The 72,089-nt window shown below is 37.6% G+C and overlaps 2 protein-coding genes across 3 annotated transcripts in view; both read left to right on the top strand.

Annotated features, from left to right (window-relative positions):
- Positions 1 to 37,429: 37,429 nt before the first annotated feature.
- Positions 37,430 to 55,671, top strand: LOC117415452 (decorin). 2 transcript variants are annotated; one of them, XM_034025811.3, is made up of 8 exons: positions 37,430 to 37,680; positions 43,035 to 43,304; positions 48,061 to 48,173; positions 50,944 to 51,157; positions 51,976 to 52,089; positions 52,421 to 52,514; positions 53,072 to 53,210; positions 53,543 to 55,671. In XM_034025811.3, the coding sequence occupies exons 2-8, from the start codon at positions 43,073 to 43,075 to the stop codon at positions 53,741 to 53,743; spliced, it is 1,107 nt and encodes a 368-aa protein (XP_033881702.1). In that variant the 5' UTR covers positions 37,430 to 37,680; positions 43,035 to 43,072; the 3' UTR covers positions 53,744 to 55,671. The 2 variants fall into 2 exon arrangements, with proteins under 2 accessions (XP_033881702.1, XP_058882937.1); XM_059026954.1 differs by lacking the exon at positions 37,430 to 37,680 and adding an exon at positions 42,847 to 42,913.
- Positions 55,672 to 70,777: 15,106 nt separating this feature from the next.
- Positions 70,778 to 72,089, top strand: part of LOC117415453 (lumican) — a 7,276-nt gene continuing 5,964 nt past the window's right edge. The window contains exon 1 of the mRNA XM_059026953.1: positions 70,778 to 70,966. The gene's annotated coding sequence lies outside the window, so the exon portion shown is untranslated. The remainder of the gene's footprint in view (positions 70,967 to 72,089) is intronic.

Raw genomic sequence — 72,089 nt, 5'->3', positions numbered from 1 at the left:
GTAGCCGTCCTCCACGGAAAGTGAAGGAGACCCTCTCCCTGGCGAGACGGAGTATCAGCTCTTTTGTTTGAAAGTGGTGCAACCTCACGATGAATGCTTTGGGCCTTTCCAGAGAGAAAGGTGGGCTCGCTCGAGCACCGGGGGTGAGTCGAAGCTTTCCTTTACGAAAACCTCATTTAGGAGTTTGGATACAAAAGATGTAGGTCTGGGACCCTCCAGGCTCTCGGAGATTCCAACAATGCGAAGATTTTGCCTGCAGCTTCTGTTCTCCAAATTGTCGGCTTTTAACTTAAGAGCCTCATTCTCCTTAGTTAACATACTGCATATAAATTCCAGTTTGGTTACCCGGCCGTCGATGTCGGTCACAGATCTTTCAATATCAGTAAGCTTTTGGTCATAAGTGTCCACAGTGGACTGCAAAGTTGAGCTGGATTGGCGGGTTTCTGTGCAAAATGATTAAATGGAAGCTTGTATGTTTGTCACCGCAGTGATGAGTGTGGCAAGGTTATAGGGCTGTCAGTTAAGCCTCAAAATAGCATGCGATTAATTGGGCACACAAAATATAATCGTTCGAGTAAATATCAATAATTGTACCGCCCACATACATTTCGCTCCATTCCTCTCCCTCGGCATGATTATTTTAATATCGCAGCAAGCCTAAAGCAAGTTTACAGGGATGTTACTAAGATATTTATTCCAAACACATTACAGTACTTTGGAATGTAATCTATATAAACTACACATGAGTTTATGAAAAAATGTATTTTTTTTATTCAGTGACAGCTGCAGCATCACGCATTGCATCTTGTTAATACTATACCACCTAACATTTACTATCTGTGAAACACAATGCGGAAATCCCTGTCTAAAACATCATCATCATCATAATAATAATATTAATAAATAGATTTACTTGCCACAACATGCATACCCGCTATAGGTCAAGCTGATTGTTGCTCCAAAATTGCGTTTAACATCACTGATCATTTTATTTATTTTTTTAACGTTATTTAATATTTTTAAATATTCATTATATAACAGTTCATTTGAAACTTCAAAGAAGCGCAAACTACATACAGTCAGTTTTCTTCAATGTGCACAATTTATTTACAGGCTGTTTGCCAGGAATACAAACAAGCATTTGTATTTACAAAGCATTTTCAAAACTGATTCCCTGGTAGGATGGGACCAGCAAATCAGATGCTAGTTAACATGAGCAGGAAAAGAAGAGCACGCCCACTGCTTGTCTTTGGCAGAAATACTGTAAATAGCAAAGCAGGCCGTTCGGTGCAGTTTCGTTGATAAACTTAAATAATGTTATTAACTATGCACATTATAAAAATGCAATTGTTGAATCAATTGTCCAGTATTTATATCGATGTATATAATGAGGAATGGAATCGATCGTAAAAACGATTTTCGATTTAATTGTTGCAGCCCTACAAGGTTATGAGCACTGCCACTATCTCCACAGGCCCCGGTGTTGTCCTCAGAAGGAGACGGTTCAGATTGCAATTAATCCGTTGCCTGTGTCTTTTTTTCTTCGGTTTCGACATTTTTCATTTTAGGCAAACTAAACAATAATTTTGGACAAAAATAGAGAAAAATAGGGTTTGCCTCTAATAAAATAAAACAATATTGCAGGAGTTCAAGGAGACGCATCTACTCAGCATGCTCAGCAGTGCCCCTCTGTCGAGCCCTCTTAAGGTGTGGTGGGCTTGTCGACAAAACACCAAGGTTGGAAGGTGCCCACTTGAAGACCCCAGAGAAGTACCCTACTCAGCTCAGTCAGACAGGTGTCATGCGGATGCACTAGGGAGGCCGCACTGTGGTTGATCCCTGGAGCCAGCATTACACTTCAGCCATCAACACCAGGCAGAAGGCTATCTACATCATCAGATGGAAGGAAAGGCAGATGGATCACATTAGTTTACAGTAAAATAAGCTGTGTCTTAGTTGGTGCATATCTTGGCGACAGCTGAATCCAATATCAGCATGAAGTTTTATCACCTACTCTCATGTAGTGGAAATCATCTTGTCATATTGTGTTCATCACTTCAAATACTATAGACTTGTATGTATTCTGTGGTACTAGTGTTTAATTCAGCTAATAAAGGGACCTCCTTCTAGATAGGAGGACTGTGTCTGGTGAAGAGGGCTCTCTCTGAATGTTAGTGTGGACTTATAATATATCTTGAACAAAATAAACACATTCCCAGACAAAGGTCACCGTGGTAAATTTCTTCACTAACATCCTTCTGGGCAACACCAACCCAAAGCATTTGATGCCTTTTCAGACAAGGTCTAGACTCCAGAGTTTTCAACATTCCAAACTTATCTGGCAAAGAGCTTCTGTTTATGGGCCTAAATGCATTATGGGAGCTTTTGCTGTTTTGGCCGATGTGTAATAATTATTTCACAATGTGCCATAAATTAGATTAACAACATGTGGCTGGTATTCATTTATTGTTGATATATTTGTTCTCTTGTCAGGACCTCCAGGGGATAATGTAGTAGAGCTGGTAGTGCTTCAGCTGATAGCACACTTGATAAGGAATAGCTAGCTCAGAACAGCCACACAATTTACAGGACACAAAATATGACCTTTCTGATATAGTTATATAGTCTTCATAGTAATAGAAATGTTTTTTTTGTTTGTTTGTTTGTTATAAGAGTCCATATTATGCTATTATCGTGAGCCAGATTGTTTGTCCTTCACTACTACCATTGGCAGTAAAGCGTAAAGTAAATGTACTCAATCTGTCATGCACTCACCCATAGATACAGGTATATGATTGCCTAGCTCAAACTGTAAATGCATGTTGTGGATTTTCTTAAATATGTACAAAATTTAGATGTGAAGTTATACTGTGCAAAGTGCAACTGACTTGTAACCTCTGGTTTGCCTTTTCTCACATAAAAACTTTTGTAAATAGTAAATGAGTAAATACATAAATAGATAGTGAGTATGACTATTACTCAAGTGTATATTGTGCCAGGCAGGGAATATTTTAATCAAATTGTGAACGTTTTAGGTTTGTTGTTGTTTTCGGCATCTTTCTTAATTGAAATTTATGTAAATTACCCTCCTGAAAATGTCAACTGTTGCTGGTGATCTGGTGATAACATAAATTAGGAATTGGAACCCATCTTTACAATTAAATTACTTAGACATCGACAAGTCAATTGCTGAATGCTACAGTAGACATTTTTAACTACTATTTATTTTGATTATTTTGTTCAGATGACACTACTATACATATTCATGTCTTTATTGATAAATCGATACATACTGGTATAAAGGCAGTTCAAACTGCTGCTGTTTGTATGCTTATCAATGTGGGAACAAGCCTTTATAGAAGGTAAACAGTGAATGCTGTCAACCCAAACCTGCCAAGACCCCCTGAAATTCATTTTTATATGTAGGAGTAACATGTTTTACTGTTGACAAATACTGTATATGCCTACAGTATTTGGGTTAAGGCAGGATCTTTTTTGTAAATCAGATTTGGCTCCTCAACTTGGCTTATCTTGAGAAAAATGTCAAACGTGCTCACTGTAAACAACAATGTTCCAATGTAGTCAAACCACAGCATATCAAATGTGTTTCACCACTGTGTCACATTCCACAGGCATACATTTGGGTTAGTGAGTTCAATCAGTATGTGAAAATGCCTTTTAAACTGCAGCTCTGTGGCGTCTAGGGAAAGACTGTTGTATTTCAGTCAAAAATTGGTGAAGGTTTCATGAATTCAACCCAACCCTAAACTAGGTGAACACATTGTTATGCTTTATATTACAGTTCCATTGGGGTAGCATTAAAAGCTTGCCCAACGTCTTGTCTCAGAAAAGTATAGAACGATATCTCATTGTACAAGTCCTCTTGCTAACTTGCTACAAATAACCCTTTAACAAATCCAGATGACACTTCTATTAGAATGTCTACCGTGATGTTTCTACAAGGCTAGAGTTACAGAATATGATAATAATTCTTCAGATATTTCTAGTTATTTGTTTAAGTTTAAATTCATTTTTTGTGCTGCAGGAGATTGTATCTGAAGATGATCTTTCAAAATACTAGAATATGGAATACTGGTACAAACTGTACCTTCAGTATACAGTATACAGTACCTTATCTATGTATCAGTAGCTATAATGTAGCAATAAAATATCCTAATTGGCTGATGACATTGTAATGGCAGAACAAAAAATGTGTGTACCACTTTATGTGGCGATTCAACAACAAATATTTGATTAAAGGCAATAAACAGTAAAATAAATAAAAATGTAATGCAAATCTGGATTCACTTATACATTGCAATATAACGCTTTTATATTTATTTTACAAGAATGTTATCAGCTGTTAAGCATGCTGTTAGTTTTTGTGGTTAGTAGATGGCTTTGTTATGTCACTGTAGATTTTGCTAGGACTACTAAAACTGTTTTTCAAGGTCTCCAATCAACAATCAACACTGATGTTGTTTAATCAATACTTTTTTTTTTTTTTTGGCTCAATAGAAAGTGATAGACAGAACCAGGCTTAAACCTAAGCTTTGGAACACACAATGCAAAATCTTTCTATCTGCCTGTGGCATTGTGAAAGCCCTACCCATGTAAATTGTGTGTGTGCTTTATTATTGTTGTACTTAAGTTTGGCAGGGATGGGGTTAATTCCATCCCTGCTGGAATCAACATGAGGAATCACACCCCAGCCACATGCTATATAAAGGGAGTCATTCGATGTTTGAGAGAGTTAGTTCAGGGGATTGAGCAGCAGGTTGTGCTCTCAGTTTAGGCACTGAAATAGCATAGCTTGGGTGTGGTCTTGATTCAGCCTTGGCTGTGATGCTATCCTGTCGCACTGCCACTATATTTTCTTTACCCAGTGGTACTGCTAGTCTAACATGAGGGTGGGTGGACATGACTTGGTGATATCAATCCAGACTCATTATCATGAGCAGTTATGAATCACACCACTCAGCTTTGTTTTTCATCGCTCCTCAATCTGGTTCTACTATTTGAATCAGAACAGTGACTATGTTTACAATGACTTTTAGCAAGCCAGAACGGTACGTTCTCTTTCCATAATTCAATATGATGTCATGCACTTCATTTATTTTTTATGAAGTGCATGATTAAAAAAAATGGATTGGAAGAGGAGGGGTCCTGGTTCCTGTTTTGGCATGATAAAAAGAATACCATATCATTCACTTTGTCATATACTACAACTCTAAAAAGAAATATCATTCCAATTAACTTAAAGGTGCAGATACACCATTTTTCTTGTCCCTATAGTAGGCTACCTAAGCTATTTTTAAGAAAATGTGCTGTGCTATTTTGTTTTGCTTTATGGTTCACAGTAAGTTTTTATATTTATTTTACCATTATAATACAAAGACGCCCACCTTAGAACACAGACACATTTGTTGTAAACCCTCCTTAAATATCTAAAATGTTATCATATTACCAGTGTACCAGTCAGTTTTTCTTCCATTGTGTGAGTGAGATAAAGAAGGTCTGCATAGGAACACATTGGATAGCAACGATTTTGTATAAGCATCTTAAATAAATCAAAGATATATCGAAAGTTTATAATTGGAAAACACTCACGTCAGAAAGATAAATTAAAAGAGATAAATTATTGTCTCTCATAAATCTAAGTTCAAGCAGTGTTTTTTGGGCAACAGCCTAAAAAGACTTGGGAAGTACTTTGGCTTGTAACTATGTATCTAGGCATTCTGTTACACAGTGATAGCATCTACGGAGCAAACACAGCCCCATTCAATCCTAGACTTAGAAAAATGTCTGACCTTCTATTCACTAAACTGTGTTTTTGTCTTCAAGAACCAATAGGCAAAGGCACATTTTCTGTGAGGAATAAAACCATTATGGTAGCAAGATGCAACTTAGTTGCAGGAAAGAATAGCTATATTATTGTTTTGCATTGTTTGTTGATTCTTTTATATTGTTAAACATATTTTGTTCTTGTTAAAACTGACTTAATGTGCTGTTTCTTGGTAATATTATTGTAATGCTCTCTTATTTTGAATAAAACTCACAGGATCTTGTCTTACAGCGACAACTACAAATAGAGTTCAGCATGATTGGTATATATCTCATCGACTTACTGTACCTAATCTTTACAGTACCTAGCTTTCTGCAACTGAGTGGCCTGTGAAAGAAGCATATTCTCATATGCCAATTCTCATATATAATAAAAACTATTCAAGCACTCCTGAATTCTGAAATACCTGTACCGCCATGATTTTTATTCATGTATTGTCTTTTACAAAGAGATCCTGACAAAGCAGCCACTCATCTGAAAATACCTGCCAAAGCACCTCCACTTTCTAAGTGGTAAGAACAAAAACAAATATTAATTTTAACCCTATCTCTAACCCTTAAGGCCATTGCACACTGGATCTGATCACGCATCCGATTTTAACATGTGTCTAAGAAGACAAATTATTGCACCTTGCACACTGAGTCCATAGATGTCATACGATGGTGATGCGTCAATTTTGGAGTTGAATGTCAATTGTAGTCGAGGAAGTAAAGAAACAATGGACACATATCAGAGAAAGAAGCATAACCAATCGCAGTTAGGGATTAACAGTCAGAAAAGAGTGGCAGTACATGAAAGTGATGGAATTTCTGGCTCCATACACAGAGAGTAGAAGGTCATTATGGTAAAATATTTTCGGTAGCTCATTGCTAGCTTCCCAACTTTTTGATATATTTATTACAGGTGCAAGTGAAAAAAATAATTTTGGTCATATGGTTTCTGATGCTATGACAACTGTGTTGTGTAATATCATGTTTTTTTAAAAAAAAAAATTATTATGTATTGCGTAACAACATTATTGTACATCTAGTAGAAACTTAATAATTAGCAAATGTTTTAACTTCCATCAGTGTTTGCTGATCATTAAGTTTATACTACATTTAACATTTTTTTGTGTTCAAAGTAAGAAGCAGAATTGTATTTATTTTTTTATTAAAATACTGAAACTAGATATATTTACTACAAAGCCTCCACTGCACACCAGCGCGCTGAAGTACGATATTAACTCATCTAGTGTGCAATGGATTGACGCACGACTTTTTCGGATGACGGATGCTGAATGACAGAATGTATCCAGTGTGCAATGACCTTTACCCTTAAGTGGAATGGGAAACACACACAGTGCTTGGACTGTAGTAAGAAACAAGATTTTTTTTTTTTTTAGAATGCACTCTTTTACAAATGTTAATTTATCTGCATATTAGATACAGATTGATAGGTATACAATATTTCACCTCTAGGCAGTTTTCAAAATGATGGAACAAAGTGCATTGCATTCATATGCATCTACTGCCATGACAATGCTTAATGAATGCAGTCATATAATCATAAAATTCCACTGGTTTTGGTACAGAACTATATTAATTTAGGTTTGTGGATATGTACAATAGTTACATCAATAGAATTATATGTAATTGGATACATCAGTTGGGACACGAACCACCTCGGCCATTTATAAACAAGCTGTTCTGCCTCTAGCTCATCTTTTCCAAGCTGGGTGTGTTTGTTCTGGCTGAATGATGAGCAGCACAATCAGGCCAACAATTCAATTGCTTTACTGCACGACGCACACAATTATTCTTGAATGTGTATTTAATGTGGAAACAACAGGCATATGAGCTGATGTGTCTTAAAGAATTCCTGGACCGCTTGCCTTAATGATTAGCAGACCTGCTATAAGACTTTCGGGGCGGGGGAGGGGGGGGGGGGATAGGCTTGATCCCATCTTGGATCCAAACTTACTGTCTGCAAAGGAAGGAAAGTAATGAGCAGGGTGGGGAACACTTCCTTGCAAGACCTGCCAATTAATGGATTTGGAACCGGGTCGTCAACTATCAGTGAATTTTCTTATAGTCAGTAAAATGCTGTAGGTATACCAGCACTTTATATAAGCTGCAAGTAAATCATTACAAATTGATGCTTATACTTTTGGAGCAAATGTTGTGCTGCTGACATTATTTTCTAAAATAGGACATACTAAATGCCTGCCTTAAGGTATTTGTATATGGTTTCCAAAGAGTGAAGCAGTTACCGTGTTCATTTAACAGATAATGGGGTCTATCCAATTGATCTAAACCAGTGGCGGCCAATATCTGGTGTGATGAGGGTGGGGGCCTGGCAAAGTCTCTGCTTGATATTATCAAATGCCCCCTGACATTCTCCTGACCATTTAAACAAATTTAGTTTGTATCTATTATTTTTTTGGTCATGTAGGCTGTCAACGTAATTAGCCATGTCCCTCAGTCGGATGTTACACAGCTTGACAACGGTTTGTTTTCAGCGGCTACCAGCTGCTATGCGGAAGTCACTTGACTCTGTGCAAACCTATAGAGAAAAGTAAAGTGGGATTGTGCTCAAATTTGTTTCACTGTGTCAAGAAAAAAGACTTGTGTTGTCGTAAGTTAAAGAACATATTTTTTTGGGGGGGGGTAGGAATTTTTAAGTTTTTTTTAAACGATGTTGTAGCAGAGCAGGAGCCCTGCACATGAAGAGGGGGTTTGTGTGTGTGTGTACATTGTAAATAATATTGTGTAAATGTGTGTAATTATTATTTAATTTATTGCAGTACCTGACACTACTGGGATAGCCTGTCTGCTTTGTGTGATTGCTAGCTGTGGATAATCAGCGGGTAGGTGTGTTCCAGCATGGCGTCAGGTATAAAGAGGTCCTGTTTGCTCACATCGGGGCGGCTGCAAAGCCATGGATAACGGGCTGAAGATCGTCCACGCTACCTGAGCATAGTGAGAGAAATAAGTTGCTGAAATCCTCCGATCGCCGTGATGGTGAACCGGGATCGGAGCCAAAAGAAGCTGCCAAAACCGCCGACGGCCAGAGTCGGGGTTTGTGTTGATACTAAAGATTAGTTCGGGGATGGTAGATCCATTTAAAGTATAGCGAGCTGAGCAAGCAGGACCTCCATGATTAGGGAGCAGCGCACACGGTTTTTACGGTACCTTTTATTTTATAGTTTTTTTGTATTGTGTTTTATTTTGTTTTTTCGAATGCTGGCCGTATGCACTCAGTGAGCTACCATGGTTGGTAGTGTCACGTGAGCTGTTCTGTGTGTGTGTGTGTAAATAAATCCTGCGCGCCTGTATTAGAGCTTGCAGTCACTCCATGTGTTTAGAGCTAGCCGTCACTCCATGTGTTTAGAGCTTGCAGTCACTCCATGTGTTTAGAGCTTGCAGTCACTCCATGTGTTTAGAGCTTGCAAAGTCCATGTGTTTAGAGCTTGCAGTCACTCCATGTGTTTAGAGCTTGCAAAGTCCATGTGTTTAGAGCTTGCAAAGTCCATGTGTTTAGAGCTTGCAAAGTCCATGTGTTTAGAGCTTGCAGTCACTCCATGTGTTTAGAGCTTGCAGTCACTCCATGTGTTTAGAGCTTGCAGTCACTCCATGTGTTTAGAGCTTGCAGTCACTCCATGTGTTTAGAGCTTGCAGTCACTCCATGTGATTAGAGCTTGCAAAGTCCATGTGTTTAGAGCTTGCAGTCACTCCATGTGTTTAGAGCTTGCAAAGTCCATGTGTTTAGAGCTTGCAGTCACTCCATGTGGTATTTCTTTAGCATAGTGTAGCTCGCAGTGCTGTTTTTTTCCACCCCACAATCACAATTATTTATATATATTAAAAAAGGCAGCGTTTCTTTTTTGTATTAAATCGTTTTGATTGCTATATTTCACTTGCTGTCTGATTGTGAGAAGACTATTGTAAATAATAAGTTAAACTAATAATTTCTTACGATGTTCTCATACTGTAGTTCTTTTAGTGGTGTATAATAAGTCTTGACTGCATCGTTTGTTTGATATTGGTGCTGCTTTCTCTGCATTGCATTTGTAATTGTTTGACAAAAGAAATTGCATTGCCGTTCATTCCACTTTGATGTTGTTAATGGTTACTGTAAATAGTCAAATTGTTTTTAGTAGATCTTTGTAGAAAAGTGTAGTACAATGTGGACAGCACAGTTAAGTGTGTGTGTGTGTGTGTGTATGTGTGTGTGTGTGTATATATATATATATATATATATATATATATGTGTGTGTGTATTATTGTGAATTTCGCTTGCACGCATTCGAATATTGGTTTGCACATGGGAACAATACATTTGTGGAAATGATTGCACAAATGTGTATCTATTTGCATTATTGTTTAATTTAAAATTGCACAAACGTACTTACAGTACCTATATCTCAATACTCAATGAATACTGTATTTTTATATTGCTTGGATTCCTGTAGGTTTGTTATATGAATAAAGACTATGTGCCAGTTGTAAAGGACTGCACGGAAAAAGGGCCCCATGACATATAAGTCCCCAATACATTAAAAGAAAATGTACCACTGTTGAGAGCAGGTTGGTAGGTGTGCAAAATATTACATTTACATTACATTGAAGTTGTTTTACATTGTGTTTCTGTCATTTTATGTTTCAATGTTTATATCCTAGAAACTTTTTTTATATTTCATACAGTATTTTAGCTTACCTAGATTTGTATCAAAGTTCTTTGGAACATGTCTCTATGCTGTACCGACTTTGGTGGAAGCGACACAAAGACCCTGTAGATTGTCGCAATTTAAAATCTCATATCTGTTTTTTGTAAATCTATGTTTTCCACAATCTGCACAGTAACTGAGAATCATGCGAATCAGTTAACAAAACGAAAGAAAAAGATTGCTGATGTTACAGAACTAGCAAATGGACCTGTTCCTAAAGATCAGCTCTTGCAACTGATTCATTGTCTGCTGCTCAGTCCCTGAGGTTCAGAAGCTATAGCTGTGCAGATGCATTGATGTTGAGGGAAACATAAACTTTTCGGTTTTCGATGCTTCAGGTGCGCTTCTACATTTCAAGTTTGGGCTGACAATCATGGCTCTTTGACATACACCATTTTGTTTTTCCATATCGCCCTGGAGGGATCAGTTGTATTATTATTCAACCATTCACCCGACTAATTTAACAAACCTATATTTATAAAACAATTACTAGGACAGTTTAAATAGATAAGATGGAATAGTTGGAAAGCTAGTTGATTGTTCTGGCAGCTTATTCCACTCTACAGGGACCATGTATGAGAAGAATTGGCTCCAAAGACCTTTTTATTCTGGGGTAATGAGAACTCAGTCTCGGAGGAAATCATTTGCACATAATTGCATGAGTTTCAACATAATAATCTGTATAGATAATGAAATACAATATTTTTTTGATTCCAATTTATATAGGTAAATTGTTTTTGAGAACAGTGGTTCAGGAGGATAGTTACATCTGCGCTTTGAAGCATTTGAAGGTGAATTAGGTTAACAGGGGTCTAATTAGGTGTTATAAATCAAGTTACTCACCTGCTACAGTATAGAGGGTGACACCTGACAGAAGAGCGAGGCATGTGAGAATTGGTTTGTATTTTTGATGGATCTTGCAGGTTTGCAAGAAACATTCATAATCATCTTTTAAGAAGATGTGCACTTCTTACCTTTTTGTTTTTGCATAGCTCTTTTTAAACAATTGGAGTTCGCTGTTTTGAGAAAAAGCAAGATCTGCACTGAGGACAGATGAATTTCAAGGACTTTTTATTATTTTTAAACCAGCAAGTCTATTAGAAATGATTCTGCTTTCTTCCGAGGTCAGAGCACACTGGTTAGAGAAGTTCTGAAGAGGAAACTGTGCCGTCTTATTTTCCTTCATACCTCCTACTTAGAATGGAATACATGCCACATGGGGTCAGGGTTCAGATTTGTGCATCATTTTTTTTTTTTTAATCAATAAAACAAACACTCCATTCGTATCCTGAGGTGAGTTCCTCAGACAGCATTACTTTTAAATAAACAATAAACTTGGGTAGATCAAGTAGGACTGGGTTATTTTCAAATGAAATATCCATTCTACCATAAATACTATTTTCCTGTTCTAGCAAAGTGTCAGATAAATAACATCTGCTGAATACTTGACATATTTGTGATACCTTCTACTGTCTCCATAAAAATCTTTGTTGATAGTATGTACTTATAACGACAGCTAAAAGTTGTAAATGTTTTGGCAGCTGACTTGAAGTGAATTATTATTAACAGCTGATGCAATGCCTATCACAGAATGTCAGGACAGTTTAAACGTAAATAAAAAAAATACAAAAATCTATATTAATAAACAGTATAATATAGTCTTTTATACGTTTCACTAGACGTGCAAAAGAATGATTTAAAATCGGAAATTACTGATCTGAACAAAATTCTCATTTTATATTTCTCCCAAGCAAAATCCTAACTAAATAATCAGTAAGTGTAAGAGTCAACACCTGCTTGGCATAGCTGGCTTCTTATTCTGTTCACTGGACTCCAAAATGTACAACCCTATAGCAGGAAAGAACCCCAGTATACATGAATAGTTTTGCAGATTCCTTTATTAGGTTGTTAAAAGATTTACAGAAACTAGCTAGCACCTGGCCACGTCCCCAGCTTTCAGAATCTCTCTTCAAGTCTCCACCTGAGCTTCCATAAATATTGAATCCAGTATGTAACCACTGTAAAACAGTATGATTGTACAGTGAATTAAAAATAAATAAACACAAACAGATTTACAAAAGCTTTCGGCAACACCTTGCCACTTGTCATCCTCAGGTGCCACGGTTTCTTCAGCAAAATACACATTATCTTTATTAATTAAAATTTCAATGTATGTATGCAGTAAAACATTTCCTGGATTTTAGGGATGCCATGTTAGAATGGATAAACTAGTAGTTTTTCCAGTGCTGCTACAAAAACTGAGTCAGCAGAGTACTTTACCTAATTCACAGTAATTATTCAATCTGCTGTCAATATCGTTGTTAGTCCTTAACACAAAACCAATATTGGTGTGGGTTATTATGTTTTAGCATGACCACCCATTATTTACAGCAGATCTGTTCCAAAGGGTATGTCATTCATCAAGAGTACTCGTGTCGTGAAGTCTGTGTCTTTCTAGGAATCTAAGAATATGCACACAATATGGTTCTTGAGACCAGAGATGCTTAAAAGTATACTTATTACTGTAAAGTGTTTTATTCACAGTTTCTTTTAATCACTGGCTGAATAGCATTTAACAATCAGGTATGCACTCTTCATGGGTTTATCGTGGAGAAGACAAGTCATTTCTTGATTGCGTATATAAGCTCAGATGTTTACTTCCCTGCCCTTGAGCTGGTGGGGATTTGCCAAATCTTTCATGTATTTAGGGGTAATTTAGATTGATGTGTCTAAATGTGGTTTATAATAGTCCTTTATTACTCTACTGGCTGCAATAAATAATGAGCTTGCTTTCACTAGACGCTTCTGCAGGAAATCTGGATAAAATAATGATATTTTTGGGGCTTCCGAGTGGCGCATCCAGTAAAAGCACTAGAGTGCAGGGTGCGCTCTATAGCCTGGATGTCGAGAGTTCGAGTCCAGGCTATTCCACAGCCGACCGTGGACGGGATCTTCCAGGGGGCGGCGCTCAATTGGCCGAGCGTCGCCCGGGGGGAGGGAGGGTTAGGTCGGCCAGGGTGTCCTCGGCTCACCGCACACCAGCGACCCCTGTAGTCTGGCCGGGCGCCTGCGGGCTTGCCTGTAAGCTGACCAGAGCTGCGTTGTCCTCCGACGCTGTAGCTCTGAGGCGGCTGCACGGTGAGTTTGCAGTGTGTAAAGAAGCGGGCGGCTGACGGCACACGCTTCGGAGGACAGCGTGTGTTCATTTTCGCCCCTCCCGAGTCAGCGCAGGGGTGGTAGCGGTGAGCTGAGCATAATAAAATAATTGGGCATTTCAAATTGGGGAGAAAATAATAAAAAACTAATTGGCAACGACTAAATTAAAAAAAAAAAAAAATAATAATATATATTTTTTTTAAAGCCTTAAACTATGCATTCTGCCCTTAAATTATGCCAATTTTCTCTGCTTAAAGGAAGTTATATACTGATATTTAAATTTAATGTAGCTGAGTGCCTAAGTGGAGTATAGGTAGGAATTAGGGCTGAGCCCGAAACCTTTTTTTTTATTATTTATAAGCAATCTTGCCGTTTTCTTGTAATATACACGTTTTGTCACATTTGGCTCAGATTCAGGAACATTTTGCATAATCAACACATACTTAAGGTACTTTTGTATAAAATGCTACAGAGATGTATCAACTGTGATCCGTGTTGAGGACTGACAGTGTGGCCTTACTGGGCATCTCAGTACTATGAAACAAATCAGTCCCTTGTAATGGTTTCATTCCTATCTCTTCATTCTATATTGGTTCTATCAAAAAGTTACACAGAGTATTTTAAGAGACACGCACAAGAGTATAAAGGCTTATTTTAACATGTGTCTGGTTATCTGAACATGCAATAATCTGAACCTTAATAGCGGGATCTCTGCATTCTAGGCAAACAAATAGATGTTTACTTTTTTTTATACATGTGTTGTGGCAAAGTGGTTAGTAAAGGGAACAGGTGTAGCGGTGATGCGGTGCAGGAGTGACAGGCAGACAACGGTAATCCAGTGACAAATGCTTTTATTTATTTTAAATCCTGGTCTAGCGACCGTAAATAATAAGCCCCGGCAATACACAACGATGTGTAGAGCGCGGGGATGAAAAACACAGGTTACAGTCCTGAACAAAGTAAACAAAAACACGTTCACCCATCTCGGGTGCGTGCAGTCGTGCTGGTGGTGAGTGAATACACTTTTATTCGGTGACAGTTCGTGAGGTGGTGATCCGGCTTGTGCTGGCCCAAGGCGACAGCTCCGGATGTGCTTTAGCTGTCTGGTGGTTTCAAAAACACAGACAGTTATTTTACAGTAATGAACAAACAAAAACACACACACACTCAACTCTTTACAGAGTAATACAGTACTTCACTCTATACCGTCCTTCTCGGTCCTTGGCTTTAACCCAAATGAAGGAAAAGAACAGCGTTACCCTGGCCCCTGTATGTAATCCCGCATGATATCTAGGTAAACGGTTGCAGCTGCCTTATTACTTGCAGCTGCCCCTCGTTTACCTGTCAAATCAATACGGTCTTACAACAGAGTCTCGCTTCCTTCCAGGCTGACCCACTTCCAGATACTTCTCCTCCCGTTCTTTAGCGCCCTCACAGGTGGGGAGGAAGATTTATCACCAGAACTCATTGTATTTCTGTCACAGTGTAAATAATGCTTTCTAAATATGTCCATTAATTTCTTTCAATATATATATATATAAAAAAATGTATGTGATAAATCCTTGGTGAGATATAGATCTCTTGACACATGCACTGCTCTTAGATCTTGCTAATTGAATTAGGCATGAACACATTTTCTTCTGTAGAAGCACACCTGATTTAAATTAGTCTGTATAGTCTGCCTAATTTTTTAAGCTAACAAGAGATGCATTGTGCAGGTCCACTGGTGGTACAACAGCAAGGAATCTAAAGGAGACTGACCTATGGCTCATAGCCACTATACAGATTTTAGTATCAAATCTGAATAACTGTTGTAATATCTCACAGTAATATGTGGCTTTTTATGTACTGCAGTATACTAAAAGTATGGAATGTGCAACAGGAAAAATAACCACAGAACATGGTAACCATTTTCCATTTAAATTCTGAAGAAAAAAAATAGCTTGCATGGAAAAACATCTGATTACAGTTTCTTCACAAAGAAGAAAACGAATTCATTACCTTTTTGCTTTGAGTGGATCCATAGTGTTATTAGCAGTCTTACATTTAGGGGCCTTTGGGTGTTGCCGAAACCCATCAGTTTAACATGTCACCCAGTTGCATCAAGTGGAATGGATTCAGTAAGTGGCTACAGGTTAAAGGTTGCTTGCCATAGGGCATTTTAATTTAATTTACACAATTCCTATAAGGGATTAGGCACCTGTGAAGCCATTTGACTTTGAGCTAATTAAAGTGTGCCTATGAGAAAAGTATGACATGTCTGTCTTATCACTTCCCCTTACTAGTTCAGTACTGCTCTCAATACCTTTAGAAGAGAGAGCAAGGTTAACTTAAAAAATGTTATTGTAACTTTTGTAGTGCAGGTGCACAGATGGTGAAATATGAACTACATAACACAGAATGAAACACAAACACAAGGACATTTATGAGCTTGGTTGACCATGAAAGTTCAAGGTTATTTACAACAAGAAAAACATACAGTATATGGTTTGTGTAGCAGATCACTTGTCCAATCACATTGCTGCAGATAGTGCTTAGTGACAGCAACCTTATGTGATGCAGAGAATCGAGACAAAGCTTATGCTTCTACACAAACCTTTAAAAGTATGTATTTTCTAACCATAAAACCAAATTAAGATGAATAGATTCTTGTGAGTGATGTTTAGCTTGCAGCTTGTTAAAACTGTTCCCACAGACTGTACGTGGCATTGGCATTTTCTGCTTTTAGCTTTTATGACAACAATCTCCTTTTCCCAGTAATATTGGAAAATCTGTTTTATAAATCTAAAGTCATCTTCTAGAAATGGTTTTACCATCACTTGCTATTACATTGCTATATACTCTCAAGGAATCTTTTACATTCTTATTTCATACTGACTGATTTTCATTAAGACATTTTGAAGCAAGTGCAAATGTATAAAACAACATTTTAGGGGGACATTTCTTTAGTGAAGGGGTGTGTGGCAGGGTGCCCTGCCCCTGTGTGTATTTTGTGTTACATGTTGTATGTTGTGTGTATGTATTGGTTCACGGAGTGTGGGTTATGTGGCACAGGTGATGTAAAATGTATATTTGTATTTAGGCACGGGGATTGCACAATCACTCCACGTGCAGATTAAAGTGGGTATTAGTATGGAAGTACGGGGAGCACAATTAGTTCACATGCAGATGTACCAAGATTCCAATTGAATGACTGATTGGCAGTCGAGTGTCGGTACAGCTGCATAAAAGAGGCAGTGTTTCACTCACTCAGGGTTGGGTGTTCAGGGCGAAAAGAACGGGAGAGAGTTAGGCGTAAAATAAATAATTGCTATTCGTGCTGAAAGAGTTCAGCACGATACTTGTTTGTTGTTTCGTCCAGTGTTTGTTTGTCTGTATTTGTTTTGGCCACCGTACCGTTTTGTTTTGTTTCAAAGTGTTTTTCGTTTGTGTGCAACCTTTTTATTTGACATTAAACCGGCGCATCAGCGCATTTTCATTCACTCACCAGTCCTGTCTGTGTCCTGTGTTCTTCCGGGTCTGATGTCACCGCTCAAGACATTCTGTGACGGGGTCAGTATGTTTTATGATTTAGAATTCAACACAACCACAGTGTTTTTATACATGCCAACAGAGTTTACTGACACCATGTTTCTGAAGAACACCACAAAATAAAAATGTAAAAACAAAGTTTTCATTTAGTATTCAGTCAGTAAGAATTATGTCTTTTGAAATTACCTTGATAAGAAAGAAAGAAATAAAAACTGGTAAAAACAAGGTGTCCCTACATTACACAAGTCACTGCTTGTGCAGAAGATCCATCTTTCCTTTTCATTTCTGAACTTTCCCATGGCCTTCCTATAATCAAACTCCTTCCAGTGAGGTCTCTCAACTCTTATGACAAGGAGGGTCACTTGCCAGCCTATTCCTGAGGGCTGTCTTCAACAGATTTTGAACCCTGAAGCTCCTCTCCAACTTATATGTTTTTTTAAACACACATATATTCTCAAATTACATTATAAACCCCATTGTAAAAATTAAGTAAATAAATAAAAACAAAGATATAAAGTTCAAAATGTGTTTATCTTTTAATATGCTCCAATAGAATTTAAAAAAAAAAAATGTCGTACTGTGTTTCCAAAACATGTTGTTTATGTCTTCAACAAAAGCCTTGTTTTTGCAAACATTCGCGTTGAAAATGGTGCTGGCACATCACAGTATTAGTAGAAGTGTGAGAGTCCCAGTGCGGCTGAGATGTTGTAAATAGCAGTGCTTCTGTGACATAAATCGTTGGAGGATTCGCTCCGTGTCGACACTTTGCACACACTTTTTTTTTTTTTGCATTGCATTGCATTGCTACATGAATCATATGAATGGACCTTTGAGGGGCAATTTTGACAGAATTGCATCTAAATAGGGAAAAGTTTCACCCATGAATCACATGTCAATAAACTGAGATCTGGTCATGGGAACACAATCCCTGCCAGGCAGGCACGAGGGTCAGCAGCTGCTAAAGAGAGAGAGAAAAAAAAAAGTGCGGGCGAGAACGAACGCCCAAGACGAGCTGTGAAGAATTGCAAAGGATAAATATCTGGATTTTTTTTCCTATGCATCTGTATGTGCGGGACATTTGCTAGGAAATCGGGACTGTCTCGGCCATGTAGGGACTGTTGGCATGTACGTTAAGACGTGTTTACATTGTGCTTGGTTGCCAGTTAAGTCTCAGCTTCTGTCATGTTGCATTGGGGCTGTGACTTAGGTCTTGCCTAGTTGCTTGGTCTGGTAAGAGCCTTCAGGCTCTACTGTTGCTTTAAATTTACTATTTCCTGTCCAGAACATTTGGGATTTCTTAAGGGGTGAATCAGTGTTTGACTCACATCCAAAGGGATCAATTTGGCAGGCCTTTGGTTGCAAAAGTCAAAGCACAGCTGCTATTTCACAACTTAGGCGGACAGGAAACACACAAATTCTTTGTTGACAACAAGAAAGTCAGGGTTAAAAATCTATACGTTATATTGTCCCTCATTTCCTCTGTTGTGGATTTTTTTTCTACTCGGTATCTATTACATTTTGAAGTGACCAAAAAAAAAAAAAATAGTCTTCCTGGTGAAGCTAAGGTATAATGTTTTCTTTAAAACATTTGCATATTCCAAATTATTGAAAACATAAAATATTAGTGAACCAAAGGTAACTGAAAGTAAGAAAGTGGATTATAAAACCTTGGTTAGCATTCCAAAAGAGTGTGTTGTGAAATAAGAATTGTTGTCGTTGCAATTGAATAATGGCACAAGAGTTTGTGAACTTGCTAAAGAAATTTGGGAAGAGAAAAAAAAGCAACTTCCAATTCTGTGTGTGTTCAAGGTCTTGGACGACCAGCCAACATAAATACTACAAGTTCCTTAACAGCTTTTCAGTATCGGGTCTTGTAACATTTTGACCATGTTGCAACATGCTAACACTTCCAAATGAGGAGCACCAAGGGAAACGAAAAAATGAGGGTCCAGCTTCCTTTGAGATTAAAAAGGATGCCAAGAGGGGTGGATTTTGATTTGGCTCTCATGCTGAAAATCAAGAAACTTGTGTTTCACCTTCCTGAATAACCAGTACCTCATCTGTAGTGGAGGCTGGAGAGGTTATGTTTGCATGACTTTGCAGGCAAGTATTTTTTATAATAACCTTCTCTTCTATACCCCCCAGGTTGTTTGGATCTCAGACTGAACACCCCCCCCCCCAGGAGCACACAGGAACCACAGACAGATGAGTAAAATAGTTCTTTATTATGTCAAAAAAAAAAAGTTTTTACACAAAGATGTCAACAACAAGAACACTTATACCCCCTGAAACAATGGTTTTCCCAGGGATACTATACATTGAATATCCACACAGTAAGTAAACAGTATAGTTCAGTCCCATCGGAGGATTTCAAAATGACCAACACAGTTTAGAAGATAGATTAATTATGTCCACAATACCATTATAATGTCACCTGACCTTTAAAGGCCGCAGTGTCTTGTTCCTCAAAGGACAAAAAGCAACCTTCTCCAAAGTCATCTTCACTACAGTGCAGGCACTTTAATTTGTCCACAAAAAATCAACTGACACCTTGCCAATACTTTGCATCCAGATCCCACACCCGCCTCCAGTGGGTGCTTCCTCCCTCCCTCCATGGTGTAGATCCTGGAGAAACAATGAAAACAATCCATCCTTAATATTCGCTCTCCCCTCCCTGTCTCACTCTCTGAGCGGGGCTAATTTACACCCCTCACATTCGGCCCCTCTCTATAAGAGCATTAGTCTTCCAACCTGGACACCAATACTTAATTCTAGTAGGTGAGAGCCTCGCTTATAAGGGTGTCTGCAGGTAATACAGCAGTCCGTCTTCTCTGCAATCCTTCTTCTGGAACAGAGGGAGAGCGAAGGCAAGCCCTGGAGACAGACAAAACTACAATGCATCAGCACTCCTAATATGATAAAGGTATCTTCCAGTCCAACAATATACGTATTCCATTCAGTCCCTATGTACTGGAGTCATGTAACAGTTAACAATAACTCGAACGCTAGCATCCATCAAACGGGACGCTTACATAAACAACACGAGTTATACTCGCAGTCTGTTGTGAAACAGTATTCTTTTAATCTCAATGCAAAGAGTACTTAACTTTATTTTCTGTGACGTAGACTCTTCACTGCATTTTACTTGTGCCATTTTGTTTCCTACTGCTTCACTTCCTTCCAAATCCAAAATGGCCACAGTCGAGTTCCAGTGAGTTCCCCCCATGTTGTACACCCTGGTACATGTGTTTTGAAACGGGTAAACCGCTTAGCAGTCCCGTGCTAGTTTAGTTGGGTAAAAGTTTAGCTAGTGCTCCAAGTTGAAGCTAGATTTTAGTTTTTGTGTTTTGTTTTTGTTTTGTATATAATACAAGTATGTAAAGATTGTTTAAACTGCAGTTCTGTGTCTGGTTCTACTGTTCAAAGGGCACAAACCACAATTATTACAGTTTACAAATGACCGCTTTGTCACAGTTACACAAACCCATTGCATCAAAAATCTAAGGTAACATTGGGTAGTGCAAGGTTAGTACTAACATAATTATCTGAAACTTTGGTCCCTAAGATTGTGGTACCTTTTTACCAGTATTAATTACCAGTATTAATGGTGGTTTATGACAAAGTGTTGTATTGCTTCCTTGCAAGGTACCCTCCTCCATGACTGACGCAAACAGGTGCCAGCCAAGGGACGGATGGCCAGCTCCCTGTACACACCCGAGACGCGAGACCCTAAGTTAAGTACCAGTGGCCGGGTTGGAAGACCAAACCAAAGTAGGGATGGCTGAGATCATGGTGTACATGGTGAAAGACCAGGGACACAGAGGGAGTGTGGAGACAAGGGAACCAAGCCTGAATTGAGCTAAATACAAGCCTTACACATAAGGTGACCAGATGTCCCATTTTGGACGGTGTCACAGATGGTTCTGGTACATACCTTTTGTGCTGTAAGTCATTAGATCCTTTTGCATGGAAGGCCTCGGTTGCAAGGGTGTGTGGTTCTTTGATGGACCCAGATTCAGTTGAAATGTGTTTGCCCACTGACGATGGGAATGAGAATGTAGAGATGGGAGCCCAGCTAACAAGATTGAAGTTTTTGCAGCTATCAGGCTTTTAAAGACTGTCACTTACACTTGTGAGCAGAAACTGACCCAAGAATGTCACAGCTACTGGAAGCTTTGGGAAACAAATTGAACATTTTGTGAAACTGCAACAAATATTGTAATGACTGTAATGTGTTTTAAAGACTATAAAACTAGTAGAAAATATTATTAGCAGAACTGTGTAAGGCCTATGAGAAGGAGTTAAATTAGACTCTCAAAACATTCTGATCCAGGAGAGCATCTTATTTCTACTCATAAAAAGAAAATGCTATTAAATACAGTTTTGTTAAGTGGGATTAGCGGGTTGTCAAAGTTTTGATTTGGTCCCAGCCTAGGTTTGATTATAGTAAGAAAAAACAAAAGTATTTAAATAAATAAGAAACCTAATATAATAACATTAAGTAAATGTATGCGCAGTCCTAAGTTTTAATATTCAAGGTTGCATTTGCTGCTAAGCAGATGCCTAATTAAAAATTAGCCTCTTGCCTTCTGTGTATATCAATGAAGTAAAATAGAATTGTAGTTTATAAGAGATTGCTATATTGACATATCTGAATTAGAACTACATGTTATAAAAATCATTTAAAGTATAAACTGTAACTTTACATACAGTATACAGTGAACTGATTTGTAACCTCGTATTTGCCTGCCTGTAGTAAAAGCAGTGTTGAAGATGACTCATTGGTGTTGGCCGATGAAGCAAGGATTTTTTGATGGTCAGCGATTTAAAAGCCAAGATCCTCTCTATAATCAGCGATCTAATTAATATTAACAAAGGAAATACCTTTCGGATAACAGAAGATAGGAGTTTATATTACAATAATCATTTTCTACATATAACAGAAATTAATTAAAACCTGGCAGGAAGAGATGGGAATGGAAAGTGTAGGACGTGTTAATACATTAAGTTAGATATTGGTTTGAAATAATGAGTATTGGAAAATGCTTATGATAGTGTTTCATATTAATCAACCCTAAAATTGGCAAAAAGCAGAGGTTGTCTTAAAACCTGCTTTAACTGGATTTTGTATGAACAGTAAAGAAGGTCAGACTTAGTTCACTCACTATAACACTATGGCATTCTAATATATTAATGATAGCCTGTATTTATTTACAAATAACGGGACCGTCCATTAAAAGCTTAAAAGATTGATCAATGGAGTAAAATAATATTACTATTTTTAGGAGCAACTGTTATACTGAAGTAACTTAATTAGAAATACATCTTATAATGAATGCCACTTAAAGTTAAACTGTTGAAAGAACTTATTAAAAGTTTATTATAACAGAAGCATGGCATCGACAATATTGTAAACATATTGTTAAGACACATTTGAGATAATGTTCATTTAATTTAAGAATTGGTTCAGTTTCTCCAACTAAACAAAGTGTTTTAGACATTACAATATCAATTAAACTAAGAATATAAATGTTTAGCTTATATAAAGGTTTTACTGCAGTAATAAACAAAGGTATTTATTTACAGGAAAACTGTAGAGTTTAAAAGTGAAATAATTCAATGTTTGTCTCAGACACACAGTATAATTCTGGAAGGGCATTAGACCTTCAAAAGATAAGGCTTGGTCTTTGGCACCTCAAAGCAGGATTCGGTGTTGGCTCTTAAAAGCGAGGTTCACTGGTCGTCAGCAGTTTTGAATCCAAGCTCTTTCAAAATTAACTCTGTTCATAATATCATAGAAATTAATGAACACGTGGCAGCCGAAACGAGCGTCTGATTTAAAATAGAAAATTCACCTACAGTATCAGTCCTTATCAGATAGGTACTGATTTTAATTGGGATAATGTTTGCGAGCCAAAAATTACTTCATGCGGTGAATTTGGAAAAGTGCTTACAGTGGAGCTTCATATTAATTAAAACGCTAGGCTTGGCAAGTACAATAAACAAGGTGTGTGGAAACCTGCTGGTGCAGGCAACTTTTAAAAACAGAGAGAGGTCAGGTTTAGTCCAAGCATGGTACAAGTTAATATAAGGCTTTTATATTTAACATGTTTATTATAGTCTGAATTTAAATGAAAATAAACTTGAGTTGCCTCTGTATGCTTAGTGGTCTTATGATAAACCCCTACAGTTTTTTGTCAAATACTTTGTTAACACACATTTGTTAAACTGACCCATTGACAACACACTGAAAAGATAACATAATATGCGGCTAAGAGAGACATATATTTTATTGACCCAGGTTAATATGGTGTTACATATTAAAAACATCTCTCATATATACACATATACTTTATATACTTTGTATTTGGTAGCAAGGACCCTGTGAACTCCAGTTCACTTAATTTTAGGGAACGGAGGGATGGAAGATAGTGAACCATGAGCTCACATTCAATTAGTTTTAAAAAAGAGTTGACCGGATCCTTCTAGAATATATCATTAACTCAAAGATAAGAACTGTCAAGACAGATTGATGATCAGATTTAATTGGGATCAGATTTAAATGGAGGGAAAATCCTATAAAAACCAAGGTAACACACCAGTCAAGTATCGCTCAACTTGCTAACTACTCTGAAGATCTCTGAAAAACTGATTGCTGTTTGGTTGAAGTCAAGTCTCTGCCTTTTGAAGACAGTTCTTATTTTTCATATATCCTACACTACTCTTCAATATACTGGAAGGTAAGCATATATTTGAATTTAATATATATTTTATATTGGATGCATTGCTATAAGGTATAGGATTTATATTTTAGCTGAATGTTCTAGAATGTAGCGGTGGGCGCTTTAGCTTTTTGCATTTTATAGCCTGTAGGCTAAGCATATGATAATCATTTGTATTACTGTATTGAAGTACTGTGACAGGCTAGCTGCAGGGATGACTTCAGGCCAGAGAGAATCACACAGACAGACAGTTGTTGCAGTGAATCTGAGATGCTGCGGCGCTCAGCGTTTTATTAACACACAGAAAATAAAAAGGTTGAACAAAACAGAAGACAGGACATGGCACTTTACGCCAAAATAAATAGACAAACAAAACGGACTAACACTTAACAAACGGTAGATGGACAGACACACAAACACGGTGAGTAAAAATAAACAAACAAGTATCGTGCTGGTCCTACCAGCACGCGATAGCAATTGTTAATCTTATATTTCTCCTCCTCTCTCTCCCGTTCACTACTCACCTAACACCCAACCCCTGAGTGAGTAAAACGTGCATCTATATATACTGTTGTGCCGGGATTCAATTACTAATTAATTATTCACTTGAATCCCAGCATGTGAATTAATTATGTGCAACCTCGTGCTCACATATTAAATACTTTAAATGCACATGCACGTGAAGTGAAGTGCAATCCCCGTGTCTAAATACAATTAACATTTTAAATGCTTGTGCTCATTGCCCACATTATATCCCGTGTACCAACTACAATACACCAACATTAACACACGCAACATACAACATAAAACACAAGAATACACACAGGGGCGGGGCACATTGCCACAAGTACTAATGTTGTTAAACCTGTAAAGGCACTGGAAATGCCCAGGCTGCCTATTAGCAGGGATCCAAAGTGGCTTGCAACCACTTGATCAATTTTTAAAGCATTTAATAAATCGAAAAGAGCACTACTACTGCTCTGATTAGTTAAAACTTCAAATTAAATGAGTCTGTGTCATTTTCTTGATTATTAAAATGTTGCCTAGACATATAGCACGCCCAATGCACGAACAAAACCACTTACAGGAGTTTTGAACATCTCTGTCCTCCTTAAACGTCTCCCCTGGATTTAAGAGTGTGCTCAGAGCATATATATATATATATATATATATATATATATATATATATATATAAATAAAAAGAGTACATGCGAATCTGACAACGGGACAGTCCCAGTGTCCCAAGAACCTTTCTTGGGACGCTCATTTCGTCCCATTTTTACCCCAGAACATCGTCTCACTGGTAACAGAAATTACAGAATATTGTATTTTCATGCAGGCTGCTGTGTTTCTACCACATCTAACACTAGATTTGATTAAAGAAGGTTGAATGACCAGTAGCATTAAAAAGAGGCTGTACAGCGCCGTGCAAATCTAGAATTACTGAACAGTCAACGTTCATATTTGCAATCAATCACAGAGAATTGTGGGTGGGGATTATCCACTGGTGGCTATCCTCATCTGAATCATCACTCTCGCTGCACGAAGTGGTTAGACTACTGTAGTCTAACAATAACAGCTCATACAGGTACTATTGTATTGTGTTGGAATTATTGTCTTCATCCATGATATTTGTATATCTGAATGCTTCGTGTGTAGCTGTAGGCGACAATTGCGGAAATCAACGCTGTCATGTCATGTTACCTTGACATACAACGCAGTGCACTGAAGCTTATCATGGTTTGAACACTTTGTGCATTAAAATAGCCCATCACAACAATAGGAGGGGCTGTAAAATGTAAAAGTATTTGGAAACATATTTTCTATTGAAATAAGTCTATATTCACTTTCAGTTCACTACAAGTACCCTCTAAGAAACGTTTGTTCATGCAAAATACAAAATAATTTATGAACTACAGTCAAACCTGCTCTTGCAACCACCTTTATTTAGCGACCACCTGGTCTAAGTGACCACTTTAAATTCCTCCCAATGATATTTGTACTTTTATTTGTATTAAGCGACCACCTGTCTAACACGACCAGCAACCACAATTCTCTTACCCAGCAATGGACTCAAACCTGTATTAAGCACCCTTACACAGGGCTATTGTTATAAGAAAAATATGGTTGTAAATGGTACGTTCTAAATTCAGAGGAATACGGTAACCATTTTAGTGGTCTTTTATCCGTAATCAATAAAACAACATCGCTCTCTTGTAAAGGAAGAGAGAAAATGTGGACAAACAAAAGGTCCTCCCTAGATAACAGAATTAAAGTTATTAAACTTGTAAAGACAGTAAGTGCCAGAAAAACTGCTGAAAATTTAAGCACTAGAAAGATGCAGATACAGCATTTTGAAACAGAAAGAACTAGGGCTTGAAGTTTTAGGTTTTTATTTTTGTTCACGTGACCGTGTTTTGAGCCAATTCAATATCTTAATTAAACTGTTAATTCCTAACAAAGTCACTTCTTTTTACCTTGATGTCCTGATTGACTTTCTGATTCTGTTTCACCTTCTTCATTATTTGAGCACAAGGGCAAGCAATGACATTAATCACTTCCCCCACATGCTACTTTAACATGCATTTCATTCTCGCACTTGCCTGGGAACTTGGTAGCTTCCAATGTGTCCGTTTCATGTTGTGTTGTTCTTTTCCGCTATTTAACAGAATGTTCTCATAATTAGGATGTAGCAGCTTAAGACTTAAAGGCAAACCATTAAAAGGAAAATAAACACCGAAACATTCAAGCCATACTTATAAGAGTATGAAAACAATGTGCGCGATCATTGAAAAATATCTTATGCTTATGCTGGCGTTGGTTTCAGGATGCAATGAATCAACACGTACCTGAAAGGCAGACACAGGCATTGAAATTTGCAAAGGATTTAAAACATTTTGTGTGACCTGAGACAGGCAAGCATTCATTACTTTCACAAAATAATTTGTTGTGTAAATGCATTATCTAAATGAATGTTACTAAATTACATACTTCCCTTTGTTCATATTACATCTTTTGGCTTTTACAGTGTATGTAAGACATAATACATAATTACAGGAAAGCATGTCAGAGACAAATAGAAAATGCATAAGTTATGGGCCCTCTTTTAAGAGACTACCTGTGTTAAAAGGCCACTGTTAGACTGTCCCTTGAGTGGTCTCTTAATACAGGTTTGACTGTAGTTATTTTCACATTTGTGAAATTCATATTGTAAACATATTTTACAAGTTTTATTTATTTAAGTATACATGTTTATGTTGTTTTTAGCAATAATGAAATACAATAGTTTCAGGTCTCATGGTGTCAATTTAATTTCTTTAAAAATATCTTTACATTGATAGTTGAGTAGGGCCTACTGGTATACAAATAGTCTAAAACAATTACAATAAAAAGAACCATGTCCTCATTACATTTTATCTTTCTTTAAAAAATATGTAAATAAGCTGCCTTAGTGACATCTCTTTTTAATTTGGTGACCCCTTATTGTTATTTTTGTGTTAAATGTATTATAGAAGAAGTATATTTTATCCTGCAAAGTTTAACAAGAAAATAGACAATGGAGTACTCATATTTAAGAGTAATGCTATCTGTTGCATAGGTGTGATAGCTCTATAAGATATATTATAGGATTTTTACTTTGTCACAGCTTTTAGTTTAATAGAAGAAAAACAACACATTGATAAAAAAAAAAAAGAAATGCGTTTGTCCTTCAGCAAAATAGGCAAATGTCAGGCCTTGAATTACTGGGGATCCTTTTAAGTTTCTCTGAATAGTTTTATTTCCAAATTTCCTTTTTAACATGTTTTAAACCAACAGGTATCACTTAAAACAGAAAGGAACCTGTTAAAACATGTTAATTGTATGATGACATTTCCTGCCTTGTCTATGCAGTTTTTCAGTACCAATCAATGATAATGAGCAAGCGAATAGGCAGGGAATTTCATCATGCAATTAACACGTTTTTAACAGGTTCCTTTCCGTTTTAAGCGATGCCCGTCAGCTTACAGCATGTTAAAGGTGGAATTTGGAAATACAACTATTCTAAGAAACGTAAAGGGTTTGCCTATGTGGATTAATATTTACCATACTTAATAACTACTTCAGAAGGAAATTCCTGTTTCTGCAATCAGGGCAGCTTCTAAACAAAAATCAGAAAAGCTGATTAGTGAGCTTCATTTACTGCACACAGTCAAAAGAGGATATTTAACACATTTCTTCACCTTAATAGTAATAGTTTAATTGTAGAAAGTGGCTAAAAAAATCCTAGTATCTATTAATCACTGCACACGATCCAAGCAGAAACGGCAATAGAAAAAATATACAGAACAAATACCATGTCATATTAAATAGTAAGAAATTCAATATTTTGAAAAAGTAGATTCTATGAAGTAACCATTTAATAAATAGAAATATTGAGATATGTAATGTTTTCGTATAGGAAGGGCCTGTATTGCAGATTGGATACTGGAGGACAGCATAGAGATTCAGAGAGAGAAGATGCAGTTTCTTAGTAGGAAAAGGGACTAGATTTGTAGCATAATCAGCAATAAAATAGAATATTGGAATTTTATATTATTGAATTGCTACTATGTAATATAATGACTATACCTGTTATGTATAAATGAGAAGTACAAAGACAGTAAGATTATTTATTCACAAAAAAAGTTTTTGAAAGTAAAAGATTCCACTCTGAATATAACCACGTTATATCTCTGCATTCACGTTCAATATGATATTAGATCAAACATTGCCAAAGTGAAAATAAAAACTAACCCCGTAGCTTGGATGTTGGAAGCTATGCACAAGATTTCCATACTGTCCAAGTTTAAGGACTTAAAAATCTGGTCACTGTACTTACACAGGGACAGACCAATGGAGGGTGACCTTCCTGTACGTGTGTTAGGGGCAGGAGAGAGAAATAAAGATTGCATTTACTGAATGGTTGTCCTGTGTGTTCCTGCAATACATATTAAGAATAAATACAAAGAGACCACCACAACATTAATGACCTACAGACATGCTCAAATTTGTTGGTACCCCTCCACAAAAAACGAAGAATGCACAATTTTCTCTGAAATAACTTGAAACTGACAAAAGTAATTGGCATCCACCATTGTTTATTCCATATTTAATAGAAATCAGACTTTGCTTTTGATTTTTTATTCAACATAATATTGTAAATAAGAAAACAAATGAAAATGGCATGGACAAAAATGATGGGACCACTAACCTAATATTTTGTTGCACAACCTTTAGAGGCAATCACTGCAATCAAACGTTTTCTGCAGCTCTCAATGAGACTTCTGCACCTGTTAACAGGTAGTTTGGCCCACTCTTCCTGAGCAAACTGCTCCAGCTGTCTCAGGTTTGATGGGTGCCTTCTCCAGACTGCAAGTTTCAGCTCTTTCCATAGATGTTCGATAGGATTCAGATCAGGACTCATAGAAGGCCACTTCAGAATAGTCCAATGTTTTGTTCTTATCCATTCTTGGGTGCTTTTAGCTGTGTGTTTTGGGTCATTATCCTGTTGGAGGACCCATGACCTGCGACTGAGACAGAGCTTTCTGACACTGGGCAGTACGTTTCGCTCCAGAATGCCTTGATAGTCTTGAGATTTCATTGTGCCCTGCACAGATTCAAGGCACCCTGTGCCAGGCGCAGCAAAGCAGCCCCAAAACATAACCGAGCCTCCTCCATGTTTCACTGTAGGTATGGTGTTCTTTTCTTTGAAAGCTTCATTTTTTTGTCTGTGAACATAGCTGATGTGACTTGCCAAAAAGCTCCAGTTTTGACTCATCTGTCCAAAGGACATTCTCCCAGAAGGATTGTGGCTTGTCAATATGCATTTTAGCAAATTCCAGTCTGGCTTTTTTATGTTTTTCTTTCAAAAGTGGAGTCCTCCTGGGTCTTCTTCCATGGAGCCCACTTTCGCTCAAAAAGCGACGGATGGTGCGATCAGAAACTGACGTACCTTCACCTTGGAGTTCAGCTTGTATCTCTTTTGGTTCTTTTTCTACCATTTGCACTATCCTTCTGTTCACTCTGGGGTCGATTTTCCTCTTGCGGTCGCGCCCAGGGAGGTTGGCTACAGTTCCATGGACCTTAAACTTCTTAATAATATTTGCAACTGTTGTCACAGGAACATCAAGCTGCTTGGAGATGGTCTTGTAGCCTTTACCTTTACCATGCTTGTCTATTATTTTCTTTCTGATCTCCTCAGACAACTCTCTCCTTTGCTTTCTCTGGTCCATGTTCAGTGTGGTGCACACAATGATACCAAACAGCACAGTGACTACTTTTCTCCATTTAAATAGGCTGAATGACTGATTACAAGATTGGAGAGATGTGTGATACTAATTAAAGAAACTAATTAGTTTGAAATATCACTGTGACGGGGTACTGCCCCGTCTTTATGATCAATGTTGGGACTGGCAGGGAGGGGGTTAAAATTCCTCCCTGCCAGAAAAACATGTGAGAATGTGGCTGGAACCCTAATTGACTAATCAGTAATAATTGAATAATTGGGCTCCAGCCACAGGGAATAAAAGCCAGGGGAGAGGCTCTGGCTAGGAGAGAGAGTTGAGAAGAGAGTTCTAGAAGCAAGAGTGTGTTTGTATGTGCTGTTTTTTCTGTTCCAGTGAAGGCAACGCCCAGCCTGGAAACTTTATTTTGTAAGTTTTTGTTTTGTGTGTTTATTTTATGTTTAAATCTTTTTGTTTGGCCCTCGTGCTGGTTTATTTTGTATTTTTGTTTATTAAAAACTTTATTTTTGAACTTTCAACTGTCTCTGAGTCTCAAACCTCGGTCCATCCTGTCACAATCACTATAATCCAATTATTTATTATCTTTTCTAAGGGGTACCAACAAATGTGTCCAGGCCATTTTAGAATATCTTTGTAGAATAAGCAATAATTCATCTCTTTTCACAGCTTCTTTGCTTTATTCTCTGACATACCAAAGGCATGCAAGTATACATGATAAAATAGCTTTTAATTTCATCACTTTTCAGGAGGAATTAAGCATTATTTCAATGAGCTGTAAGGGTACCAACAAATTTGAGCACGTCTGTATGTGTTTTGGCTCTGTTTCAAAGACACCCGCACTGTTGACATCGCTGCTACATTTGAGTGAACGACATGAACCAGGAGATCAAATACCAGCAGCACAACACACACCCGAACTGGGAGGCCCTACTCTACGTTAAGTAGCAGTGGCCGCGTCGGAAGGCAATTCGTAGAGCAGAGGGGCTGAAAGCAGGGTGTCTTTGGAACCAGGCAAGTGCTGATTGGAGTGGGAATAAGTGCTGTTCATGTCCTCTTTTTCTACAGGAACTACTGCGCGGTGGCGGTGAGGGTGCAAAGGTGGCAGAAGATATTGTGTCTGTTTCAACCAGGGCCTGGAGGAGAGCAAGTAAGCCGTGGGCATTATGTTAACTACCGTCTCCATACCAACGATATAAACAGGACAGAGCACACAGCAAACGGTTTACAGGATTGGATCTTGAGGCCCCCAAGCACCCATACATACCTGTTGCAGAAGAGGAGAGACTAAGTCTGCTACTGTGGGACAGATCGAGATGAGTATTTGTTTTCTAGGGTTTTACTTTTAGTATTTCCTTGTGTGTGTGAAATGTGTCTGTTATATTTACCAGTGTGTTAATAAAAATTGTTGAAATTTACTTACCTGTTGTTGTGTTTCCTGTACACTCCTTGAGGAAGGTCCGGGTACCTGTAGGGGAGAACAAAAGAGTATTTAGAAATTACACTTACCAGTGTTACCGATAACCCCTGACATACACTCTACAAAAACTGGATTTGATACAGGCACGGGCCTCCTCAACCAACAGCTTTGTCTATCCTGGACACTTTCTCTCACTTCAGCATGACTATATTTCAGCTGTTTTGGTATTGGGAGAAAAGCACATACGAGTGGTTAAGTGACAGCTGAGTTTCCACTAAACTGATTTTAAGCAAGCTATCCTGTGCAGGGTCAGTGTAATGTGTATAACACAAGTGAGTTTGGAGTATAAGAATGTTGTGATGTAACTAAATTAAAGACCTTATTTCTGGATGTCAATGTTACATTGTAGAATCACTTTACTGCAGAATGTTACATGTTTATGTGACAACACAATGATTTACAGCAAAATAGTTTCTTAAAATTACAGTAAAATAGAATTGGAGTAATTTGAAAACAGTTGTCGTTTACAGAACACCTTGGCCATGATCTGCTGTTGCATTTGGATGGAGTTTGATAATGGAAAGTGGAATTTATTTTTTATTTTATTTTTTTTAAATATAGCCTAGGGCCCTTTTCCAAACTGCTTTAGACTTGTATTTATGGAAAGCCTGGGGAGGTTTTTTGTCTCTATCTTGCGGTGACAGATCACTTTGCACAGGCATGTTTTAACCTGCTTGACACATGTCAGCCCCTGGTATGTCCCTTCATTTCCTTTTCCCTTCGCTTTAAATATGTTCTCTTTCTAGCAGTCCTGTCCTCCATCCAGGTGTAGGAAAGCGACCTTATTCAGCCATTAACCTTGGTAACTTTTAAATCCACAAGTCTGACTTTACTTCAGATCTCCTCTCTACACCTGCAACAACATAATGTACCCTTTCCAATACACAAGCACATAATGCTGGGGATGGATTCCAGAATGTACACATTTTAGCCATAGATGGTTATATTTGCAATCTGGGGTCTCACTTTGGTGGGTTAGGCACATTTGTGCTGGTGATTTAAAATACTAGAAACATGATTTCCATTACATAAGAGTAGGTGTTAAAACTTCATGCTGATATTGGACTCAGCTCTCGCCAAGATAAGCACCAACCATGACATAGCCTCTTTTACTGTAAACTAATGTGATCCATCTGTGTTTCCTTCCATCTCATGATGTAGATATCCTTCTGCCTGGTGTTGATGGCTGAAGTTTACTGCTGGGGTTTGAGGACTACAAGTCTGGTTTATATATATTGTAACATTCTTTGGTTCTTTGAGTGAAACAAGACTCAGGGAGACCAAGTGAGAGTCCATATTTGACCAGTTTATTTTTGTTGAACAACTGGTGGAACAGTGAATCCCTGTTTTGAGCTGGGGTTCACACCAAAATAATAAACTCCTTGTGACAGGGTGGCTGTGCGGTGATGTCAGGCCAGAAGCAGGAACCAAAACACTGACACCAGGTAGTACTGCAGTTTCAAAAAAGAACGTGGCGTGCGCGTGTATTTTAAATAATACAAAAATAAAATAAAAGGTTTAACACAGAAAACACAGAGCGAAAATAAATAATTAAACAAAACAAATCACAAACACAAAAACTCAATACTGAGGTCCAGCTGGGCAGCAGCCTTCACGGAACCTATAGGTTTTAGTTTAGTTTTTAAATTAATCTCTCTCGCTCCTCGCTCGCTCTCGTTCCTCCTCTGAACATCCACCCTGAGTGCAGAGAGCTGCAGGTTTATATGCAGGTGACCATCTCCCGATTTAGCAACAAATTAATCACTTACTTAATTCGGGAGATGGCCACCTTCTGCACGAGGTTTTTAATTACTGTGGATGGGGCTTCCCATCCACGCTATTAAACAATACAAAAATAAAACAAGAAGACTGTGTGGTCGAGTGGTTAAAGAAATGGGCTTGTATCCAGGAGGTCCCCGGTTCAAATCCCACCTCAACCACTGACTCATTGTGTGTCCCTGAGCAAGTCATTTAACCTTCTTGTGCTCCGATGCATAGTTCACTCACCCTAGTCTCTGTAAGTCGCCTTGGATAAAGGTGTCTGCTAAATAAACAAATAATAATAATAAAACAAACCCTCGGCTACGCTGTCAATACATTTTTAAATAAATACAAATAAACAATAACACGGCTTTCGCCGTCATATTTACACCTAATAATTCATAATGATAATAATAATACAACAATACAACAAAAGAAGTACAAAATAATAAACTGCACAGGGACGGAGGGGTACCCTGTTCTATAAATAAATAAAATATTTAAACAGCAGGGCTTTCTACCGCCCTGCTACACTCTTCTATTCTCTTTTCTTCACAGTCGTGTTCTCTCTCCCTCACTCTCTACTATCTTCTTTTCTCTCAGACACATTCACTCTACCTCTCTTCCACTCCACAGACACACTCCTGGGTTATTCTTACTGCTTCACAGTTAAGACCCTCACTTTCAGCCTCTCTCTCTGTCCCTCACAGTCTCACAGCAACTGCTCAAGTCCAAGTAATATAAAAAGCATATTGACCATCTCTTCAACAATAAGGTTTTCACACTTAAATAAACAAATATTAAACAGGAAAGTAGACAGAAGTTAATAATATGGTTTATGTTAACCTCATTTTTTCAACCTCAGTTGCACTCTTACTTTTGTATTCAAGGAATATAAGCTTAAAATAGCAGAAGGACACATGTTTTACTTTTTCGGGGCTCATCAGCATTGAGCAGCTATGCTATATTTGTTGGCAAGGTTCACTGGGGCACATGGAACAGGAATTGCCTTGGGGTGGTAATTAACACAAGGCAGAATTTTGATGAATGGGGGATATCGTGGGTAATTATTCCCTGGGAAGGGGTGACTGTCACACAAAAAAGGAAAAAGGATTGTAACATAGCTGTAAATACTCTACACATGGTGGTTAATTGTGTGCAGGTGCAGGAATGCAGTAGTGATCAATGAACAGACAGACAATGATAATCCAGATGCAATGATATTTTATTTTGTAATCCAATTGGTCTGATGACCCAAAGACAGTAAATAATAACAATGTTAACTGGCAATACAGCGGCGTGTATTGCTCTGTTTTAATCCACGGGTTGGTCCCGAAATAGTCCTGATCTAACACAAGCTCAAACACAAGTCCACAGTGCGTGCTCTAGTGCTTGTTGTGCAAATACAGTTTATCATGCAAACAAGGTGCAGTGTTGCCCGGGTTTAGTGCTGGCCTTTGGCGACAGCTCCAGATCGTGTTAGACATCTAAATAACAACAAACAGTATATTTATTAACGACAAAACAAACAAAACACTCATGATAACAACACAGGTTTCTCCTTCTGGTTCAGCTTAACCATAACAAGATCACTTCGCTACGCCCCCTTTTGTACCGTCAATCATGACCCCTTGGTTAACTAGTGCAACCGCTCCTCCAATCCACGGCTGCCACGTCGTTTCCCTTCCGGGTCAATGATTAAGTGTATCGTAGCGCCACCCCCTTTCTAGATGACCAACTTCCTTCTAACCCTGGGAACGAATTGTCTGGCCATTCAGTCCAGGGTACTCTGTTCCCTTTACACAGTGCCCTCACAGGTCGGGAGAGAGATTTATCACCAAAAATCATTCTGTCTCTGTTACATCCGTGGTCTTTTTTTTAAAGGAAACATATCCATGCTGGGAGGTACAATTCTTGCATTTAAATAAAAAGTTCCCTACAGTCAGCACTCACATATCCGATCCTATAAAATGTTAATTTCAGTGACTGTTAAACGAGTGTGACACATATCTGATTATTTCATTTTGGCCCTTTCCAATTCTTGTCAGTTTTTTCAAGGAACACAAAATACATAACTGAAAGGACTGTGTTTTAAAATAGGTAGGCTTCCATTTAGATGTACTGTAGTTAGTTTTGTTGGTACAGTACTATATTTTCAACAGAAGAAGTATTTTAATTCAGAATGATATGATTCTGAAAATGTCACTTGCCAAAAGAGATTGTGGACACATGGACTGTAATACACTACGTATGGTACATATTGTAGCAGTATGTAAAATTCCCTATTAACGACCCAACAACAAAATTAAATCAAAATGTTACGCATGCACAGAACTGCATAAAACATAAAAGGCAATGCAATTTAGCAAAAGATTTAAAAAAAAACAAAAAAACAATAACACCAGTTTCCAGAATTAAAACAGTATCCAAAGTCAGTATTCAAAATTGCAGAATTAGTGCTCAATAAGGCCCTAATGTAGTGCACTTGCAAATGAAAATGCACAAAAGCAACTAAAGTGCTTCACAGTATCTAAAAATGTTTAACTTTTACATTACCGTAGCTTGTCTCGTTCGCTTTGTTTTTACTGCATTTTCATCATGTGAAATTGCAGGAAGCGCTGTGTAACTGTGAAATAAAGACTGATCTGGCATGCGAGAAAAAAAAAAACGCGGGCTGTGACGGACAAACAAGTACATTGTAACATTGAAGAGATGGGCTTTGTATCAGAAAACAAGAAAATCGCTTGTAAGTGCATTCATTTGTTACATATATATAATGGGGATAGATTTTAAAACGCGACTTACGTGTATCTGGGTAATGGATATCCGAGTACTGACTGTATTACCAATATTTTACATCATAAAAAAACATTTTTTAAAATTGCAGAAAACAGAAAAAAGATTAAGTCAACCTAAGGAAGTATAACACATATTCTTAAGCTAAGGCAAATTGGTAGATATGTATATATTATTTAAAAGAGTAAAGTATTCAACAGCTTGAGTTACTTATTGAACAGCCTTCCAAGAATAACACATTGAGCTGCAAGGCAGGTCAGCATTAAATGACCTGAAGACTTAGGCCTTAGGATAAGGGGGGGTCAAGAATTCTGACGTATAGGTCAACAGGAATACTGTAGGTCAACAGAAGAACTAACTGGCTTAGTTAGTTTCTTTTAAACAATTTAGGATCCATAAGCTACAGGTCCAAAGAATTAAAGATGTGGAATGACATCTATATGTATGCAGTGCTGTTACTATGTGATAACTAAGCTAATAACAATTGTTTTGTGGGCTTACTATTACGAATAAGGTGCTGTAGCATAGCTATGATACAAGAGTACATAGTATATACCTGAAAAGAAAGTTGATTATGTATTATTATATTTTTTGTAAAACTATACTATTTTTCTACACATCCTATTCATATGCGAGTTTTGTTACTAATTATGATTTTAAATACTGAAAGATTAGCGTAATTCTAGCCTACTTTGACATCAAGTAGAATTACTGGATTACCAAGGGGAATTCTGACTAGGCCAGTCTAATTCAGGGTCAGGTATGATTATTAGTTAATCTCAGCTGTCTTAATCCTATTATTTTAAATCACCAGCACAAATGTGCCTAACCCACCAAAGTGAGACCCCAGATTGCAAAATTCACCATATATGGCTAAAATTGTATATTCTGGAATCCCTCCCCTTCTTCATTGAAACAAGCTGTGGCTAGTCAGGCTTGGTAATTTTGTCCAAATAAACAAAGAGAAACAAAACAAAACTAAAGTCTTTGCTAAATACCATCTGGCAGGTCTGTGTTCACAAGCACAGCAGTCTGTGATCTGTAAAATAATTAAACCCCCGAATGAGGGGGGGGGGGAAAGTTGATAAAGTGTTCTTGGCTTAGAGACAGAGGACGTATCATTACCATATGATGTAGTGTGGGTGTCAGCTTGTGTTGTGTTCCTTGAGACTTGCCTTCTTTTCTTTTTTCTTGTGGTTCAAACTGTGCTTTAGAAAGGGAGTACAGAGGGAGTTCTCTACCACTTGTCATCCATTGAAAAAGGACTAACGGGACCCACCCTTTCTCTGCCCCCACCTCCTCCTTCAGCTCCACACACCTGCTTTGCTTTGGCTGAACACTTTTTTAGTGCAATTACACATCGGCCTTGAGAGCTACACTACAAACCCCCTCCCCCTCCTGGATTTGGGAAAAAAACACAGGTATGGCTTCTTGTTATCAAAGTAATATTAGAGTGGAGAAGCACTCACTATGCATGCAGCTTTTTTGCAAGCAGGGCAAGGAGAATCTGTTTTTTTGCAAACTACAACAAAATGGCTTAGGGCTGGCTGAAATAATAGGGCTCCTGCATTGGTGCCTTTTTGAATAAAGTCAGTGCGTGCCACTATTTAATTTTTTTTTTGTGCAAAGAAATTAGTGTTAGAATTTTAATAAAACATCAGCAAATAATGTGGTTATTGGAATTAATGGGTAAACAGTGTGAGTGCTGATGAGATGTATGAAGCTAAAGTTTTGTTCTGTTTTTCAAATGGATAGATTATGTTTTCATAGATTTTTACCAGGGGTGTAAATTATTATTATTATTATTATTATTATTATTATTATTATTATTATTGTGACCATGCAGGCAAAAGGACTAATATCAGTTCTTGCAGAGGTTTTCAAAAAGCTGAATGTAATCTCTGCACAAACATGTTAAAACTGGTAGCCAATCACTTTGCAAAGTTATTAGCTAAGGTACCAGTTCTGTGTCTGACAAATAAAAAGTATTAAACACTTAGTTACATGCTAACTGATTATGGTAATATTGTTTGCTAGTGTTGTGTAAAGTAGGCATATCTGAGCTTTTTTTTATGAAAGCAGTTCAGCATGTGACTATCCACAGGCAGACTGACTGACTGACAGATATATGGACATATTGTTATCTAATCAACATTTTGAGCATTGTTTTTCTTTGGGAAGAATGCTCATTAGTGGGCCCATTAAGGTATTTTATAATAGGGATCTATTATAGAGTGAGTTTGTAAAGTTATAAATATATTTGTGGCTAGTTATTATTTTGTTCATGAAAGATAAAGAAAAGAAAATGCATTTTACTTATTAGTCCTGCGTGTTAACAGTTATGCCTGAGGATACTAAAAGTAATGGGAGGGGCTCCTTTGAAGTAAAGAACTACTGGAAAAATGCCAATTATAAGCACTCATTATGATGGTTTCTTAAATAAAGTGTAATAGAAAATGATCTATATCCTTTAGAATACATTAAGAGCTTTCTCAATTTTGAGTAAGGTCAAAGCAAGAAACATTTACATAAAGACTGGTAATTGTGTGAGCCTCACCCCAAAATGAGTGAGAGTTGGCAGCTAGAGTTAGCTACACAAGTGATTATGCTGTGGAAAAGCTGTGCAGTGATTGCTGCATGCATTCCAAGCCAGAACTAACAGAAAAGACTAATGTTTTTTTGTTACAATGATAACAATTGTCCGTTGTCACAGAATTTTTCTTATTTTACAGACAGCGAGTTGAACATACTGTGCCTGAAGGGTAGAGAAACACAGGCAAGATTTATAAGTGAAGTTTGACTGTAAAAAATACCAGCATTATCTGTGGAAAGACAACATGAAGTAATACCTTCTGTTTGTGCTTGATTTTACTGTAATTGTTTTTTGTGTTGAGTTGAATTGACACCCTTTGAATGGTTTTGAGGGTTATACTGACTGCCAGTCATCCATTGTTAAGCTTCATAACAACTGACGTTCCTAGACTTTCAGTCAAGACATGTGTGGCGCAGAATGACGTCATCTGAAACCGTGATTTCATATTTCTGGGAAATCGTTCTGCAGCACCACAGTAATAATATGGAAAAGGATAAGACAGGCCCTTTTTTTGGCATGCAGCACTTTTAATAGGTCATTTATGATTTTAATGTTGTATGTATTTTTAATCAAATATTCAATAGGAGGTTATTGTTATAGTTTAGAGTAGAAGTAATATAGAGATTCATTACAGTTGTCATCAATGTCTGCCCAGGGACTGTCAATGGAAATTAGCCTACTGGCTAAATTGAAAATGCAATGCATCTTGTGTCATGCAAGTGACACTTATGTTTCAATTGTATGTGCCCCTGATAAATAAATACAATAAACAATAAACAAATAACTTTTATCCATTTGACCTACAAAGAAATTAAAAAAAATAAATAAAAAATAAATAAAATAACTAGCCCAATGGCAATGGGACCATGCAAGACTGGACATGAATATAAATTACAAACATGTTGCTTAAAGGAATTCCTTTCTGGAACAAGTTTGGGCCTCTTTTCTATTTCCGTAACCTTTAGAATTAATGAATTATTCCAGGGTCCTCTTTGGCAGTCGTGTCTGTGCAATATATTTATAGAGGCTTGTGTTATATTATTTTTTAACATTGAGGGCAGTGAATTGAAAAAAGGTCCTTACACATTTAAGTATAGTGTATGTACAATCTACTGTCAAGTTGGTCTGACTGTAGATTATCTAAAAGTCAGATAGCAAAGGAGCACTATAGTAAATGCCCTTGAACCTTTGAATTAGTAATCCTATTAATACAGTTACCTGTATGTACGGAAACAGTAGGCAATGAACCCTCAATGTGAGAAATACTGTTTTGTCATTCAGTGAAATAGGGGATGGAAAGCAGGACTTTTCCATTATTTTTATATTGTTACGCAGATTTGAAAACATAAAAAGTAGCAGGTGTACATACATGCATACATTGAATTTTGAAATGGATGCATAATTCACTGATTTAATTGACTAAGTATTATTATTAACACACTCAAAATAAAAAGTAATGCATTTAGTGGAATTACACAATTCTGATTGTTACTTAATAGTGACTGAACTTATTTGCATTCTACTTGTTGGGTCGCACTTATAGATTATAGCTGCTGGTGTATCATTTCATTCAAGCAGGAGGAGCTTATTTGCTAACAACACACATGGTAATGTTAGAGTGAATGCCATTGCTGTATACGGATTTGTATATAATTGTACAGTTTTAAACTGGCAAGAAACTCTTAAAGATGCAGACCAACATTGATAAGAGTGATGTTTTACTAGGCTGCAGAACTTTAACGCTCATGGCTGGTTACACAACCCCCAATTAGCACTAATCATTGACTACACTATCAAAGGTAATATTAGGTAGTGCAAGATTAGTTCTAATCAAGGTCTGTGACTCCAGCAAAATATCATGAAGACTGAGTAAACTAAATAACACCTTTTGAAAAGTGTCTTTCTCAATGTCACATTTGTCAGTAGTGTTATGTGGGACTTCTCAAGAGGTAGTACTTTAGTAATGCAGCTCTGAGTTCAATCATGTAGTGTGTTCAACTATCTGATGTAAACTACACAGTGTAAACTACACAATAAAGTATCCATAGAGGGTATACGTTACATAGAAGTAACCAGTGCATGCATTTCCATGCAGCTGTGAATACAGTATATCAAGAGGCTGTTTGAAATGGAGCACAATGAATACAAGCATTGCAGAGTAAGTTGCTTCAAATTACACATCTTATGTTTAAATCATTCTAACTGATTTTTATTGCAAGCTAAAATATTGTGGTGATTTTACCTGAGTTCAGGTGCTGCTCTTGAGTTCAAATTGTCTTCTATAGACACATGTAGCATAGGCTAGATTAGTCAAAATGTTTTTTATTAGTAAGCACCAGCACCAAATAGTGCACAGCTGTGTATTGATGGTGCTGGTTCTTACTTTTGTAAAGACACTTTGGCTGTTCTAACCAATGTTATATATGTCCAAACAAGCAATATTTGAGTAATTTTAATAATAACTACTCAAAACGATGGTAAACATCATAAAATAGGTAAAGGGACAATAAAAACGAAAATGTAAGTATGTGAATGTTGAAGCTATTTTCTTAGGTCAGTCTTCTGGGTGGTTGTTCCAAGTGGATACATATTTTTTACAGCATTTGTCTTCATTTAAAAGCCCAGGTTAATGTCAATAAATGGGTTTCTTCCAAATAATCTGCTGCACATAAACATAATTCATTGCCATTCTTTTTTTTTTTTCTGTTAAATTGTTCTCACATTTTCATGTTTTTATCCGACTACATCCCAGCATACATATATCATAGGAAATGTGTAGAGCTCCAGAAACTGTGGTATTTGTACAGTATTTTTTAATCATTTTCAATTTGCTGAACTGCAATTCAGGCCAGAGTCATGTTTCATTGTGGCTAACCAACATGATACTCTTGTTCAGTCACCTGGCATTTGTGCATGGAAGATGGTGATTTCAGTCTATAAAAAATGTTACTGTGTGAAATTTAACTTTTCCTTGATTTTGTGACTGATGATTTGCTTGTACCTACAGTTTTATATGTCGGTTAGTGGTGTTTTCTTGGTTACTCATTCAATATATTTGATCCCAAATCCGTATAGCTTAGAAGCAAATTTCACCACAAGCAAACCAGACGGAAGACACGGAGTCTGGTTGTTCAGCTGGGAAACATGTGCATTTGTCTCCTGCCAAACAGTTTAGAAAAGCACAATAAGTGCTTCAGTATTATTTCTACAACAGCAAATGCATTGACATCAAAGGACAGGGCCCACCCAGTCTGCAGGCTTTCTAGGTGAGCTACCTTTCAATAGCACAGTTGTATATCCAGCTGTATATCCCTTATATCATTTTTCAGGGTGTACACCAAACCAAACTCTGAACCATGGTGAATCTCGGGGTATTTGGCCAATACAAACAGTTATGTAAGTGACGTCATGAAGTCATTTAGCTAGGTCCTTCCCCATACTTTTAAAACTGAGAAAAGCTGTTCATGAAGACAATAGTTCATGAAGACAAAATAATGTGATATCTTGTAACAATTGTAAGTTGCCCTGGATAGGGGCGCCTGCTAATTAATTAATTAATTAATAAATAAATAAATAAATAAATAAATAAATAAATAATAACAAGGAGACAGTACAAGAGGATTGTGTTGCACTGGATGCATTTGGAACCCCGTTGAAGTCCCCCAGAAGATATTGGTTTGTCTTCAGTTATGAATGACACCAGTTTGCTTGTATAAAATGGTGTGGATGGAAAGACACATCACTAGAGAAAAGGTAATTTCTCATGACTTAGATTGGATCACAGCTCTATTATCAGATCAGATCAACATCTTCAGATTCATTCTCCATGTAAATCTCTCTAAAATGGTATGTTCCTTATTACATGACTCAGCATGACAAATCTTTTAGAAGGGATGCACACTGATCTCATTTCATATTTCACATGTAAAGTATTTAAGAAATTCTGTGCTTTTTCTGTCCTGTGGAATGTTCTCTGTTGTGCTTGTTTCTGCAGGCTCAGGACATAGAGATGACTGTACCACCATGCACAATGTTATGCCTCTCTGCCTCATTTTACATCAGTTGAGTAGCTCAACAAATACACCTTTACAAATATTCGTCAAAATCAGACCCAACAGGGTATTGCTCCTTGTGGTGATCCAGTCTTCCCTTGCACTCTGTAACATTATCATTTCCTTTTAGGTCTTCTCAAGCTCTGTGTCTTCTGTGAGATCTCAATCATGAACTCGACCATCCTTCTCCTGCTGTTGGCCACAGTTGCCTGGGCAAAACCCTTTCGCCAAACAGGCTTCCTCGATTTCATGTTAGAAGATGAGGGGTCTGGAAAAAAAGAAATTGATGACAAGGTAGATGAGGAAAGTCCACCAACTGAGCGACCAGATGTACCTGAAGGGGCGGTCTGTCCCTTTGGATGCCAGTGCCATCTCCGGGTGATCCAGTGCTCAGATTTAGGTAGGACTTTTATCGTTAACCTTCCCCTTCACCTTTATTTAAAATCACTTTAAGTGGTTGAAGCTAACAAAATAATTCCAACACATGTTTTTATAATTTGGCACTTGACTATGGAAAGAAATATGTTTCCAAGCTTTACCTTCAAGTTGTTTTATCCTTTCTTGGTCATTTCACCTGCAAAGGGAAATTATCCCCACAGCTTTAACACTTCTTTTCTCCTTTTCCACCATTGACTGACTGCAGCATGTTTGACCCCAAATGAAATTCTGAGATTAAATGAACTACTACATGTAACAGACTTCATGAAAGTAAGGCAAAAAAAGGAACTTTAACTTGGTGTTGTACCAGATATCATGTTTTAAAATTATACAAATGTTTGGTTTCACATGTGTTTCTTTTTAAACTGCCCATCTGAGACCTACAGTTCATGTCAATCAGAAGCATGTCACTGGTTCCAGACTTGTGTTTTTCTTCTCTCCTTTTCTTAGTTTAGTGTTTTGATCGGTTTGTCTGTGTGAAAATGTTGTAGGCACATTTTTATGACAACCAATGATTTTCTTATTGGAGGTTCTTCATGTGCACATAAGATGGTAATTTTTCTAAAACCGTAATCTATTTGTAATATGTAAGGACCTAATATGTAAATATGTAAAGGTCGAATTTATCTTTTTGAATTTATTTTAGGAGATTACTTACTAATAGTCCAGCAAAGTGTAGCTATAGAAATGTTCTTACTTTCATTATTGTCTATAATAGTTTTCTCAATTTTCTAAAAAAAAAAAAAAAAGAAAAAGAAATGTATTCTCCACACCTTTGCAGATGTCACATAACACAGATTTTGCTTATGAGAGACACTGCAGCATCATGGCCATAATTAATGATTTTAGATTGATTGGCTTTCTTCAAGCTGTTGCCTTGCTCTTCGAATACATTTATGATTCTAATATAATATTAAAAGTGGTAACAGAGAATACCATTTGCATGAAATTCAGGGCTGGGAAAATATACTTCAGAAAGGCAGTGAATAAAAATAGGGAATTATAGGATCTCAACACTCTACTAAGTTTTACTACTACAATGGGTAGAGAGCATTATTTTGGCAAGTATCAGTGTTGTTAACATAGCTTTTGATACTGTACCTGTTTTGTAGAAACAGAACGCTTCAGTTTCAGTCTCAGATGCTTTAGAACTCTCAAACACTGAAATGGAACACATTTGAATAACAAATATATATCTTGGCAAAAAAGCAGAGCAGACAGGCTGATATCAGAGGAAGCCATTCCATTACCTCATATGAGTCATGCTTCAGGGTCAGAGGAAATGGTCCCAGGGAGAACTCTGAATTCACATCTTCTTAGGCAATCTTGGCATTCAGATGTCTCAGAACAGATATGTTCTCCAGACCTCTTGGATGATGTTCATGTTTTATGGGGCAGGGGCGATACAGTTTTTTTCTTCATAAAAGCTTCTAATGAAAATGGTCTAAGTGAAGGCCCAGCCATCAAGCTTGTTAAAATTACCTAATACATAAAACATAACACAGCTATTAGATCCACTAACTAGAGGAAAAATAATTTTATATAACCTGCATATGTTTTTATTTAAGGGGTATGAATTGCCTATAGTGTGTCATTTTAATTAAATAAACTCAAAAATAAAGAATCTTTATAATTAACAAAATAAGCTCACTAAAACAGAAAAAATAATAATTTGGGGAAACAGACAGATAATACAAAACATTGAATTGCAAAGTTTGACTAGTTAAAGGAGCTAATGCGAGACATATTTTTTCTACATTTCATTTCTTCCAACCTAGAATGCCCACTTGCCATTATAAAACATGGTCACACACACCCTGAACCAAATGTTTTCAGCCAGCTAGGAATGACATTCAGCCAAGTACACTATTTTTCACTATTTTGACAACCGTAAACACATAAACCATCTGTATTTTAATGGATTTCCCTGACACACTGCTTTAAATTAAACAGAATTAGACACACCCCTTCTTGGTCCCTTAATTAAGACATCCTATAGGGAAAAGCTGCTCTTTAGTATTGTGTGTATAGGGCATTGTAGAGTGTAACATCAAGACTTATTCCTGCCCCTGAAATACATCATCAAGAATCTCCAATTCCTTATAGCTCTTATGTACCAGGCCTCCTTTAAATATGATCAAAGGCACTCAAATCCCACATTCACTCAGTAAATACAGTAGCTTGTGGTTCAGCAGATCCCACCACCTGTTACTATATAAAGAATGCACAACTGAAACATATATCTTGCAATGCAAGTATGAAACTAGGAAGTAAAATACAATGTATGCATTTAATAGGCAAGATAGGCTTTGGTTACATCTGCTCATGTAATAAATGTCTAAACTCATTTTCATTATATTATACATGTGTAACGCCCAACCCAATGAATTAAATATATCACATCACTAATTGCCGGGACCTTATATAGGGATAATGTCTATCTTTCTCTATAATAATTAAAACTAATTACAGCTCTAATGGTGAATTGTACATGTCTTGTTTACACGATTAATTTAATGATATATCTGGTATTTTTCATTACCCCGTTCAGGATTTTCTACCTTTTGCCTTTGTCATTTTCTTTGCCAATTTAAAGCATTAAAGCACATGGCTAATTTAAGTATGTGGGTATAGTTGTAAATGAGCCATATGCAGCTAGGGTCCAGTGGAAGCTCTTCGGTCTGCTTTCAGTCTCACACACATACACACACTCAGTTTAAATAATCATAAACTATTGATTGAATGATTTAGCAGTCATGTACTTTAGTATTCCCTTCATTACAAAAACTGACAGCAAAATGATGCAGAAATTTGTTTAGAAAATGACTAGATCGATAGCATAACTGACATGGTAATGTAACATTCATATAAACTTTCCAGCAATACTGTAAAATCTTAAATTACTAAACAATGTCATCAGCAGAACAGTAACACAGTAGAATTATTGATGCCTTAGCCTTATATGCAATGTTTCAATATCTGACAACTGTAACCTATTCTTGCTAACAAAGACTGCAGAACAGGGGCATTAATAACTTTTCTCCAATGCTGAAAAAAATAACAGCAGCACATATTGAACAACACTGTCTGCCTTGAACAAATGATTTCCCACCTAAAACCTTGTCAAGTGTTGCTTTTAATTCGTAATAGTGTTTAAAATATACTTAAAAGATATTTGTGGGGATTGGATTACATAAATGACACTTCAAAAAATGATTTTTATCTTGTTGATGCTGCTACCACTATAATGAAAAAGAGGTGATAAAATATTTTCTATTTTAGTTCACTTTGGAAACTTAATTGTATTTCTGAAAGGAGTAAACACTCCATAATCAAATACATAATCATCAAACCATAGCCTTGTCTAGGGGGGAGGTGGCCCCAAATACCACTTTTTCTGCCCGCTGGCATTAGACATTCATCTAATTCATGTACTTCATTCATCTTAGTTTGTCAGCATAAGTGCAGGTAATGAGTTCCAATGGGCAAGGCCATGGGCCAAATGCAAATATCATTCATAGGCATGTTTATCTGTCAAATCAATAAACTGTTCATTCATTCCATTGCCATGTCTTCTTTCTGAATTACTGTATTCACTGAGAGCCATGCATTAATATGTACCCCCCAGGTTTCCTCATGTCTGTATTAGCAGCACTGTGTTATTGGGAAAGTATTACCAGCTGGAAGACAAAAACAAAAAGTTTCCTGTAATTTAATTGTCTGATAGCAAAGTAATAAAACATTCTATTGGAACAAACAAGTCAAGTCCTGAGGTCACTGGGAATTGAGAAATTCAGACATAAAAAAGACACAAGCATACATTTCTAATTATACTTAAAAACAGAATCATTTCCTCCTGTAAATAAGCCTGTATTAACTCTTTGCCCATTTACTGTAAATATTTTGACTTCTACAGCTAGCAGCCCATTCAACTAATGTTGGATATTTAAAGTTTTACAAACTGAACCACTCTGTTCTATAATTCACAGACATAAACAAAAGTAAGGATTATTTTAATATACAGTTCGACAAAGAAAAAAAAGCTCTATGTAGCACACACTTTAAATAAACTGTCTGCTGTAATAAACTAATCTAAACAAACTCTGAAAGGGCAGACACTTGGCTGGTGTTTACGTATGATAAAGCAGGCTGGAATTTCCACAAATCCTAATACTTTACAAGGAACCGTCTCAAAAGTAACTCTTAACAGTAATAAGTTGTGTGAAACATCAATATAATGTGCATGCAATGTCATGCCGAATTAAAAGTATATATTATTATTATTATTTATTTCTTAGCAGACGCCCTTATCCAGGGCGACTTACAATTGTTACAACATATCACATTATATATTATTTCACATTATACAGATATCACATTATTTTTACATACAATTACCCATTTATACAGGTGGGTTTTTACCGGAGCAATCTAGGTAAAATACCTTGCTCAAGGGTACAACAGCAGTGTCCCCGACTGGGGATTGAACCCACAACCCTCCGGTCAAGAGTCCAGAGCCCTAACCACTACTCCACACTGCTGTGGAGTAAACAACTGATCATTTCTAAAATAACAACTCTCTTTTTGTTACGCAAGTTAAAATCCCAGCTTGTTGAATTCCGTAGACATTATCGTATAAAAAAAACAGCGTACAAACTGAGTCACATCTGCTCTGAACTACATAGGAATTTATTAACTGTTTTTCTTTTCCACTTCAGGTCTGAAGAATGTGCCGGCTGATATTCCCTCAGATACATCTCTTCTGGACTTGCAGAACAACAAAATCACTGAAATCAGAGAGTTTGACTTCAAGAACCTAAAGATTTTACATGTAAGATGAATTCTATTTTTTTGGTCAGATTCTCTTTATACAATTAAGGCGATTAAGAACAAAAAAAAAATATTGTAGTTGATTTAATTTACCATATTTCCTGTAATCTTCTTGGAATCTTATGGAGAAATGCCATTGATATGGAATATTTATTGGGGAAATATCAATCACTGACCCCGTGGCTATAAAAAAAAGAAGTTCTTGGAGTCCTATTTGCCTTATGTCTATATGTACAACTAGCAATAAACTTGGTATGTATAGAGTATAATGTACTTTCACACAAACAATTGAAGTGGAAAAATTCAGCTCAACTTTTAAATGAAACTATATAAATAGTGTACTTTATACAATGTATCCTTTTGGTCAAAGGATGTGTGTTATTGTAAGTGTTTTTAAATTACCTCTTTACACTCTAAAATCTGTAAAATCAAACATTTCAAGTTTCAATTTGAAAAGAAATAGAGTGGTGAAAGATGGGCCCACATCTGGGCATCTTTGCATGTGTGCAACACCAGGAACATCTGAATGGTGCACCTAGAAAAATAAACCATATTATTTATGGCTGAGTGTTTGCACTTTAACCTCATCTCAAAGAACAGCAAGTGCACTGTTTGAGCTTGTTACTGGCATGACCTAGATACATAGGTTAGGCACAGACAGGATTTATATGTGCTCACCCAAGGTAAGCATGGGGTATTAAATCTATAGCTGAACCAACTGGTCACTGTCTTATCGTCGAGAAAACATGGTGCCAATTAAATATGACCTTTAATAATTTATGGAAAAGCTAGTTGGGTGACTTTATGCTTCAGAAGTTAAGGTACCTTCTGTTCATGAGTAGAACGTTACACATGTTTTTTGTACTTTGTAGGTCACGTAACTCAGTACTTTATCATTGCTGTAATCCCCATAAAGGAGGTGATATCCATGGGTCCATGACAATTCATCCTGCGACAATTTGTCCCCTCGCAAGCTTGTCCCCCCACAATTCATCCCTATTACTAGATGTCCATATTTTAAGAGCTGTCAGTCTGAAACGTTCTGAATTGCGTATGTGTCATTTTTAAAGTGTTCTGGTTTTCTTAATGTGGATAATAACAAACCAATAAAAAACATATATAGAAACAGAGACATGCGTTTGGAAATTATAACTTATACTATAGCAAATACTGCATTTTTGGTAAAGATATGTTGTTCCATACCATTGTATCTTTTTATTTAATTTGATTAAAATGACAATGGTCTCTGTTTTCACCATATTTTTCTAATTATTTTTAATAATTACACTGTAGCCTATATGATTTTGTGCACAGAGCGAGCACATTTACTAATGTAACGGGAGGTAGGTAGGAGGAGGAGATGTTTTGGGCAGGGGGACTGGTTGTATTGGGAGTATTGTTGGTTGTTTGGGTGAGGACAACCACCAATTTGCGGGGACGAATTGTCACAGGGGTGAATTGTTGGGGATGAATTGTTGTGCACCCGATATTGAAATAGGCGTTAGAAGACATTTTCTGTGTGTACCTCTCATTAAGAAGATCTTTATTTATGTTCAGGTTTTCCAGTCTTTGTTTTCATTTTGACTTGAGCGATTCCAATGATCTCCACCTAGAACACTGTTTGGAGTCAGGTGTGGTCCTACTTGCAACACAGGAAGTGAATCTGTAGTGTTGTAGCACGCATCTGTGTCAAAATGAACCAGACAAAATCAGGAAAAAAAAGAAGATGAGACCATAATGGATTTTGTTTTTACACAAGAAAAAAACCCTCGTACACTGAGATATTTTAGCCTATTTTAATGGTCTAGATTGGGACGGTATTTAGATTAGCCGCTGTTTCAACCAAATTGAATGGACCACAGTGTGTCAGTGTTGTGCCACTTACATTTTACAGTACCCGCCATGCTCCCCAAGCTTCCCTGTTCACCATGAAGGGCTAATGTGGAGGAAAGGGTCTGCCAAACTCCCATTGTATTGGAGTGAGCACTCTGGCTCCAGCTGGTGATTACATTAGAAGATTTTCTGTTGGCAGCTTAGTTTTGCCTTGCCTGCACTCAACGTGTTTTATACCATCAGGGCCCCTCTGTTAACCCTTTCATAGTAATACACACACATTCATACCTATAATAGAATTTCACACAATGACTAAAAAAAGCCATAGATTTATAATGAATTCATGTGCAGCACAATAAGAACAACAGCTATACCACTGTAATGCATACAAATTGTTTTAAATTGTTACAGATAAAGCATTATTATCAATATTGTACATTTGGGATTTCCAATGCTTGATAACTTTATTGAGTCAATCCCCAATAATAAATCTTTGAAATCAAAAAAAGGAAATCACATTTTTGAATAGTTAAGTTGAAATGCAAAACCAAAGCAGATTTATACTTTTGAAATTAATAAAAGGTTATAATGTGGTGCTGTATTTATTTTATTGTACATAAACCTGTGTGTGCTAATCTCATGTACAATACAGCAGAGCAGTAGGCACAGTCAAATATATTGTACAGTGGGCTCAAATGTAATAATCATATGTATTAAACAGTATACTTTACACTTTGTTTTCTTTCAGTGTGATGTTTAAAATGATAATAATGTGTTATTCTTAAAATAAAAGTAGGGCATGAGAAACAACCAATCAGACTTGTTTACAATTATTGGTATTGGTATATTTCTTTTTAGCTTCTTTTTTTACAGTACATTTGGTTAAATTATAGGAAAAAATGACTTCAATCCATAACAAGAAATGTTGCCTTTAACAGGCTCTGATCCTCGTCAACAACAAAATCACGACCATACACCCCAAAGCCTTAATCCCCATGGGGAAACTACAGAGACTCTACCTGTCTAAGAACTTCCTGAAGGAGATGCCAGTCAACATGCCCAAGAACCTGCAGGAGTTGCGCATTCATGAGAACGAGATCGCCAAAATCAAGAAATCCTCATTCGAAGGGATGACCCAAGTCATTGTGATGGGTAAACGCATTTTTTCTTCTTATATCATTTTTTTTTTACTTAGTGGGCCTCTTTGAAAACTACTCGCCTAAACATTTACTGACACTCGGCATGTGGTCGTACCAAATAACAGGCCTGACTGGGAAGGAACCATTGCTTCCCTTAAGGGGAACCTAGAGTGGGAGAGAACGTGAAATGAAAAAGAATTAGGATAGATTTGGCCGGGGTTCCCTCTGGCTTGCGGAGAACCTTCCTGGTGAGCCGCGACTGGGCCTCTAAGGTTGGGAAGTGAGCTTCACTTGCCTCCAGAGGGAGACCGTTGCAGAGATGGCTGAGAGTATTGAGGAGGAAGGGAGGATGGAGGGAAACTAAAAACAATACAGAGAATAAGGGAGTAACATAGGGTTTGAATAGGGAGACTAATTCATATTTTTGCAGGACATAACAGGGGAGCCCTAGCTGCTGCCTCGTGAACCACACACAAAGGTTACAACAATATACACTAAAACTGTACACATAAGTTTGTAATTGTATCTCTGGTTTCCTGTGACATTGACAAATCAATCAACTTAGCTTTCTCGTGATTTATGTCACCAGAAACCCTTGATAGAATTATAACTTTATTATGCACAGTTGGGTGCACATTATTATTATTATTATTATTATTATTATTATTATTATTATTATTATTATTATTATTATTATTATTATTATTATTATTATTTAATAAGATTCAACATTACGTCTCATATAAGACTTGTTATTTTTCCATTTTAATTTAAAGTGGAGGGTTTGATTGTGAGCATAGTTAAAGTGTGTTTTGTTTTCGTTGTGCACAGAGCTGGGAACAAACCCACTGAAGAATGTAGGAATTGAAAATGGAGCCTTCCAAGACCTGAAGAAGCTGTCCTACATCCGGATTTCAGACACCAACATCACAGCCATTCCTAAAGGTGTATACTCAATTGTACATTGTGTCATTTTTTTATACTGCATCATTCAATCTGGCAAGCATGTATGTTCTTACCACAAACCTGTCTGTTATTCTACCTGTCTATCTCCACATTCATTTTACAGAAAACATTTAAGAATGTGTCCAGAGCCCAGTAATATACATATATTAATTTTGTTTAGCATAATGCAAGTCAGTTCAAAATGAGGCAATAACAGGTCTGATTAATTATATTTACAGGAAATAAGGTTGATATTCTGTGTTGAAAGCAACCCTTTAAAAAAAAAAACAGCTCCATGCTGAAGAATAACCTCTGTTATCACCTCTCCCAGGTCTCCCCAGCTCATTGTCTGAGCTCCATCTTGATGGCAACAAAATCACCAAAGTAGAAGCTGCCAGTCTCAAGGGTCTCAACAATCTCAACAAGTAATAATGTGTATTATACTTCTGTTATTAAGTGTACCCATGTTAAAATTTCAACCAATGACCAGCCCTGGTTTTAAGTTGGTAAAAGCAAGTTGTGCTGAGTTTGTGGGCAGGTTCAAAGTGGATTACTGCATGAAGGAACTGACAAATGTTGTTATTTGATGCAAACTTTGAAATGTACTAACAGATTCCTATAAAGTTATTAGGGGTGTGGGGTATATGTGACCAGTACTTGAAATTGCTCTTAACATTGGAATTCAGAACCGAGGAAGAATATTGGTGTGAATGACTAAAGCTTAATCTCCAAGAGTACACTTATCCCAAAGTACTCCATTATATTTACTGTAAACCATGAGCAGGTCTTTAAAAACAGAGGTCTCTTCTATACTTTGATCTGTTTAACTGTTAACGTTTGACAATCATATGTTGCACTACACAACTTGGTAGTTCCATTTATTTGGATAAAGTTATGAATAACAAAGTTTCCATTTCTCAGTGTGACATATAACTGTAGTTTGGAAGTCCACAGTGCTTTATTTGTATGTCTTACTCTACAGGCTTGGTCTGAGCTTCAACCAAATCAGCTCAGTGGAAAATGCAACCCTTGTTCATGTCCCCCACTTGAGAGAGCTGCACCTGGATAACAATGCTCTCGTCAGTGTGCCCCCTGGCCTGCCCGAGCACAAGTACATCCAGGCAAGAATCCTACTTTTGAAAATTATTATTATTATTATTATTATTATTATTATTATTATTATTATTATTATTATTAGTCGTAGTAGTCGTAGTCATAGTAGTAGTCGTAGTATTATTGATGATGATAAAAATCATCAACATAATAATGAATGAATTATGGTATACTGCTGTACCCACTTGGTTTCTCATCTTGTAAAATCTAAGAAGTTATGCAGCAGCTGGCCTGGTCAGAACCTGCAAGCTCTGCAAGAAGAATTATGGGGAAGCTGTGTTGTTTCATTTTCGATATGTAAGATTCAGTCTCTCTCTTTTCTCCTTCCATTCCCACACAGGTTATCTACCTCCACAACAACAAAATTGCTGCAGTCGGGACAGAAGACTTCTGCCCTCCAAGCTACAACACAAAGAAGGCCATGTACTCTGGTATCAGCCTTTTCAGCAACCCTGTTCCATACTGGGAGGTCCAGCCTATCACCTTCCGCTGTGTCTTCGATCGCTCTGCCATTCAGCTCGGAAACTACAGGAAAAAATAAACCCTAAATGCAATTTCCATCTCATCCCAAACCTCAAACCCCACGAAAGAATTACCATTTGTATTATATGCAATTTCAATTTTACAAATTGCTGGAATCTGGCATATTTTGATACAAATTGATTGGTTTTTAAAATAACAAAAATAAGTCAGTTTGCAAAAGGGTCTAACCATTGATAAAATGCACGCCACATTTAATCAGTGGCAAAAAGTACCCTTAACAAAAAGCTGCATACTTATACTAGTATGTTATTACATGTGTAATGCAAGTATACAAGACGTGTACCATTGAGATTCTAAGTACAACATGTAATGTACTATTTGTTTTCTTTTTCTATGGAATGTCAGGAGAAGTAGAGTTTTATTTTGTCACATTTCTGTATTTCTTTTCCAGGCTTGCTTTTGTGTTGTTGTGTTTTTTTTTTATTGTATTTTTTTTTTTTTTTAACTTTTAGCACCTTTCCAAATTGCCCCTGTAATTTCCCTTTTTAAGACCAAACCCAGGGTAAATGCTATTGTTAAAGCTTTAGAATAAACAATATACATATATACATAGAAATGTTGTCACTGAAACTATTAGCATGCTTTTTTTCTGCAAGCTGTTTTATGGATTACAGCTCTTTATATGATTAAGGTGGATCAGAGACAGCAGGCTGATAACACAGAGAGCACTTGCATCTCTGAGAAAAAGGAAACTCCCACCCAGGTGGAGCAGTCCAGGTATAAATAAAACAAGTTAATAATATAACTGTCACTACATGCACACTGAATTGGTCTTACTTAATATGTGTCCTTAACTACTGGTTATCTAAAAGAGTGTTTTACTATGATGATAGTCACTACAATGCCTCTGAATAGTATCTGAAAGTCCTCCTAAATGTTGCTTACGATACGTTCTGTATAAATATAACAATTGTTTCTCACTATGACTCATGCAAGCCCTGCTGACCACATTATCCAGCTGTGTACATATACTGTATATTTACAGATAACTAACATTGAATTGTTTAATCAGAGTAGAGTTCATACCTTGCCTGTTTCTCAGGACAGACGAGCTTTTGGTTGGTTTAGTTGCTGGAAACTGCCCATATATACGTCTTAAACATATTATCAATTTAAAAAATTGACATTGATTTAGCAAACTCTTCCACTCAAACACCCCACAAAAGATATAAGCCTGTTTTATTTTCTGTAATAATAATTGTGCAAAAGCACATTCGAGTAAATATATTTGAGTTACCAAGACCATGTTTTGCAAAACCAATGTAATATACCATACATGCCATAAATGCAAGTTTTCTGTCAAAAAATACTTAACAGCTATGGTTTATCACTATTGTAAAAACAATCATAATGTCACTACTAAATGTTGTTAGGAATTGGTGTGGGGTAAAGCATGGGCCCAGAAATATACTGAATCATTTTTCAGTAGACCCTTAGATAGGTTCCCTAAGCAGTCCTCTCACACTTAAAATCAGTTTCAGGTATATTAAGTGGTTTCTCTGAAAATGGTGCACTATAAATGCATGCAATTCTTAGTGTAACACGTAACACTTTTTGGTAACTAGAAATCCTGCACTGGTTGCATGAATTGATTCAATTCAGATAAGCTTATAAAATCAATACTTTGCCATTAACACGTGTACAACAGCTTTGAGATTTATGTAGCCAAATGCGCTGGGCGCAATTTACCACCAGGTGAATACCAAAAAAAGAGTTTGAAGCCTGGAGACTCATAATCAGAACATTGGGTAATATAGATTTGTTCCACCATCTGATGAGAAGCCATTAGTTCTTCTGCTTCAGGATGACCTTTAAAATCATATCATATAAAGCACAATTTTGTATAAAACATGTGTAAAATGAAAATGTATTCTATGTTGGTTGTGGCCATTTACCCTGTCTAAGATTAAAATGCAATTGCTAACATGCAGGTGTGGTTATATGAACTAGCAGTCTAAGGCTGAAGAATCAATAACAGTTATGCCTCTATGGTCATTTGAAAACATGTCGCTTATACATGTTTTTTTCCTAATAAGAGATCCACTCCCACTCCACCCACACCAAGAAAATAAAACAGTGAAACAGAACCTCATGGCCAGTAAAATACCCTGTCTACTTAGGTCTTTCACTGGCCATGAGAATGTGTTCTTATCTCCTGTGAAATCTTAAGCAATGATACACATATCTTTTAATCATATGTAACAGGCAGTGTTCTGTGATACACTGCCGTTACAGATTTTGTTCAGTCCCGTCAGTGAGATGAGATGAGGTTAAAAGCTCTAAAATCATGAATGCAAATGAGCCCGACTCTCTTGCATTTTGGTTTAGACACTCACTTGCGGCGCAGGGGGTCACCTGCACGCGCCCAGCCTCCGCCCTGTACATTTGTGCCATGACTCGGATCTCACAGATTGGCTGCAGCCGATCGCCGAGGTTAAAGGCGAGAAGAGTGTAACGGCAGTGTTGCGTGATACACTGTTACAGATTCTATTGACCCCTGTCTGTGAGATGAGGTTGAAAGCTCTAAAACCACTGATGCAAATGAGCCTCTTTTGCATTGTGGTTTAGTATGAGGCGCCATTTCAGACAAAAAACTGTCAAAATACAGAGTGAGGAATCAGTTTGCAGCACGCAAAGAATCAGGTTGTGGCTCAAGAAATTAGATTGTGGCATGAGGAATCAGGTTGGCGAATTGCTAATGACGTGCTGTTTCAGACAAAGACTTGTAAAATGTGGCGAGAGAAGGGTCAGGGTTGGCGAGGGAGGTGTTATGCTGCATGCGAAGGATTATAGGATATAGAGAGCTCGGGAGATATTTTTCTATTGAGAGTCAATGGAGCCGTGTCATATTACGCAGATTTTCGATATGTTAAAAAAATGCATCATACTTTTGAAGTCATTTTCATGTTTGTCCAAGGTCTCTTGAAGAAAACAGCAACACTGACAAATTATGACAGTGCATAATTATTATTAAAAATGTTCTGAGCATTGTCCTATTGTGATGCATGCGCAGAAATACAAAGTAACAGCTTTTAAATATGTAACATTTTTGTAGCATTGGTAACTTTGGGAATACATAACATTAAAAATATGAACAATACACATAACAATATAGCTACTGGGATGTAGCGGGTAATTGAAATAGGCATCCCTATCCATATGGTTAGTTTATTCCTGAAAAACTGTTAAAAAAAAATATGTTGTTTATTTTTATAAATTAATACTTTTAATAGAATTAGGACATAATGTTATTGATTGATACTCAATAATTGTGTAAACAAGGGAAACCGAGGGACCGCATTGTTCTGTGTTGAGTAATTAACACATTTTATTAAATTTAATTAATGCTAACAGCTTCACATTTTTTAAAGGCAATTACTCAGAAAATACAGGTATTGGCACACTCCTATTACGATTCATTGAATAGGACCACGTGAATTTTAAACTCTGATATCAACACCATTATTTCTCTTTTACAAGCATATCTGTGAATGATAAACCCAATTCTGCCATGTGATATTGAACAATAAAGTGGCAGCTTCTATAGCCCAAATATTGTAGCAATCAGTTTGGAGAGTACAAGTTACAGTTCGCTCAAACTAGGTCAAGATAGGATCCTGATTAATAAACTTCCTTATGTCCTATACTCTAGGCAGATAACATAATGAAAAAATCTTGTTGGTAAACAGAACATTGTGACTCAAACCATGTCAGGTACTCTTAAGATAAATGGGTCAATTCCATTGATCTCAGCAGTGTCAGATGTAAATACCACATGCTGTACTGTGAGTTAAAACAGCACATTACTGTCTACACTGAAGAAACATGTTTATCACATAACTGTTCTGGTGGGTTCAACAGCAATCTGTTACCCCCACCAGAATAATGGCCACTTAATAGCTAGAACCTGGTGTAAGGCATCTTGTGTCTTGACTATGGTTCCCGACTATACTGATATAATAAGCACTGCAATAAGAAGTAACACCCAGGGTCCTCTGAGAGAGTAAGGGGATGAAGGAGAACAGGTAATGGCACCAAAAAGATGCTCAGAAGCTGAAGATGGGAATTGCAAAACATAGTAACCTAGTTGAGAACATTTCAGTCTCATAGTTGGTATACTTCTGAAGGATTTGTCAGCTGCGTTACTCAATCCAGAACCTAAAAATGGTGTAAGGCACTGTGCATATTTTGTGTTTTATGTTGTATGTGGTGTATTATGGTTGGTGTGTATATATTGGTGCATGGGGTATAAATTGGGTTATGTAGCACAAGTGATTTAAAATGTATATTTGTATTTAGGCATGGGGATTGCACAATCACTTCACGTTCAGAAAAAATGTGTAATAGTATGTGGGCGCGGAGATTGCACAAATTAGTTCACGTGCCGGGATTCTAGTGAATGATGGAACAGCGGTATATATAGAGGCACAAATCATTCACTGTGGGTTGGGTGTTCAGAGGTGGAATGAGAGAGCGAAACAGTAAGAACTAAAGAAAAAATATAAACAATTGCTAGTCGTGCTTGCTTTAAACCTTTTGCTGGCCTGACATTACCACAAACCATCCTGTTCACTTATCAAGAAGTGGGATACAGCAATATGCAGGCCAGGAACAGTACTGCGGGTGAATTTTTTTTTTAAGTTTTTTTTTTTTTTTGTTGTGTGTGTGTTTTGGAAGTGGAGAAGAATGGACCAAGGGATGGACGTATGCCTCACCTGCCTAAAAGGTGAAGAATGATGCTTTGCTGTTGGCTAGGCCGGGCACATATCACCTGACAAACCCCCTCCATGGCACGGTCCGAAGGAGGAAGAAGGGAAGGAGCAGACGTCCCCAGAAGAAAGGGAAGAAGCAGGTGCCAGATCCAGTGCCCACGAGGGAGGAGCCAGGGTCTGGAGGTTGCTGGGTGAAGTCTGGTCAAGGCATTGGTAGCAAGTACAAGAGTCTTGAACTGGGTGCAAGCGGTGATCGGGAGCCAGTGGAGTAGCGTGGGAGAAACGAGGCAGAGAGAACACCAGACGAGCAGCGAAGTTCTGGATGAGCTGGAGCAGACAGGTGGCGGACGCAGGGAGGCCGGCCAGGAGGGAGTTGCAGTAGTCTAGGCGGGAAAGTACCAGGGCCTGGACGAGGAGTTGCGTGGAGTAGTTGGTGAGGAAGGGTCGGATTCTTCGTATGTTGCTCAGGAAGAATCGGCAGGTGCATGCTAGAGTGGAGATGTGCTGGGAGTAGGAGAGACAGGGGTCCAGGGTTACTCCGAGGTTCTTGGCTGAGGAGGAGGGAGAGAGCGTGGTAGATTCCAGAGGAATGGAGATAGAGAGATCAGAGGAGGGGGAAGATAAGGAGGGGAATAAAAGGAGGTCAGGTTTAGAGTGGTTGAGTTTGAGGTGATGCGAGTGCATCCAGGAGGAGATAGCAGACAGACAGGTAGAGATACGGGAGGGGATGGTGAGGTCAGAGGGGGGGAAGGAGAGGAAGATCTGGGCAACATCAGCATAGAAATGGTATGAGAAACCATAGGATGCGATGAGGGGGCCCAGGGAGTGGGTGTAGAGAGAGAAAAGGAGAGGACCCAAGACTGATCCTTGGGGGACTCCTGTTGAGAGAGGGTGAGGTGTGGAGGTTGAGCCGCTCCAGGTTACCTGGTAGGTGTAAGGAGAATTAGGAGAGAGGAGAAAGAGGCAGCATGGGCAGTGTTTAACGAGTTAGTGACTGACAGGAGATCAGTTTCAGTGGAGTAAGCAGAGTGGAAACCAGATTGGAGAGGGTCGAGGAGAGAGTTGTTAGAGAGGAAAGCAGAGAGCTGGTGGTGTACTGCCTGCTCGAGGTTTTTAGAGAGGAAGGGTAAGAAGGAGACAAGGTGGGGTCGAGGGTAGGTTTTTTGAGGAGGGGGGGTGATAGAGGCTTGTTTGAAGGCAGAGTAAAAGAGGCCATAGAGGAGAGAGGTGTTGAGAGCAGCAGGAGCAGCAGCTTGAAAGAGGTGAGTAGGGAGGGGGTCCAGGGTGCACGTGGTGGGTTTGTGGCCCTGGAGGAGGGAGGTCAGAGTCTGAGAGGGGATAGAATTCGGAGAAGGAGGGTGAGTTAGTAGGGGAGACAGAGGGTGTTGGGATTGAAGCGGGAGTGGGTGGGGGGGAGGGAGAGGTGTTAAAGAGTATGGATATCAGAGATTTTAGAGGAGAAGAAAGAGGCAAAGTCATCAGAGGAGATAGAGGAGAGGAGGAGGGGGAGGGTTGTAGAGGGAGGAGAAGGTAGAGAATAGTTTCCGAGGAGTTGTTAGTGGAGGATTGGATAATAGATTGGAAATAGGAGCGTTTAGCAGAGGAGAGAGTAGAGGAGAAGGAGGAGAGGAGGGGAGCGGTAGAGGTCTAGGGCAGCAGGGAGTTTGGTTCTCTTCCATTTCTTTTCAGCAGAGCAGTTTGGTTCTTGCCAAGCAGAGCACAGAGGAGAGCCATGGTTGGGGAGGGGAGGGGCGGACAGGTCAGGAGATGAGGGGACAGAGTTAGTCGAGGGTGGAGGTGGGGCAAGAGAAGAGGGTGGAGGTAGCAGATTCTACAGAGACTTGGGAGAAGGAGTCGATAGGAGGGAGGTGAGAGAGAGCGGTGGAGGCAAGGACAGATGGGGAGAGAGAGCAGACGTTACGGTGGGAGGTGACAATGGGGGTAGGTGTAGTAGGGAGAGAGACAGAAAAATATAGATGAAATAGTGATCAGAGAGGTCCAGAGGGGTGACAGAGAGGGTGCAGGGGCAGACTACCTGTTGCTCTTGCCTCCACCGCCAGGGGGAGACTACCCTCTGCTCCCGCCTTCGCTGCCAGATGGAGACTACCTTCTGCTCCTGCCTTCACCGCCAGGGGGAGACTACCTGCCGCTCCCGCCTCCGCCACCAGAGGGAGACTACCTGTTGCTCCCACCTCCACCACCAGAGGGAGACTACCTGTTGCTCCCACCTCCACCACCAGAGGGAGACTACCTGTTGCTCCCACCACCACCAGCACTAGAGGAGCTTAAGTTACTTCTCAAGGATCAGCTCCCGTCATCGCCTCCCACGGATCAACTCCTGCCCATGCCTGCATCGCCTAGAGCTGCCTAGCCTGCATTGCCTAGGGCTGCCGAGCCTGAAACGCTTGGGGCTGCCGAGCCTGCAATGCCTAGGGCTGCTGAGCCTGCAACGCCTAGGGCTGCCGAGCCTGCAACATCTAGGGCTGCCAAGCCTGCAACGCCTGGGGCTGCCGAGCCTCCATCGCCCAGTGAGGCCAGTTTGCAATTGCCCAGGGAGGCCAGTTCACCATAGCCCGGGGAGGCCAGTTCGCCACCACCTGGGCAGGCTAGGGCTTTGTTGTATCCAGCAGTAGAAGTTGCGCTGCCGGAAATTCTGGAGCCGGAGCCCAAGAGAAGGGAGCCTCCAGCTACAGAGAAGGGGGAGAGGTGAGGAGACCACCTCCACCCACAATAGTTGCACTGCCGAAGTATGCAGCGCTGCCGTCACTGCCGGAGTGTGCCACCCCTTTCCGCTGCCAGCATTTTTGCTGACAGCATTGCCACTGTAGGAGGACCTCGCTCCGTTGTCAGCATTTCCGCAAACAGGATTGCCCCGGCTGGAGGAGCCAGCCTCACCAAGGTCAGCATTGCTGCTGTCAGTCTTGACACTGGCAGCATTGCCACCGGCAATATTGCCACCCGTGAACCCCTTAATACCTCCTTCCTGGCCTAGGAAGATGCCCAAGACTTAGGGGATTTTAAGGGGGAAGGTGGTCTTTAAGGCCATGTGTGCTGTGCACAAGGGGGGAGATATGTGGTGGGGTATTTTGTGTTTAGGCACTAGGATTGCACAATCACTTTATGTGCAGATAAACTGTGTATTAGCATGTGGGCATGACGATTGCACAAATTAGTTCACGTGCCGGGATTCAAGTGAATGATTAATTAGCAATTGAGTCCTGACACAGCTGTATATATAGAGGCATGAATCACTCACTTGGGGTTGGGTGGAACGAGAGAGCGAGACAGTAAGAACTAAATAAATAAATATAAACAATTGCTATTTGTGCTGGCTTTGAACCAGCACAATACTTGTTTGATTTAGTGTTTGCTTTTTTTGTGTTTTGTCTGTGTGTTTTGGCCAAACGTGTGTTTTGGAAAGTGTTTTCTCTGTTTAAATAATTTATTTTACAATATATAAATCGCCTTCACTCACAAAACTGTTGTCTGTCTATTTCCTGGCCTGACGTCACCACAAACCATCCAGTTCACAGGCACCTTTGATCAAGACTACATCGGAATGTGTTTCTGGGATAATAATGCTGCCCTCCCATTTACTTTCTTAGTTGCTTGCTTCTCTCAAGCCATCATTTCCAAATGTTTTCAAACATTCTTCGCAGATCAAATAAAGATGTGTTTGGTGGCCTTTGCCCTTTAATTTTCTCTTCTGCTCTGGGTTCCTTTACTCAGCACCAGATTCTCAGTACTCATTTAACAACTGAAATAAAATCCACTCAGTGACTTCTAACCTTTGCCCAAAGGTGCTTTGGAGAGCTAAGCAGAGCACATATGCAATAAATTAGCTATTTGTGCAAAACATTTCGACAATCTCTGCTAAAGAAAGAACCTGCATTAAATGTCATGGGGTGTTCAGGTCACTGCTGTGAGGGGAAACTCGCCATTTTATGACGATCCACCTCTAATTATCTACACTGCTGTGTTCACTGCAGGTCACCATACCATGCCATGTAAACCATTGAATACAATATTCTGTCCCCTTTACTTTTAAGGAACTGCTAAACCTTTGGTGGGTATTTATGTGCTTGAAGCACGAACATTAACTATAATATGTATAGGCAATAATAAGCTTTTCCACCCACCTTAGAAGGACAAAACAATAGTTAGCCAACAATAATGGGTCCATCTGAAGTGGATTATTGTTATTATTATTATTGTGTAGCATTTACATTTGGACATAGGGACTGCTGTTAATTAAACAATGCTGTGTAACCAAATACATGTTTATAAACATCTGTTTTTAATTTTAGAGAACTGCTGAAAGACATGCCTAAGATTCTTAACCCTCCAATTATGTTTCTGATCTACAGTTTCCCACTTATAATATAATATCCTGCAAGAGAAAGAAATTTGTATTTCATGTAAAGCCACACAAACATGTCCAGTCCTTTGGTGAACCTCATTCATCCCCATTCAATTTCCTTCACTTTAGTTACAATAGATACACACAAATTAATACCATACCCCTATTTGATGTTCACCATTATTTCCCCATATGGCTAATGGAAAGAACAAAAAGAAAATTGAGCTGACTTCTAGGTTACTTTCCTTTGGACAACGGCAGATAATCTGCGTTTTTTTTTTTTTTTTTAAACTGTGGATTTATTCATTGAAATACTTTAAGAAAGACTTCATGGAACAGTTATAAATGCTACACTTACTCCTTGAAGAATACCAACAAGAGTTGGGGAAATAAAACCTTTTAATGACACAACATATAACTGTGTTTTGTTTTTGGCATTATGGTTTTGAAAATTGTGAGCTAGAAAATGTTAACACTGACAACTGTCTTTTTATTTAAGCCCTAGTCCATGTGTAACTGTAATAATAATAGAATGATAACTTAAACATTCATAGGCAGGTCCCATTACTTGGCTGTAAAAACTAAACAGGATATCTGTCATGTGATTTAACATACATGGGTTCTTTTGAAAAGAATGACCAGTGTAAACTTTAAAAGGACAAAATGTTTCCTGTTTTGATTGTGTACAAAATAGCAAGTATTCTCTAATCTCTCAAAACAACAGTATCCTATCTCATTACTCCCTGTATCGTACTAAGAATGAAGCTCCCCCTGATCTCAATCAGCAGTCTGTCTGAAAATAGCTAGTAAACATAAAAACAGACCTATATACTTTACAACATGGCACATATTATGCATATAGTATAATATGTGTATGTCTTTTCATGAATAATCTATTTCTGCTATCAAAATTAGAATTAAATAAATCTTAATAACAATACATAACCTGACATATGTATGCCACTGGGAAAATACAACTCTAGAACTATCAGATTATTCTGCATCTGGTGTCTCCTCTACTCCTCCACCCTCTTGTTTAGATTTAAACTAGGCTGTATACATTTTACGAGTTATGTTACCACTCTAATACTACACTTCTCATTAAAACCAAGGCAACTTTGAACTGTTGTGCTATGCATGTGTGTTCATTAAATACTAGTGACAGTTATTTGTGGGTTTACAGTGTATTTGTTTAACAGAATGCTTACTGTCATTAGAATATGTTATGGGCAAAATAAAAAGGAAGCATAGTTAAAGTATGGAGGAGGGATATCATAATCTCTCTCTCTCTCTCTCTCTCTCTCTCTCTCTCTCTCTCTCTCTCTATATATATATATATATATATATATACTGTATATAATACATGGCTGAAGGCTATATAACAACAGAACTGGCAGAAGGTACAGGTGTCGTTGTCCATCCATCAGCAGTCCAAAGCACCTTTGACCATTATTCCATAGTCCAATTTCTGTGTTCTTGTGCAAATTTTAGCCTTTCAGTCTTTCAGTCTTCCCCTTTCTTAACAGTGGTATTCTTACTGCAACACATCCTTTAAGTCCTGATTTCAAGAGTGACCTTCGTACTGTTGATTTGATGGATAACGACACCTGTGCCTTCTGCCAGTTCTGTTGTCAATTTAATGCTTGTCTTCCTTCTATTCCTTAAGGATATTATCTTCAAGTATTGCTTAGCCTTGTTAGACAGCTTTTTGAGTCTTCCAGTCCTAGGATTGTCAATTACAGATGATGTTTCTCTGTACTTGTTGATTATGCTTCGGATACCACACCTTGAAAATTGAGTGACGTGAGCTATTTCACTCAATGTTCTTCCTTCTTTGTGCAAGTCAAGGTTGTTTTAATAGTAGAAAACACTAGTGGAGGCTTTGAGTAAATTGTTGATGCTCATAATGCATCAGAGTAGAAAAATGCAACATGTCTACGACTTTTGCACAGCAGTGTGTGTGTATATAGCAAGTATACCAAGACACCAAGTATATTGAAAGCAAGGGCTTCCACACAGGGGTGGCTCATGCGTTAATTAAGCAAATAACATCCCAGCATGCTTAGGGTCATGTATAAAAACGCTAGACAGGCCTGGTTGCCTATAATTATGGATAGCATGGCTGCAAGAGGAGACCTCAGTGACTTTGAAAGAGGGGTGATTTTTGGGGCGCGTTTGGCAGGAGTTTCAGTGACCAAGACAGCATGGAACTCCGAGGGAAAGACATCATCAGCAAAGGGCAACAGTAGGCAGAAGCACATACTCCAGGATCATGCTATCCGTGCATTAATTCGACGTGCAAGGCAAAACAGGCGAGCAACTGCAGATCAAATTTCAACCTGGGGCGCGAGCAGCCAGTTTCATCAAAAACGGTCCGCCAAGAACTCCACAGAGTGGGATACCATAGTGGCCCAGCGCCCTATTAAGTGACTTTGCACTGGTGTTTCCATTTTTTCGTCCACTACCTGTATACTATACATAAGCTGATATTGCCATGAGGAAAAATAATGCATCTCCTGAAGGATATTTTCAAGATGCTGAAAATATAGTTTATACATAGCTACTATCAATGTACAGTGGGCTGTATTCAGAAATCATTCCTTACAGTAAATTAATTGCAGCGATGCTTTTTGAATAGAGCTCAGTGTAATGGAATTATTTACAACTTTGCAGTCTTGGGGTTTTACAGATAGATAAATCCGTTTTGACTGGTTTCACAGACTCTGACGCTCAAATGGAAAATATGTTCTTCGAAGCTGCCCTTCCAAACTTTCCAGACAGCATCCTTATAAAACTGCAACAAGCAGTTCTCTCCAAAAACATTTGAAGACAACAAAGCAATCTTTGACAGTTCAAAGCTTCATCAAGAGAAGGAATATTGCATTAATGGAAACAATGAGGTAATGTAATACGCAAAGTGCCATCCACTGAATGAATCTGTTCCACACACTTTAGCAGATAAACAGGTTACTTAACTGTATGTGAAATAATTAGAAACACAGTTATTATAACACATCCGCCAGTGTCAGGTATAAAATTGTATGGAGTCACTAGTTGGATGGGGAGGGGTGATGTATCTCTGATATTTTTGTTTTATTCCTTCCAGATGTAGTTTATTGGGCTCTCTGAAACAGTGTCACAATTCCATAATTTCACAGAGACAAAGAAACCGAGAATGAACCCATATGTGCAGAGAGAGGGAAGGATTACAGCATAGGGAGGCTGAGTTAAAGTGATCAGGATGATAAAATTTGATAAAATGACTTAAACCATTATGGAAGGTGACAATTGAAAAATAATGTTGCTTTGTTTAGTGACAATAATGGAACTGTTCCCAAAAAATATAACATAATCTTTCAGCTTTAAAGATCATTGATTTTTGGAAGATATGCATGGAGTGCCTTGGGGCCCAATATTGAGAGTCATGGGTTGGATATCGTCCCTTAACCACAGGGGTTTTAAACTCTTTATCCATGCTAACACATCTCTCAAAAAATTAAAACCCTTTGCAAATCTACTTACTAAATCCACTTACTACCTTTTTTTTTTAACAGGGCCAACTTCATGACCATTTCCGATCACCTCAGAATAATAATGTTAGTATATATTTCATGATAATAGCTGTTTGTTAGTAGAAAAGAGCTCCCAATATCCATTAGAATGTACATGTATGCAATTATACAACCTAATTTGTCAGTCAATATTTGGACAGGAGACTTAAAGAAGTAGTGATGATGGTACAGCTATAGCCAATAGATTTGCATCACGCTATAGAATTTTATAAAGTTTTTGCTTTAAAAGTCAAATAAAACCAGCTGAATAATGTTAAGTTAACATATTGAATTACATACAGCTTTGTAGTTTTCCATATACATAATGAAAAAAACTGACAACAAATGAAAAATGTGGCATTTTGAAATCTAACATGAAATACTATATCACTATTATGGCTTCTGGTAGACTTTTGTGATATAATTTTGTAGTTTATATGATTACATGATGTAAAATAATATATCTAAATTACGTTAAAATAGTTATTTTTTAAAATTATGTCTCAATCTCAATTCTAGGTGATGCAAAACTTTTTTTCCATAGCTGTAATTAAAAGGGGGTAATGGAGTGCCTTGGATGTCATTATACAAGGAACACACACACACAATCAAACAGCTTCCTCTTTACCTTCAAATTTAAAGATAGCAGACAAATAGTCTATACATTTTAAAAATCGACTGCTATGTTGTCTATGAGCTAAATTATTTTAGGTGGGAAGACATTTTAACATTAGGTTAGTTAATTAAAAATTCAGTTCACAAATATACAAAAGACCATCAGAGGATCATACACATGGTACTGTGTTTCAGTGAAGCCAGCTAAAGAATTTGATTTTAATTTATTGAACTCACACCAAATTATAGCCAAGAGAGACTTTGTTCAAGTATGAGTGCAATAAAGGGTAACTTTATTAACCAATATTTAGGATTTTTTTAAATATAGTTTAATGTGTTATCCAATTAAGTATTTGGGATTATGTAGGAGACTTATTTATACAGATATAATCATACATCACACTAATATCTCTTTTTGGAAGTAATAGGTTTTCAAACTGTACTGAAAAACATATTTTGGAAAAAGTGGGTTTAAGGCAGCTGGAAGAGACACTTCGATGCTCCTTTATAACAGTCATTAACATAACAGAGAGCTTTTAAAAATAACAAATAACCTGAGCCTTGACCTCACCCTTTGTTATTTATTACACACATACAAATACTGTCCAGCTGTGCCAACATCACATCCTGCCCAGGGTGAGAAAGCGACACAGACAGATCAGTGCAAAATACACATTTAACCTTATGATATGTGATGCTTAAATCAGTGGATGTCAAATTCACATTAAAAGTATTTGTGCATATTAATGTCATCTCAAATATATAGTGCTTTAATTAAGGGGCTGAAACAGGAGACATCTAATTCCATGTGCAGGGCATCAAAACCCTCCAAGCACTTCAGTTATATAATATAGCAACACCATTAGTTTCTTAAAGGATAAAGGATTTGATGACGGATTCTGCATTCTATTACACCATGACTTTTTTTTTCCAGAAGTGTTTCCTCAATGGATTGTAGACTTTGGCTCTCAATGAACTAAAGCGTGGGCATGAATAAGGCAGTTCTGACATTGCTGGAGAAAACATGTTATGCATGAAAGCCAGATATAACAAGCACAGGATATAACCTTACAGTTGAGACAAGTTCCATGCAAAGTAAATAGTCTTATACCAGTGAGTAAGTATGGACTACACTTTTTAAGATGTGTGCATTGTTATGTAGCAGTGAAAATAAATTATATTGCCTGGCACTGTTTTTGACAGCTCAAGAAAAGCAAGAACTAGTAATTAGTAGGCAACAATAGAATTGCATCCATTTTAATTTTATCCATTGCATCTCGAACCTTGAAGAAGGGAAAACCATGCTGCTTTTGAAACCTGATTGTTGACAGCACTGTTGACAGGATGTCTCTGGAACTTGGCTGTTTTGTGTAATCCTGTTTAAATGTTTTCAAATAAATAGCCATGACTGAATAGGACCCTTTGAATTCCACTTTTCTGTGAAATTAATAAATACATTTGTGAAACCTACTGGGAAAGTATGAAAGACAGAATTGTACTTTTTATTGTGCAGCCACTACCAATTAATTTGAATGACTTGTTTAGTGACATGCACTGAATTAAAGCTAAATGGCTCAATATAATATCAAAAGGAATGGTAATCAACTTAGCTAACAGTCCATTTAGTGTACATTTTTTTTCTCTTTGAAAGTATTTTACTATTGCAGATAGCAGCATGCTTTATCAGAGCATTACTGCAATCAAAATAACTCTGTTATCAGGCAATAACAGCCTGTTGAAGTCACTGTCCATTTTTATTTCAGAATATATTGTTTCACACACCTATAGAAGAGAAAAAAAACTAAACACTAAAAGGCACAAACAGACATAAATAACTATATGTACTGTATTTTTTTAAAGAAGATAAATCTGGCCCACAGGAGCTGAGGGTGCAAGAGGGGGTGTAGGGAGCTTAATACAGTGAATGAATGAAATAAAAAGCTGACTAAGATTCATGTGATCCAGTATGAACAGGAACCTGGGTCCCTGATCCGATCTAAATGAGAATCAGTGGATTAGTTTATCTCCAACAGGACTATTTAAATATGATAATTAATAATATACCAGGCTGCTTATGACATCAACAGAACTTGTTGATTGACATATTCCCTTGCATAGAATCCAATCCTGTTCAATCCATTATCATATATGTTCTCATTGAGCTTTGAAGATCAATCCAGAGACTTCCAATTTTTCAGTGGGATGGAAACCTTCCCACCAATTTATGATAAATATGACATTCTAAGTAAATGATTTATGTACAATGCCAAAAGAAAAGTGCAGAGAGAAGCATCCATTTGATTATGAAAATAAATGGCTATAGACCGCTGGAATGTTTTATAGTAGGCTACAAAAACTCCAGCTTGTTTATAACTAGGAGGACTAGATATATTGTGGGAGGTTTCTAGTTGTGAAGAGTTAGTCTAGGCAAAACCGGGGATGCATTTTAGTTATATAAGCATTCTTGTAAATCAAGGACCCATTTGTTTACTTCATTTTTACATCTTTTGTGTTTAGTAATATTAATAAATGAGTCAATAAAATACAAACAAATTAATACAGGGTTAAAGTGTTACCTGAATTCCCGTAAATGATCAAAAACGAACTTACTTTGCAAGTTCTTAGCATTGTATAATGGGAAGATTTAACACCCAATGTCTAACATGCATTCTTAAATGGCAGTCATGAAAAAGAGAAACAGGCCTTGCTAAATTGATTCCAGACCTCAGTAGAACCTGGAAGTGGGGGAAGGGGGTGGATATATAAGTAACTGAAGATAACAAAAACACTGGAATCTCCTTAACATGCGCATTTGCTAAATGTTTCACTGCTCTAATGAACAATTTGGAAAGAAGTAGATGTATTATTGGATACTGGTGTTAACCAACTTGTACCTTTTGATCTTGCAGAAGATGAAAAGCAGCTGAGATGCATTGACTTATGTTTTGGTATCTGTGAGAAATTGGCTTGGGGCCACACTTTGCTACTCACTTGAAGGTATTCTGTGTGGGGGGGGGGGGGGGGGGGGGGTTGGGGGGTTGGAAATGAAGCATGTTAATTAAAGCTGTCCCAATCCATCATTCATTTATTATTATTATTATTATTATTATTATTATTATTATTTATTTCTTAGCTGACGCCCTTATCCAGGGCGACTTACAATTGTTACAAGATATCACATTATTTTTACATACAATTACCCATTATACAGTTGGGTTTTTACTGGAGCAATCTAGGTAAAGAACCTTGCTCAAGGGTACAGCAGCAGTGTCCCCACCGGGGATTGAACCCACGACCCTCCGGTCAAGACTCCAGAGCCCTAACCACTACTCCACACTGCTGCCCACACTTTAACAGCATTTAACTTTTACAGCTACATTTTATTCTATTTAGGTCATTGCGGCTGGCTAAAATCTAACCGTTATTTCTTCTTCTTCTTCTTCTTCTTCTTCTTCTTCTTCTTCTTCTTCTTCTTCTTATTTTCCATCTATTAGGAAACTGTTTTTTGCTTCTAAAATAATGGAATTAAAAAGGATGATGTAAGTTTGCAAGACTATAATATTTTGTATTTATAATTTTTAAATACTGTTTGATTATTTTTTTTTTTTTTAAACCTGATCTAATTGAAGTTTACAGACATTACATTGGCACAGCCAGGTATACAGTAAATTGAATGCCTTCCTCCTAAGGCACCATAACCTCATCCTGGTTGCAGATGTCTGACCCCTATGCACCTGCACCTCGTTAGTGAGCCATATTTTCTCCTGCTACACTATAAGCCCATAATGATGACATAGCAGCGTGACTACATTTGGTTGCTGTGTTTTGTCAGCTCTGGACTGCAGAGGTCTGGCAAATGCTGCTTACTTTCTCCTGAGCCCTTTTTCAGACCAAGCTCATCCTAAGTTGCTTCTAACTTTGCTGCTGTTGCTGAGGCTGATCTAGGAATTGGTCATTCCAACAAGGTGTCAAGCAAAGAGAAGGTAAGTGCTTTTGAAGTATTACTTTTTCTGATACTGTTGAAAGCTATGCTTAATAACATTGTTTGCTGTTCCTAAATAGGAAACAACAGTAGCATTTCTGTCTATATAGCATGAAAATGAACTGCAAATTAAAAACAGTACAACCTACAATGGTACAGTTGAATTGCAGTTATATTGTGTCACTAAATGTAGTTAGAATTCTACTTCAGAAAAACTGTTACAGTGTGACTGTTTTATAGTTTTATTAGATTTGTGAAACTGGCTGATTTTTTTTCTTGTCTATTTGTTCATTTTATGCAACTGTCTTTGTACAGACACTTTAACACAAACTTTAAAAGAAAAACTGGTGAGATTGGTGAAGTTTGATAATCAGACATCATCCTTTTGACAGATTTCTGCATTTTTATTTCTCCTCCTTCATTGTTTTTAATGTTTAAAGTTTTTTTTTTTAAATGTTGTTTCTATTTTTATGGTGTACAAATATATTTGTTTGTACTCCAATTACCCATTCAAAATGAAATGCTGAATATGTTACACATTCTTTATGCAGCTCACAAATACCAAAAATGTGATTTGTAGAGGTTAGTGATCCTGTAAACAACATTTTGAAATTAAAGTTGCATGCTTTGTTTCTGATAGATTTTGTTTTCAATAGGGGCTAAAATGATCAGGCCACCAGTGAAAGTGGAAAAAGCCACATAACTAGACCTTTTACACAGACCATCAACCAGTTGTGAAGTCTTATAGCTGATGAAGGAAAAGGAAAGCAGTAACTTATTTAATATCATATTACTTATTCCAAATCATACCTTTTTTCTGTTTTTCCTATTTGTTTTGATTTGTGAGCTTTGACATATTGTGTTTCTTTAAGAAACCATTATATGGAAATTAACTGTAGATGATCTAACAATGGCAACAATTTTTTAATGATAATAATATTTGTATTTTGTGAGGTAACAGCCCAGTTTAACACCACAGTACTTTCGTGGTTGCCTCAAGAGACAAGTAATCAGATGGTCTGTTGTCCTTTATTAATAGTAGGGCTTCTCTGTTTTTCTGTTTTTATTAATTTCATTTTTCGGTGCTTATTTCTACCTATTTTTGAGTTATGCGTAAATCGTTT

This window comes from Acipenser ruthenus, chromosome 7 (assembly GCF_902713425.1).
Source record: "Acipenser ruthenus chromosome 7, fAciRut3.2 maternal haplotype, whole genome shotgun sequence".
Lineage (NCBI taxonomy): Eukaryota > Metazoa > Chordata > Actinopteri > Acipenseriformes > Acipenseridae > Acipenser > Acipenser ruthenus.
The sequence above is the reverse complement of the archived record's forward strand: the minus strand, read 5'-3'. Positions and strand labels throughout refer to the sequence as shown.

Bases quoted from the DNA above. Each gene is read 5' to 3' on its own strand.
- LOC117415452 (XM_059026954.1), top strand. From the start codon at position 42,862: ATGACTGTACCACCATGCACAATGTTATGCCTCTCTGCCTCATTTTAC. The intron at 43,305-48,060 runs GTAGGACTTTTA...TTTCCACTTCAG, and splicing joins GATCCAGTGCTCAGATTTAG to GTCTGAAGAATGTGCCGGCT. The intron at 51,158-51,975 runs GTAAACGCATTT...CGTTGTGCACAG, and splicing joins GACCCAAGTCATTGTGATGG to AGCTGGGAACAAACCCACTG.